Here is a 70,807-nt window from a genome sequence, read left to right on the forward strand (position 1 = left end):
ATTAGGTAGCCTTACACAAATAGATTTCTCTTTTACTTTCCGAGTTCATACTGTGTTAAATTAGCCAATATAATTCACTTTACAGTAGTTTAAGTTTGTAAAGTTATTGGGTTAAGATATACAATACGGAGAGATCAATTAAACAAATACATGACCGAAACATTTAGCGAGGTCCTATGCTTTGATGAAGTATAACTATAGCTAATGGAGTTTGTACCCAGCTTTATTTTTTATTTTTATTTTTTTATATTATCTACATTAAGGGGAATGGGGTAAGGTAAACTTCATAATGAGCTAACAATAATATGGTTCAAATTCACCTTTGGCGAGAATCAAAGATAAAACCTCTCACTTACAAGTGAAGATGAGTACCACAAGATTGTAATACTAAGTGGTTGTACCTAGCTTTAAGTTACATAAAATATATCTGTAAGAGAATTGTAGTTCGAGTGAATAAGAGTGTTTACTTACGACTCGATGGAGGTTCTATGTTTGAGTCTCTTCTCTTAACACTGTTAGTATAGACAGATTAAACTAATATCATCAAATCTATCTAATATCTACTGCAACGATCTGCTGTTGCCATCACATATCATAAACAAATTGTTTAAGTAAATAAAAATATAAAACTGGTTAGTCTTGAGGCAGCACATATATGTTTTACGTATACATAATTCAGTTCTAATCAGAAAAAAAGATGCATCTTCCATAGAACTGTACAAAGCTAGGTCAGATTACTGAATAAATTAACAGAGGGCTCACTTTTGCTTTATTTATAATGCTTCAGGATGGGGCCTTGATTTTCTTCCACCTGTTTATAATTATTTGTTTTCATGAAGTAATCTGCTTCCCAACTTCCATCACTTACGAAAGTCTAAAGTGATTATCTAGTGCTTACACCATACGCATCTCCAGCATAAGATAACTTTAAGAAAATCATTTACTAAAAGGTATTTTGTTTGGACTTTTGGCCTATCCCGCGCCACCTTCTCTCTCTTTATATCTTTCACTTTTCATTTCTTCTTCCTTTCTTCTTCAAATTCTAATAGCCAAATGGTATAGGACTTCTCAATGTCATACGCATGTGGTTCAATATCTTAGTGAATAGGATGTTGGGTTTCTACTCATACGTTCCAGTTTGAAGCTTCCCTTCCTCTAAATTATTGTAATAGTTTCAAACTCTCCCCTCTCTCGCTAATAGTAGCAAAAAATAAAAAATAAAAAAATATCATACTTGTTACGAATGACATAAGTTCCAAAATGAACTAAACATGAGTAATCAGAACAATTCTTTTGTTTCTTGAGTAATGGAAGAAAACCCAGCATTTTCACTCTGTTAGTGTGCATGCAATGCTTGATATTTTCAACGAGAGGTTTATATTATAAATTGTTGGAAAAGTTAGAAAGCTTAGCAATTCGATTTATTTTTATGTCAGGGTATTTGTAATTTTATGTATTAAGCTTTTCTAGTAGGATAAAAATTAAGATTGCTTAATTTCCAATAATAATCTTTTAAGGTTTAGGTTACTTTCCTGTTTATGCATTGCTTTTTTTATTTTATTTTATTTTTATTTTTTATTTTTATAACTTTTCTAGCACAAACAGAATTAGGTCTGACAAATTCTTTAGTTATGTTATCATCTTGACAATTTATAGTTCTTTTTTATTTTGTGTCTTGTCCTTTTAATTTGTTAACATGAACAACAATCACACATGTACAATTCAAGAAGAATATTTGTGCAATAATTCAGAGTACTTAAGCAATGTAACGTCTGCAATTCGATATGGATGCATTCGTTGACTTGAGGTCAAAGCATTTGGAATTTGTGGCTTCAACATGAACAAGTTTCCATTACTTCATATATTTCTTTTTATAATTTATGTGTGATGTATTTCCGCAAGATGTCACAAAGTACACGCAAAGTGCAGTAGAATATGGCCTAACTTGCCATTTGATTAGTCCTACGATCGATGAGATACTAGTCCCTTGCTAATCAATCCACACGAATGGATCATTGAAAATTCACCAAATAGAAAAGCAAGAGCATTTCAGAGAACACCAACCACTTGGGGTCTCAGATTTATACCTACAATCCATTATAAATGCGTAGAAAGATTCTCCATTGGCGTGCTGGTGATTGTCAGATACTCAAATTCCTATTCGTTATGGGAATATCATAGGAATAATTAATTGATCATCGTCAACCGCCCGCTGTGATTCCAACTTTCCCACCTGAAACAAAAAAAAAAGTAGTTCTGTCATAAACGCATACATACACCTAACATGTTGATATTCCTCTTAATTTAATATTCTAAGTTATTGGCCACTAGTACTGTGGTTTAGTAAGACGTTTTAGTTTTGACTCTTATAAATAGTGAGTTTAATACCAGATTATTATGGTTGCACATTGTGAAGTGCAAAGTAAATTCTACAAACCCTTGCCACTAATAGGGAAGTATTTTCTTAATTTATCCTAGCCGCTTTTTATCACCATTAAGCATAGGAAAGAGTTAGACATGGCTTTAATCTAAGCCACTTTTTATCAACATTCCTTTTCTTTGATTGTCATGGCATATTTGGAACACTCAGACCCTTTGACGTCATTCACTTAATCACCAAGGAGCTCGGGTTCATCAGGGATGCAATAATTTTGGCACTTGACACACTTTGATCCCCGTCCACTCATTCTTTCTTTTTTCTTTACTTTCTGAATGGATATTTGTCTCTTAATGATATTGTAAAAATAATTTATTCAATTTCAAACCCTAAAAATGATTGACAGAAATAGCAATTTTTTTCTTTGAGAAAAGTGACTAAAATGATTAGAAATTAAATTTCACATGTTGAATTGATTAAAATTAAAATTGACAATATAACAATCAAATAGTATTGGTATATCAATAAGATTTTGAAGACAAAACGATTAAATCTCAAGAACGCATTAAAAATCAATCATATCTGCAAATGAAATTTGACTTTGAGAAAGAATCAGTTTGACCAATTTTTTCTCATGTTCAAGTACTACTAGTGTGATCTAAGCAATGCTGGTACTTGGTACTACTATTTGGGAATATAGAAGCATTTGGGGAAAAAAAAAAGAAAAAGAAAAAAAAAGGAAGGTGTTTGACAACAAACATACATGTTTGGTTGATTCTATTGACTTTTGACCTTTTTGCTCTGTCCTGGTGCGTTATGCTTATTTTGGTGGTGCAAGAGGAAGGCCTTTATGAACCATATATTGGTTTGATTTGGTTCCTCTGGGCCTAAATCAAGAAGCACTAAACTACAATTTGGATTTCTTATTGTAAAAAAATAAAATAAAACAACAGTAGTAAGGTATCGATGCACTCTTTTATACAAGTGAGATTCACATATAATAATAGAATACACTTATATTACAGAATATATCAATAAATATACCAAATTTGCGTGTCTAAAATTTTATTATAATACTAATAAAATAATTAGCTTCATTTCTTTGTATCAAAAGTGAATTGAATTTTTTCTTCTTGTTTTGGTTGAATAGGATTGATGAAATATATTCGTTTCTTAGAGCAATTTTGGGGTCAAAAGGAACAAGACAAATCATGTAAAACCTAAAGTGTTTTCTTAAGGTTATGGGCAATAACTTAATGAATTTTCACCCGGGAAAAGAAACTTAAACACTAGTATTTCCCATAACTGAGGTACACCCTTTAGTCATGCCTTTGCTAATGTTGTTTTTTTTCATAAATTTGAGCCAAAATGGTCAAATGGGAAGGTTTGGGTAGTGGGAACAATGGTCTTGAACCGAAGAAGAAGGGGAGAAGGGAGAAAGGAGAAAGATGAATAGGAGCGCATGAAGTATAAAGAGGATAATGAATCAATGGAGGAGAAACAGGAAGGGGAAGGCACGAACTTATAAATTGACGAATCTATCTTTACTCCATGAATACTCCATCAAGCAACTCTTAATTAAGAAAGCGTCGAGCAAATTTCATGATGGTGGAATCTATTACATGTCAGTTGTGGACTTTTGACCACCGATAGTAGATCTGCCCGACGGAGAACTTCATCGGGTAAGTTTATCCTACACAACAAATGGTTGGTTCGTCGGTTAAACAATTCTCTTCTTCACACCAAAAGTTTCCCCAACGTCCTGTTTCTTAACCTACGAAATGTGTATGTTGCTTAAATACTTTTAGTCAACCCAATGTGTTGATTGATTTTGCCATACTAACAAAATTATCGATCGGGCAAATATGTTTCAACCAACGAAAATATGTCCGTTGGGTAAGATTTAGTAGGGCAAGGCATAATACATGGTAGTGATTTCATAGTGTAAAAAAAGAAAAAGAAAACAACAACAATAGTAAGGTGTTGATGCACTATTTTATACAAGTGAGATCCGCATCTAGTGATAGGACCCAAGTGTATTAGAGAGTGTATCAATAAATATACCGAATTTGTGTGTCTAAAGTTTTACTATAATAGCAACAAGATAATTTTAGCTGCATTTCTTTGTATCAAAAGTGAATTGGATAATTTTTTTCCTTGTTTTGGTTGCATAGGATTGATGACACATATTCGTTTCTTAGAGCAATTTTGGGGTCAAAGAGGGCAAGACAAATCATGTAAAACCAAAGGAGCAAAAGTGTTTTCTTAAAGTTATGGGCAATAACTTAACGAATTATCACACTGAGGAAAAGAAACTTATATACTAGTATTTCCCATAGCTGAGGAACACCCATTATCCATATTCACATTAACTTTTATTGCAATTCAGCCGGGAAGAAAAAGAAGCAAAATTTGAGTGGTGAAATTGTCGAGACCACGTTGGCAAAAGGAAAAGACAGTCTTTAACTGATGGATAACTTAATCTATTTTTTCCTTTTTTCTTTTGAAGTTGAAAGTTAGGGGGTGCAGCAACAACATATACAACTATAATATAATGAACTTTGGAATTTCATATTGTGATTGCAGTATTAAATACGAAAACAAATACAGTAGCCTGAATTTTGGGATCAATCACTCGCATAATTTTGAAAACCCAATTCAAAATTGTTTTGACTTTCTTCATTTTTTTTTTCTTTGAAGGTGTTTTGATTTTTTAAGTTTAATGAAAGCCTAAAAGCTATACCATATTTCAAGAAAAGAGTCCACAAAATTTAGTAATTTTCCATTTTAATTTATTGATTAGCGAGTTCAAATCTTCTTAACCAAAGTTCTATGTGGCTTCTCTGTGACATCTCATTTGTTGAAACATGGTCATTCATTTAACCTCACTTAACAGTATTAATTCTTCAATTTATCTCCTCAGTTAAAAAAATTAAAAATTAAAGATAAATTAAATCAAAACGACACGTGTCACTCAAGAAGATAGGTCATAGATGATTTTTGGTAAGAAGATTTATTAAACTCTTGATCAGCACTCCATGAAAACAAATTAACTTGAAAATTTTCCTATTACCTATTTTACCCTGAGCGTATCAATGGTGGTGATAATTTTGTATAATTTAATTTCAAATTTGTTAATTTATTTCTGTGCTGGAATTTTGAGGCTCCTCCCGATGGTGTTGGTGGTTTAGTTCAGGAAGATTTATGAGGTTGCTACACCCAGATTTGTTTAGCCGTTTTTGTGTTCCAGGCTCTGTAATAGCCTTCCTCCGTAAGCCTTCCTTTGTACCAAAATTATCACAAATGTCCTGAGCTTTGGGCTTAACCAGCCTAATAAATATGGAAACCCAACTTTGTGGGTGGACTAAATTCTCAAGATAACCCAAAAGAAAGCCCACTGTTGAGCATGGACCGCGGAGTCTTGTGATCGAATGTGCCCTTTTCCAATTAACCTTTGGAAAAAAGAACAACAAAAGAAATTAAAGTAGAAATTTGGAGAGAGAGAAGTGTTGGAATTTTTATGAGTATTTCAAAACACAATCAATGCTTGTTGAAATTCTAGTTAATAATGTTGGTATTATTATTCATGGTTCATCGAAACAATCATTAGAATTGGAATGGTGGCACTCGTGCAACCATTCCTCTCTTCATCTGATTAGTGATTATTAATGTGCCGATTTGTTCTTTAATTCTCCAACTTTTATATGCGTAGTAAATGACCAACGTCTATGAAAAATATCATTCTATTCTATATGTATCTTTCTTTCCTATACCGAATATGGGATCCACCCTTCTTTTTTCAGACTGACCCAGTTTTCTTTATATGATTGGAACTTCTTACTATATGCTCTTCCTTTTGCTTGTTTTGAAAGTCTCAAATCAAGGGAACAATCGAGCTGCTCACCCGGCTCAAGTATTTTGGTATCCTAGAGGGTAATGTGACATAACTTGCTATATTGAAATATCTCTAAGAGGAGATATCTACTCTTAAGGACAATGAACTAATTACATGACTAAACCTAAAATTTTATTCTAATCAAGCATCGACAACGACCGGTTTCTACACTCTAAAAGATAAGTTGCGTTGTTTTGTTGATTTTTTTTTTTTTTTTACAAACAATAGTCTTAGTGGGTTAAAAGTTATTTATTAGGGGGAATCGGTGGCATTGAAAGAACTAGTATTGAAAATTAAGTTTAGCAATGAAAATTATCATTATGTCATCCTATATGAATCTTTGCAGAAGAAGGAGCATCCAAACAAGGAAGTGTGTGGATGGTTGGGTCTCCCACAAAAGCAGCAAGAAAATCTGGTATGGTTGTTGAGAACTTGATGACCCTCTCTCTCTCTCTCTCTCTCTCTAAAAGTAGGATCCACTACAACAAATCAACTTCATCCAGATCATTTCTGGCGGCTCAGATTTCGCTCCTAAAAATTCTTCATGCGGCTCTCTCTACTCCTCACTCTTCATTCTACACAATCTAATCACCATAAGTCCGTCCTACTTAACTCATCACACATGGTTTTAGTTTTTCCTTAACAATTGTTTTTTTTTTTCTATTCTTTTACAATTTCCGATATACATATAAGTATCTAATATTTGTGTTCTGGATTGAGTGAAAAAGAAAAATTGACTTAAATTTGATCATGCATGCTTCTTAATTGGTATTGCATGCACTACTGTTTTTTCTCCACTGTGAACAGTTTATTGGGAATAACTTTGTTTTAAGAAGTTCTCCAATAATATTTTCAATCAAATTTAGGGTTTGGGAGTAATGGATGACAGGACTTTGGGGTCTGGAAATGGAGGTGATCAGAGGCCGCAGTTTCCTCCTTTGGCTAATTTGGATGGGGTTCAAAGCCAGCTCGGAAATATAGGCAGCAAGCCTTTGAATGGTATGCATTTTGATGAGTTACTTAAAAATGTGATATCAGCTGATGAAGGGCAGCTGCTACAAAACCCTAATTCTTCCTCTTTTCCCACTTCGTTTTTTCTCGGGAATTTGAATGGAGCATTGAGTAAGAAGAGTGCTGATGAAGTATGGAAGGGGATTTCTCACCATGAGCATGCCAATGCTGCGGCCAACGAATCGTTGCACCAACGTACTATTAGGGAGACAGCAGCTACACCTGAACATTTTTTAGTTCGCACCGGCGCCATTAACTTAGGAAACCAAAATGCAATGATGAATGCTCAGCCGGTTATGGGTATTGATCCAGCGGTTACGTTGTCGCAGCCGGCAGATTGGTTTCAGTTTCAAGTGTCTTCTGTTCAGCAGCGAATGACAATGCTGGATTCAAATTTCAAGGTTTTTGAATCAGTGTATGATAACTCAGCTGTGAATAATCTTGATTACTCGGAGAACCAAGCGGGCATGTCAATGCCAATGCCTGCAATATCAGCATCGTCTTCAGAATCTCAAGCAACCGCTGAGAGGAAGCGCCATTTTTCTGATGAAATCAAGGAGAAAACGATAGAAAGGAGGCAGAAGCGGATGATCAAGAACCGTGAGTCAGCTGCCAGGTCTAGGGCAAGAAAGCAGGTTATACTCAAGTTTAAGTTCTTGAATCTTACACAAGTTTTATGGTGTAGTTAGAGTCCAAAAAATGTCCTCTTGTCAGACTATTTTCACCTGAATGTGTGACCCAGATTAATAGTTTGACAACTTAAACATTTGTTTAGTAAGATAAGTCTAGCAAGAGAACATTATCCGTTTTTCGTGAAATAGATATTTAATAAAAACTTGCCACTTATATATTCAGTATTCTTTTGTTTAATGATTTAGGCTTATACCAGCCAGTTGGAGCATGAAGTATTCCGGTTGAGAAAAATGAATAGCTGGCTCAAAAAGCAAAAGGTACCACCACAGCCTCAAATTTCAAATAAATGTCCAAATTGTTACATACCCTAAACTACGCTAGTGCTAAATGAAACTAACCCTACTATATTTATATATATAGTAGCAAAGTGTTAATTATATCTAGCTCAAAGGAAGCAGGACAGATTGGATAAATTTATACTTACTGCTGCTTGGTGTTTTTGGTTGCAGGAGGTGGAAATGATCTTATCTTCAAACCCTACTTCTATGCCTAAATACCAACTCCGGCGAACCAGTTCGGCTCCCTTCTAGCATCTTTTTCTACATGTTCTTCCTTCACTATGATTTTACAGGGGCCTTCATTATGATTGAGCTTCATCTATTGTTTTTGTCTATGGATTGCAGAGATTTTAGTTTTACATTTGTGAGAATTAATTGGTGTGTTTCATAAGAAGGAAGTTTCCTTTCTTCCTTATTTCTCATGTTAAAAGTAGGATTAGATTTTACACAACTAAATGAAAGTTACGCAGAAATAAGATGCAAACAAAAACATGAGCTATTGGGTTCCAATTTGGTCTTGGCTTAGCCCAACATGTGGAGAGCAACTCCACACAGCAACCAGTCATTCCCTAAACCATAACCATTGGGAGCCCTCTCTTCCTCCAATTAGTAGCCCACTGGCTCCAAGACTTGTATCAACACCACAAGGGCTTTCGTAGAGTCCCACATCGATCCTAACTACACTTTTGGAACTATGCATGGCTAACCATTGATTTGTACGTTCTTCCAAGAAATTGTCATTTATTACCCTCAATCTGTCCATGTGGCATTTTATTCTTTGCTAACTTAAGCATCGAAAGCTCACCGGTGCTCTTCGATACTTATCATTCCTTCCTTGCAAATTGCCGAGGCATAATTACCAAACGACTGAAACACCACTATGGACAGAGACGGATGTACATTGGGACCAAGGTAGTCCTAGGACCACTTAGAGTTTGGGGAATATACATGTGAAGGTCTTTCGAGACCCTCCGAATGTTTGGACGGGTCCTTACGGTGCTCAACAAGTGTTTGATGTAATGTTTGCTAGGTATATGTCGACAGGTTGCTCAAAAGCACTCAACAAATCCTCTATCAAATTGTTTCGGCATATGTCGATATATGTTTGACACGTGCACAACATGATTTGGTTGACGACAATAATGCCAACAGTATTTGAAGAAATGCCTCAATGAATAGATTGGAATTTTTTTTTAGCGTTTCAACTTTCGCGCTCTGTTTCCATCTAGAAAACTTGGACATTTAATATTGGAAACCCCAAGGTTCAAATCCTGACCCCACCACTGACCATGGAGGTTCACTTCATTATTCTAAGTTGATCCACTTTTTTCCCATCAACAAGGTCTTTGAGCTTTTTTTTTTATAGCTTTTTAGCCAAAATGGTCTCTAATATTGGCATAACTTTTTATTTTGGTATCTGACAAAGAAAATTGAGAGAAATGGTCCTTGAGTTTATTAACCGTAAGTCATTTGGGTCATTCCGTAAAAAATCTGTCAATATCTTCATTAAAAGCTTCTTGTCTTGAGTGACTTCAGTGGTAGAACTACGTAAAGGATTGGATAGAGTACAACCCAACAAATCGACCCAACTCTTCAACTCAGCCCAATTCACCTAGTTCTCCCCCTAACTAAATTGCAATAGAAGATTTTTCTGTTCACAACTAAACAGTTGAGATTTTAAGTAATTAAAATTTAGTTAAATCTCAACCATTCACACGTGAAAAAAAAAAAATGTGTGAGAGAGAAAAACTCATATCTCTATATATGGTGGAGGATTAAAAGAAGAATCAAATTAAAGTGTGGAAGTCCTTTAGAACAAACATTACCAGTGGAATTTGGACACTTTCACAAAAAGAATACTTTGTCTCTAAGATTTTGGGAGATTAGTGCGGACAAATGCTGAGATTATGATATTATTCTTTATCTATTATCTCTTTCTTTTTGCTTTTTCCAGTGCTCCAACAAAGTGGTTCGAGCCTTGAGTAACGAAGAAGCTACCAATTCACAGAAAATGATAATTAAGTTGATGATTAGCCTGTCCAACTAATTAAGATAACGACAGATCAAATGTGTCAAATATCAGAACACCCGCTAGCAACAACATGTGATAATGTGACTATGTATTGAAATATTTTTCATGAAGGACTATTGTTTTATAGCACGCCTATTTAACTATGGGAAAGAATAATGTAGCTTGAAAAATGAAAAATTATTTGTACCACGATTACTCATCGGTCTTTAACAATTAATTGGATTTACTAAAAAAGAACTTAATCATAAGAAAAAATTTGTGTTAATGATACGTGGATATACGCATTGTAAACATATTATTATCTCTCTGTCATCACATATATTGCTCAAAGTTATTTCATTTTCATCTGCGGAGATTTGGGTCTAATAGAATAACTTCGTTCCCATTTCAACGAAAATGATTTCAAACTCAAATTTCATAAACGAGAGTTGTTGAATGCCATAAAATAAAACAAATACAAAAGGATAAGTTATTATATATATTTCCACGTTTTTTGGGTCGATATATCATAAGTTTGACTAGCACTCTTCGGGCAGCTTAAGCATGGTACTGTATCACTGCCCATGCTGCCCCCATTTAACCTACTTCATTCATTTCCGACTTTATGCCAATCTCTCTCTCTCTCTCTCTAACACACAAAGAAAGAGAACCTTTCTCCCCAGGATCACAATCCAACGGTTGAAAATCAAAGCCATTCCAACGCAAAGCTTACGTGCTGACGCTTTAGAACAAACGAACTCTCTCTCTCTCTCTCTCTCTAACACACAAAGAGAGAGAGAACCTTTCTCCCCAGGATCACAATCCAATGGTTGAAAATCAAAGCCATTCCAACGCAAAGCTTACGTACTGACGCTTTAGAACAAACAAACTCTCTCACCGAACCGCAACAGCTACGAACAAGCTTCACAATTCTCAGATCTCTCTCTCTCTCTCTCTCTCTCTCTCTAAGCAAACCAAAGTATTCAGTATCAACTACTTCCACGTCGCTCTCAGCTCTCCTCAGGTAACCACTCTCTTCGACGCCGTCGTTTTCTTCCCTTCCTAGTTTTCCCGGAAACTCTCCGGCTGGCTGCTATAGTAGTTACAGTTCGTTTTATTTTATTTTTATTTTACTATATATTTAAAATTTGTGAAAAAAAGTTGTAATTGTACTGGCTGATCCAACGGTGGGGCCAAAGATGGGGCAACAGATCTGAAGGTCCGTCTGGATCGTTGTTTAACTTGACAGGGCGTTTGGCGTACGTCGTCGAGTCCGTACAAATGGAGACCAAAAGCCGTACGTCGACGAGTCGTGGTGCTTCTGCTGCCGTTCAACTACTTGAAGCTACGTTTGGTCACTTCTTCTTGCTAACGTGCGCCTGGGATGCTCTTCTTGCGAATCTGCTCACCGCCGCTGCCTTGCTCTCTCTGCCTCAAGTGAGTAGCTCAGTTTTTTTTTTCGTTATATTTTTTTCTTTTTAAATTCGAAATCACATAAAACTCTCCTTTCCAGTTTGCTCTATGATTTTATTTTTCACCACTATTTTTATTTGTTATTTTATTATCGCGAAGAATATGATGATAGGATCATAGGATATTCTGTGTCTTCTTGTTTGTTTTGCTATGGCAGTCAACGGTACCCGTACAAGTTATAAGGTCATTTCTTAAAATAAAAATAAATAAAAAAATATTTCAGATATTATCTCAGCACCTGTCATGTCAGTTTGGATTTTGAATTTTAAGAAAATCTTTGCTACCTCTACTATTATTATACGTATAACACAAATAATTCGCGGTTAATTTTAGTTTGGAAACACATATTTGTTCGCTCATGTGAGTAACTATCAACTATCAATGCATATAGACGCGTAAGTAACCATCATTCTCGTTCTTTTATGGAGCCATGACCAAATGATAATCAATCCCACGCCCACAGACAACTCTGTCCCAAACACACGTTTTATAAATACCGGAAACGTTTGTAAGTTGGAGCATTGTGGCAAAATACCAATCGACAATAAAGGGTATTTAAACTTGAAACCTTTACAATATTTAAAAAACTACTACCACTGGACTGAAAGTTGGTCACATTAGTATTAGCTAGCAAAATATAACGTACAGTGGTCCATTAATTCTTGACTTGTAGGTTTTGAGTAGCACTTTTACCCTTTGGTTTCAGGATCCTTCTGCGCTCTCAACCACCTGTGGAAAGAAAAGTCACGGAGACGATGAGGGCGAACATTCCAACTCCAAAGCAGTTGATGGTGACGAAGATGGAGACAAAGATAAGATCGGTGATGGCGGCTTTGGAGACACTGAAGAGGAGCTATCTTCGGAAGACGGAGGAGGCGCTGGGGACAATCCTAATCGGAAAAGCAACAATTCCAAAGCCAGCCCTGGAGGAGAAGGCGGAGAAGTAGGCGAAGAAGTAGGCGAAGAAGGTGAAGAGGAAGATGGCAATGAGAATGATCACGACGGTGAGGATGATGGGGATGATGGGGATGATGGGGATGAAGGCAATGAAGATGATGACGACAATGACGATGATGATGAGGGTGAGGTCAAGGACGAGGAGGAAATTGTGGACGAGGATGAACCGGAGGATGATGAAGAAGAGGACGAGGAAGAGGCCCTTCAGCCCCCTAAGAAGAGGAAGAAGTGAGAGAAGTCTTTTTCCAACTTATGGACCATGCAATGCTGTTTAACATTGTACTCTTTCTTTCATTGGGAAAACTTCTGTGCCACAACTGTTTGAGCTAATTTTATTGTATTTCGTAGGCATTTCGTTCCAATAATATCTAGTTTCGAAAAAAAATAAATTATTCGGAATTCATTTCATCTCATCTTACCGTTAATAGTAAAAGTAAAAACTCCTCGATCGATATTAATTTACAAGAATATACAATACGACCACTAGTTCAGTTATATTTACAAGCTAAATAATGTATAATTTCGAATTAAAACACTTCAAAAGAGTTACAAAGCCCTGTAAGTCCACCGGCCTTACATTTTGTTGAAGTCTACGTTGGATTTACCTGCCCGGTATGGAAAAAAAAGGAAAGTAACATCAGAAACAGTACATTTCAAGGAAGCCTTTATCGTAGCCAGAAAACGAAGAAAAGAAGGCACAAAAATACTCAAAAAACCATCTATCATAGAAAAGAATTGGTTAGTATTCAGGACATATATATAGGGGCTGGTACTGGTGCATAAGCAATATTATCCAGTTTCGATTTAAAGTATGAATCTAAACCAATAAAAACTGTAGTTCAGTGAAAATGTCGATGTTCAACAGGACTATTCAAATAATTCCAAGCATAAATTGTGAAGAGAACTATTCAAACGGTGAACTTACAGAGAGCAGAAAGACCCCATTCTAGCACTGAGTCATTTTCTTTTAGCATCGATGATCATGGCTCGCGTCCAATGCTCAATATCCTCGGGCTGTGATGGTGGAGGCGGAAAAGTAGGACGTTCCACGAGATCCCATTCTTCAATAAGGGACTCATTCTTCCCATCTGACAACTCAGTGGAGCTAAGAAAGGTGGTGGAATAATTTGGAAGGTTTTTTTCATACAAGTTTTTCTGCAATGCGAAAGAAAAATCTATAAAAATCAAGTGCAGTATTCCTGCACCCATCGAGCAGCAGCTTACCAATTTAACAGGTTACCAAGTTCTTTCTTGTTTCTATTTATGTGAAAAGAGTCAAAAGACGTCAATGATAATATCAGCCAGCTTCCAACTCAAATAAAACCCAAGGCAGAAACGCTAAGCAATGAAGCTATGTAAGAAGATCATTCCTAAGAAGGCAATTATGGGTTTTCGAAGTATTAAAGTGTGTAGTCAGATTTAGGCACCAATGAAGGATTCTATGATTGTACATCTTTATAGGCCCCTTGTTGGAACTTGGATCATATCATGTCAAGCAACACACAGATTGGCAGCATACACCAAGAAAAGACCACCAAGATTTTACAATCACAGGCGGTGAAGGAAAGATGAGAGAGGGGAATCATAAGGAGAAAAGATGAAGCATTGTATTATGAATATGAATAGAAAAAGAGGAATATACTTGAGGTCATGGCAGGGCATAAGCCCTACAAATAGGGTAAACCAATAGCATGTTTTATTAGGAAAAAAAAAGTACACTAAGAACCCAAGATCTCCCAAGGAAACAGATTTTAGCCCAAAAATGTACCGTTAGTGCCATTGCATGTGTGCTATCCAATAGAGTGGTTGACGATATGGCCGAATCCACATTCCACACAGATTTGTTTAGTTGCTGAACTTGCTTACATGACCTGAAAGTTAAAAGCGAAATTCCAATCAAGGTTTAGTTTATATACCATCCATAGCATGCCTGTAAAGTATTCTTTAACAAGCCATTGAGATTTAAAAAAAATACATTTATAGTCCCAAAAAAATGATGCAAAAATTGTCCAAAAATTTGTTAAAAACTAGATAACAGTTATTACTTCGCAAGAAAGAAAAACTCTCTCAGTAGTTCAGGACTTCATTTTTGTCCAATTTTTTTTAAAACTAACTGTTATTACTTCATATCTGCACAATGAAACTGAAACGAAAACACAGAAAACATAATTCACAAAGAAGGGAGCTGTGGACAATGTACCTTGAGCAAGCCAATTTTAACGAGAACACAGAATGAACTTCCTTGGAAGAAGATAATGTGGCCAACAATTTTGCAAATGCTTCAAATGTAGATAACTCAGAAGGAACATCTAAACATAGTGAATTATAGCAGTACGCTGTAATGCATGCGACACTTTTCTTAAGAAGTGAAATCCCTCTCTGCAAATCATTGTGCGTTTCAACAGTGTGTGAAGAAGCGGAAGTGTAATTAAAGCTACCACCAGAAGAATCCAGATGTGGTTTCCTCACAGATTCTATTGAATCAACACCAAAATTATTACTTGAGCTTTTGTCAGACCAAGAATTTTCCCCAATACTGGAGCAATAATTTTGGCGTGGTATAAATAGGGGATATTCATTGCTGCAACAATATAAATTTGTCAGTCAAAAGCCTGTGAAGTTTATGCCATGTCAATGATGTTATATAATCTATCTAGCCAAAGTACCTCCGAGAAGAAGGGCACGCATTCCAATAAGAATCTCTTTGCCATATCCTAGAGCAAGAACCCTGAAGACAATCCAAATTTAACACAAAACACAGGTATAACTAATGCATAAATACTTCACAAAAAGCTTATTGGCTAGTTTTAATGAAGCTTCAAGTGGCTCTCTAGAAGAAAAGCCCACCTCCAAGAAATAAAAAAAAAAATGCTTTCACTAGAATGTTCGCAATGAAAGTACAATTTTTATACAATGTATTCCAGAAAATCTTAAATAAAACACCAAATCAAATCTAGTAAGAGGTAACCGGTTGATTTAGGGTCCCACCCGTGTCACACTTTTGTTTATCGGTCCCACCACAGCAATAGCCAATCTTCAACAGCAAAGCTCGTCGTTGTTCAATCCGGCCTGGATTCCACGTTCAGAGTTTCATAGGTATCCTCTTCGTTATCCAGCCTGGATTTGATGTGAGGGAGCACCGAAGCAGGTGGTAATGGGATGAGCATTTGCGATTGAGGTTTATGCGCAGAAAGGGAGGGGGGGGGGGAGAGAGAGAGAGAGAGAGAGAGAGAGAGAGATTATGCGCCAAATAGTCAAGCGGCATTGGGGTTTTCTTAACTCACCACCACTACCTTCTCAATCCTAATAAATTCTTATTACATGTTATTTAGAAGCAAACGAAAATCTCTAATCCCAATAAAAAGGCTTAAATTTCTTGATGTTGTATTGAGTAATTAATCTTGATGTTGTATTGAGTAATTACGTGGTGTTACGCGATCACATGCGTTTGAGTAATTAAGTTGTTTTGAGTCGTAAGTAAACACACGACTGCGTAAGTTGTTTGAGCCCTAAACCCTAGGTTTCACAGTCGATATCTTCGTTCAGCATGCTGTCCCATTCTACTATAAAAGCCCCTCTCCCATTCATTATACCCCACCCCATATATTCCCATCAGATCAAAAAGGAGAGTGAAGGGCTGCATCATGAGTGACGTTTACAAGCTTGAAGGACCGCATGACGACGACCAGCTTTGCTGGTGAAGATGGGCTATGGCTGCATGAGAAGTGGTGGAACTGATAAATAAAAGTTCGAAGTGGGTGGGAGCCTAATTCAACCTGTTACCTCTCACTAGATTTTATCAACTTGGTGTATAATTAACTTTTCACAAGGTTTAAACTTGTTTTAAAGGAGACCAGTTAGATTTTGATCTAACGGCACGGCAAACCAGATTACTGTAGCCAATCCCATAAAGGGAGGCTTTTCTCCCGAACCAAAAGTCTTCCCAATATTGAGAAAAATATAAACGCATGTTATAAGCTAACAATATGAACAATTTAAGTTGACACATAAATCACTTTCATTTTGTATGTATATATTTAAAACACAAGGAAATTTCTGAGAATGTAAAAATATATAAGCCCCCCATTACTTTCAGAACATTTTGTTGAATTCTACAATCATCATTAGTACTTTTAAACCCCTCAAACATTAGTCCCTAGTAAATATGGTTTTTGGGAACAACAAAGCTAAAAAACAAAGATATTCAAAACATGGTCTTCATAGAATATTTAAGTTCATCAGGAGGGTGAACAGTGCTTACCGCAAAACCTGAGTTATGAAGTGCTGGAGCAGCTAAGTTCTGAACAACAAGATTCAGGAGTTGAACCATGTACCTGTTCTCCAACCATAGCGATCAGTTATCAGTGTAAAATGCAATATCACCTTAGCTAAAAATGATCCAACTGGATAGAATTTAACTAAGAACAGTAACTTCAACTTTGGAATGCATATTAAATACACAAGAGGAACAAAGACATATTTTCAGCAAGAGGTGATAAATCTCAGTAAGATAACATAGCAATTATATCAAACACGACAATAGCATCCTTCTTAAAAGCATCGCTGGATATACAACTTCAAACAGAGATTACCCCAAGGAAGCAGCAAGCTCTTCTGATGGAACTGAGTGTGGATCTAGCCCTCTTGGTAAGCATGTATTGCAAATTTGATCGTATAAACCACCAGATCCATAATTTTTCTTTTCATCTACAATCACCTAAAAGAAAGAATGAACATTAAGAAACTTGCATTTAACAACCCTACACCCAAACTATAGTTATGCTGTTTTTTCATAAAAAATAAGTAAATTGGGTGCTCTACAATTCTACTTATAAAAGTCAGCCAAAAACTTAACACAATCATCAAGGTTTATCAATATAATAAAAAATTGAGTTCACAATAATGAATACAATTATAGGTCATAACTCATAAGTCGTGCTTATGTCAAGAAATATTTAGTTTTAAAGTGCTTACCCGACGTTGGGGAAACAATTTGCATATTTGTTTTATAACTACTGACTGTTTATGAAGGCGTTCAGAGGTAATGGCCATCTGCAATTCAAAGCACATCAACCATCAACTATTGATCAAATAAGAAAAATGACAAGAAGAGATGGAAAAAATAATACATGGCAGAGATAGATCTCCAACCCATCAAGATAGCAGCACTTCAAAGTGAAATAGATCAAAGTAAAAACATAGTTATCGTCACGCATTCTTGTACCATGAAGCTATACTAACTTCCATTAACTAGTAAGGATTAATAACGTATCTATATAAGGAGTATAAATATGCCTTACATGCCCTAAGTTCTGAGTGTATATAAGGTTGGGATAGAACTTATCCAGTTGTTCCGCACGATTCTTTCCCAACTGCAAATAGGAAAATATAGAAGCCAATATATATCTGAAAGATCATATGATGGCACTAAATACAAAATTATTCGAAAACATGAGGTACCACAAAGAGGGCTGATTCAAGCACCCCATCCTTGACTTTACGGTCATGGGACGCCTTCTCAATCTTAGCCTTCCCTGTAAACATCTAAATCAGTCTAACAAGTTCATATAAATACATCAATGATTTCAACCTAGATTATATTTGACAATAGGCATCAACCTTGCACAAGCTGTTCTTTATTACGCCGGAGCTTTTCCCTTAACCTCACAAGCTTCTCATTTTGAAGCAGTCTCCAATTTATTTGATCATCGGCCTTACCCTGACGTATGTGTAAAGCATTAGTACAAATAAACTATTATGATACTTCAATTGGAAATCAGGTGTACGGAATTCTGATGATTGCACATTCTATAATTTATGGGAAAAGTGATACTGATTGGTTAAGGAACATGACAAGACGTACCCATGCACATACCTAAGAAGCAAAGTGGATCATCCCACTGATTTTTTTATCAAAATGGACATATTTCAAATATATGGGCTATCCAAGATTTATTCAAGCTCAAGTTAACTAATGAAGATGAATGAGTAATCTTATATTACAATAATCATCATTTTAATTTTAAGCACTAGTGTACTAGTTCCATGTCACAAACCAAATTCCTCCTCAAAAGACTCAAAACCTATTTAGAGTCCACGACCCATCTTTGCAACCTCAATATATTTTCGTTTTAGTGATATTACCCTTGGCACAAAATAGATACCCTATGGAGCACTTCCGAATTTCAACCACATCAAATTCCACAGGCATTTGCAAACATTATACCGCGTAAATAATATCATGAACACACAAGATAATATCGTGTGATAAAACATTTCAATCTACTTAACTCAAAGGATTCTATCTGATCATTCTATCTAGTGGAATATAGTCCATTCGAGTGCAAGGAATACAAAATGAAACAACAGAAAAGAAAGGGAAACGTCGGCTCTTCCAAGACAGATACACACCTTTGCGACAAGCACTTCAGTCAATCTTGAATACAATGAATCGCGACGACTTTTCAGTGCCTTCAGTGAATTGTTATACTCATTTAATCTGAAAACAACACGCACGCATATAATTAAAGACAACTTTTTTTGTTATTAAAGACAGTCATACTCATTGACTCTATAACAATTCGAATAGGTTCATAACATCACCGATAAATTTAACACCCGATCTAGTTCAGGTTTCATACCTGTAATTCACACAAACAGCACAGATAGAAGCAAGATTTGAATTCTCACAAATAGCACAATTACTAGATTTCCGGTTCATCCCTCCGAAACAGCGAATCAACCTACGCCCGTTTGTTTGCTGAAAAAACAAAAAAATAAATACAGCAGTATCCAAATCCGTTCAGGACCAATTCAACTTAATTGATTGATTCATCTGCCGATGATCATGTTAGACTTTAATTTCCTTATACCGAAAATTGAACAGTAATGAATGATTGAACAGAATTAAGAAAGAAATTAGATTCCAATTCAAATCTCAACTAAAAGTTGCAACCTAGAAATTAAATTTGTTTTCCTCTGAATTCCAAACTGTTTGCAGTAAGCAAGCAATCGAAAATCCATGAAAAATTAGAGAGGGAAAAAACAGCAAGAAAACATACAGGCGGCTGAATCGTCAGCGTGCAATCTATATGATCGAGGCTTGAAATTGCGCGCAAAAATCTGTGATTTCAAGTGGACTCGATACTTTTGGCATGCTTTTCCTTCTCATCGTAATAATTTGATTACTGGTGAGAGGGCGACGCCTCAACTCGGCGTTTGGCAAATGGGAAAGAGATGAAATAAAAAACACGAAAACTATAAAATATAAAATGATCCGTGGTTTCTTGGGCCTGTAATGGGCCGGATTTTTTCAGTTATACCAAGGCCCGACTTTTGAGCCGAACTCAAACCTCGGGGAGAAATAATTTACTCTGAAACTCCACAACTTACTCGACCAAACAAAAGTCCAGGCTCATAAGTTGCCTACTTGAATAGGTCTAAATTTATAGCCCGACAACATATGACTCCGAGTGGAAGCATATTAACAAGATTGCGTAAAGTTTCCTGTTAATTATTTCAGCACACAGAGGATGAGAGACTTACAATGGACTAATTTTCAAACTTATGCGCCGATAATTTTACAAAGCTGTGTAGTTTACAATGAAAAAGGGATTGGTGTACATCAGACTACAAAAATCCGAGAAATAACTCAAAATTTTTAAACCTATAAGCCTGACAGATCAATTCGATGTTTGAAGTTCCAAGCGTCGCAGCTCATGCCACCGGAAACTTCAGAAAATCTAAAGATTCATGGATAAGGTTCTTTTGAATATCCCAAGTTGATCTGAGATAAATAGACGGTTGAGGAGGTGAGTTAATTGATCTTTGTCACAGGAACTTGTTTTCAACTAACTTCTTCAGCTCCTCCATTTTTTGAATGATCTTTGGATTCATGAGGTCTCTTGCTTCCCTTATTAGAGTGCCTTCCTGGCTGAAATGGTAAGCGTCCACAATAGCCTTCATCCAGGTGTGAAGCTGCACCGGGGTCCTGACAAAATATAACAAGGAGAAAAAAGGAGAGCACGGATGAGCTTTTGAAATCTGAGGATAGCCATTAAACTTCTTACGATACTACAAATTTAAGAGTAAGAGTAGTTGAGTTCCTGATGCATACGTGAAAAGGTTATCTACATCCGTCCCTTCAAGTTCCTCTCCTGGGGTAAATGCATCGTGTAAGGCAGCCAGACGCTCCTCAGGATCCTCGATTGTGAGAAGATACTTAAGTATCCGAATTTCTTTTGGCATGAGTCTCTGAAGATTACCTCTTGCGGTCACGTACAAATGATAAAGTACGTCCTTTACCTATTCAAATGAAGAACTAAAATTAGCAGAAGCATTACACTACCAAACAAATGAAAAATTGTCTTATCTTCTTCTGTTTTTCTTGGTTCCTTTCCCATGGGGGGCACAGATACACAATTCTGTTAAGTAGCCTCTATGAATCCGTTAACTGTTCATATAAATAAAGGACCATCAATGACCCTAATGCCAAAAGCTATAGCCGAGATCTACATGAGAATCCAACTTTATTGCATTGCCTGAACGCATGTTGTATATGAAAGAGGTTCCCCCCTTCTCTGACTAAGTAATCTAAGTGATACTTGTATCTACCTTACACCTACGATTTGTAACGATAGTGCATTATAATTGGAGAAAGACAAATATTTCTGAGGCAAGCCATCATCTCACCTCATCTTTCGTCATGCTCGACTCTTTGGCAGCTGACCAAGCTTTTGTGATCATCATCACCAATGCTGAGTCAAGTTGATTTTTCTCAGCCAAGTGATCTATCTTCCTACAAGCCGCATCAACAGTTGGAGAGTCGATAATGTCTTGAAATTTCAGCTCTGCAGCATTCAGTGCGTCAATGCTTTCAGTTGCAGAATCATATGCTTGCACAGCAGCCAAGCACATATTTCCAATACTTGCCAAAGCTAGTCATACAAAAAATAAATTGTCACAGCGCCACGCTACTGATTAGAACTTAGGACAGAGGTGTGTCATGCATACAAATGAAGATAGGACAAGTATTTGTCCCTTCTAACAATATACTAAGTAGACGATGGACAAAGGCAAGGAGGAAGATGGCAATTAAATAATACGTATGCTTATGCTTCGTAAGTAGACACAACATGTGTTAATAGAGTGCACATTTTCAGAAAAAATCAAATAATTAAATGATACATAGTCTCACCAGTTTGCTCTGTCGGATTGTTGTAATAGGATTCGGCAACAGTGTGGAGATGCACAAAAAATTCTTGAGTGAAATCTTTACGACGTCTGGAAACAATTTCACTAATTTCTGATTGAGCCCCTCTAACGACTTTAAGAAGTTCATTGTGTCTTTGCACATCTTCATCAATCTGTGAAAGAGTAGCAACCCACTGTCAATTTAATTCAAACAAATTTAACCATCCCTTGAATAAAACAAACGCGAACAGATTGATTCCTCATAAATTTCATCACTACAAGTGATCAGTCCTGAAATTGTAAACATCCTTTAATCTTAACTCCCAACAAGTATTGTCTTAAGAAAGACAAACGCTAAATTTTTCATTCATGAAGGGGAAGTTGTATTGGATTAAGGAATTTGTCAATAGTATCATGGGAAAATTAACATACAGACATGGTTAAATCACCCATACTCTATAAAAAAACAATAAAAGACATTTAGGTAACAAGTACATAGTATCACTCTTAAGGGGTTCATAATACCAACCTCTTTCAATTTCCGTCCAAGCCGTAGTAGCTTATGCTTCATTCCAGGATCATCCTCAGCATCTGCGCGGTCCTGACACCGCGCATAGAAATGAGGCCGGATATCGTCCCATTCCTTACTGAAAGCTAATAATCTTCTCCAGTCAGTTGGAGTGGGCTTGTCAACCAAGAAAACCTCAATAAGCTTGTCACATATTCGGGCCATCTTGTGGTCATCCAATCCCCCAATCCCACCTTTCTCTTCCCCTTTCCCACCATTTCCACTGGGCTGATCTTCCACTGATATGGGATTAGAAGAATCAGAAACGGGCAACTCTTCTCCACTAGAGCAACTATTTGGCACTGCAGTTGTATCACCAACCGTAGCAGCAACAACAGAGGACCACCGTAACTTAACTGGTTCTCTAACTACTAAGTCACAACCTGGCAGTAGATGACAGATATCTGTTAAAAAACGACTTCAAAACAGCAACAAACACCCTCAGCACAGATACAACAACAATTCTTCCTAAAAACTAACATGGTATTTCCCAATTCCTTTGATGCTTTCAGGACACGAGTTATATATAAATATTTTTCTCACTTCCGAATTTGACAAATGAAAACACACAAAATCTTTGATAACACAGAAAGACAATTACTTGAATGCTTAGTGCTAATTAAAAATACCCAGTTTATGAGAAATCGAAAACAACATCCATCTGTTGCAGAGTGACTCCAAATCAGCAAAAACCCCTCATACCAGAAACAAAAATTGTGAATTTGGGACCCCAAACGAAGGATTAAAACGACAATTATTACACAAACCGATACCCCGTTCATGAAAAATTCCCGCTCATGAAGAATTAAGCATGTAATTTTCAAATAAAAGAAGTATAAAGTGCGTACCTTTGGTGATTCTATAAGATACGGAGATAGATTTAGGGGAGGATCTGATGGAGGAGAGAGAAGAGACGCGTTCTCTGGTGGCGGGTTTAGGGGCTCTGAGTGGGAAAGAACAAGACGGTTGGAGGGTGGCGGTGGAAACCTCCATGGATTTTGTACCAAATTAGTTTTGCTTGTCCGGGAGAAATGAGTGTGGGAAAAGAAATGGCAACGACAGAGGGTTTTTCACCTTTCAGGCAATGAACGAAGAGGGTTTTAGTGACGGGTCCCCTTTCTCGAATGTTTATTTATTTATTATTGTAGTAAATAACTACATTTTACCACCTCAACTTTAAAACATATAACAAACTCGTACTTTTTTTTTTAAACATTGCAATAAAAGGGCGTTGTGATTGGGCTACAGAGGTAACAACGGTGGTAGAGGCGGCAACAACGGTGATGGTGCAATTGTGTTATGGTGGTGTTCACTGTGGCGGCAAGTAGTTGTAGTGGTAGTGGTGGTGAGTATGGTTGTGGGGCAGTGGTGTGGTGATGGTAATAGCAATGGTAGTGTAAGAGGTTAGGGTTTGAAGTGGTAGGCCTTGTTCTCCAAGGATAAAATGTGTTTAGAAGGATAAGTAATGTTATTTTTTAAAATTAATGAGCGTATTATAAGAATTAAAAATATTCAATAAAAAATCAATTTTGCTTTTTGTTAGAAATTTTTTTTAAAGTAACTTACAGACTATTTTTAAAAATTGTGCTCGAAGATCATTGGTTTTAAAATAAGTAGGATATTTTATTTTACTCAAACATTTTTTTACTGTTTAACTTTAAAGTAAAACAGTTTTTGATAAATATATATATATATATATATATATATATATATATATATATATATATATATATATCAAAGTAGGCCTTAGTGAAAAAACAACCAAGACAGAAAAATATGTTTAAAGCTTTATAATCCTCGAGGAAATAAAATCAAAAACTAAGAAAATACATCATTTCGACAAAAGAAAGGAAGAATTAATTAATTTTGCAATTATGAAATTTATTTGTTACTTAGTACTACAGTTTAGCTGTATTTCTCTTTTCTTGACTTAATAAATGAAAGATTTTAAGTTCAAGTCTCGTCAAAAATAAATTTGAACCACATTATTATTAGTCCGACTTTGAAATAAGAATTTCATTAAAAATTAATTCCCAACCCGATAAGCCCACAAGAATATTCAAAGTCCAAAACCCCGAGTGTGTAACTTTCATGTTTTCAGCCCACGGACTTCCCGCTCCCAGCGCTCCTCTCCTTTCCCTCTGAAAATCGCGGTTTCATTTCAATCTTCTTCTCCCTCTAAACCCCCAAATCAAAACTGTAACTTTCACCCAAACGTTTATTGCCCCTCACTGTAACTCCTTTGAGATCTCTCTCTCCTCTCCCTTCTCTCTCTCTGAGCGGTTCGTCTCCAATCCAACCAATCGCGCGCGCTCTCACTCCCTCTCAGATCTGTGAGATTTCTCTCTCGTTTCTCCATCGCTTTGCGCTGATTTTTAGTTGATTCTCTGTAATTCGTTTGTTAATTGTTGAATTGGCTGCTGATTATATTTTTTTGCGTGTTTGTTTACTGAGAAATTGATGAAATTAGGATGGAAATTGGAAAGTCATTTATTTGGTCAAAATAGTTGAAAATTCACATTTGCCTAATGCTATTTTGTTGGTTATTATTAACATTGGTACTTTTTTCTGGGACTGCAAAATTTGTACTGTAATTTTTTTCTCACTGAAGCTATTCATACCTTTGATTTTGACCTGTTTATTGGGCAGTAATTATACTATAAACGTGACTACAGACTACCTTCTGGGAAATTTTCTCAATTTCGGGTTCTTGTTGACGCTGTTGAGTTTACTTGTGGTAAAGCAGGACCCTTAATCAATGCATGCATGTCAAATAATGCTGTTACTATCATGCTAGATTAGGATTGACTTTCCAATAAATATATAGCAACATGATCAGTGAAGATAACTACTTTTGATTCTGACTTGTACGTTACATAGAAAAGGAAAATTTAACCTGCATGCTTATTCTCTTACCCATCTAATCAAATAGTTCCTTTTGTCGTTTAATAAGGAACTAAGTCAACCAGGTTGCTATTAATGAAGGTCAATGGATAAACTAGTGTTGCATAGGGATTAGTACTGGTTTTCAACTGGGAACTACACACAATGCTTTCACTTGGTGACATTTTATTAAATTACTATGTCTGTTTAAACTTTAATTGGTATTTGCCAATAACAATCTTGCTAGACTTGTTTGTAACCATAGTTTTGTTGCAATATTGTTAGTTAATTAATATCAACTAACATTTAGCAGCTTTGCATTTTATTTTGTTAATAGCTTTCAAAGTTATGACATTCTTAATTTTGTTTAAACTTTTGCAGGATCCTGCTTAATTCATTGTATTTAAAAAACTAAGGGCTGTGTTGTAATGAGTTAGTGCTTGAATTCATTCTTCCCGGTCTGATGGAGAAGGAGGCTTCACCTAAGGAAAATATCGCAAGTCTTGTGGATGCTCAAGATTTGGACAAAGATACACTTGCTCTTCAGAAAGATCAGGGTGAACCATCAAAGGAGACAAAAACTCCGAGTATAAGCACTGGTGGTCCCAAGTTAGACAATGATGGTGGAGAAGATGTACTAATTGATAAGACAGCCAGGAGCGGGGATGTGAAGTCTAAAGATGGGGGCAAAAACTTGGACAATAACCCAAGTCATGGTGACATAGGTGGGAAGATTGATGAGAGTAGGGATTTGGAATCAAATGTTCAAGACAAAGAATTAGACTCCGATAAGGGACAAAAGGACTCTGCTCATAAGGTGGAGTACAAAGAACAAGAAAAATTGCACAAAGATGGTTTACATGATAGCTTGGGTAGGAAGGCGGATGAAAGCAAGGATTTGGAGTCCAAAAATCAGGAGGAGACAAATCAAACCATAGATGAAATTCTTGGTGAGGAGGAAGAGCAAGAGCCAGTGTTTGATGGAAACGAGATTCCTGGGATGGCAGCCAACAGAAGTAGGTCCACTCATTCTTTAGATCTTGATTCAGAGAACCAGGGGGTAGTTAAAAAGGCAGTGGCACTTAAAAACCTTGTTAAGGTTAAAGGTGTAGTTGTGGTCTCCACATTTCTGCGTCGCCTTTCTGGCAAAAGAGATGAAGATGGTGATGCAGAAAACAAAGCTGCACAGAGGGAGGAAGTCACTGAAGGACGAGCACAAGCTATAGCCATAAAAGGAAGAATTATTCTGTACACAAGATTAGGATGCCAGGACTGCAAAGAGACTAGGTTATTTTTCTACAGGAAGAAGCTCCCATATGTTGAGATCAATATTGATGTGTATCCCAGTAGAAAGCTTGAGTTAGAGAAATTTGCTGGGTCTTATGCTGTTCCAAAGGTTTTCTTCAATGAAATCCTGATTGGAGGCTTAAGTGAGCTAAAGGGCTTGGACGAGTCTGGAAAACTTGATGAGAAGATTGAATATCTGATTAGTGAAGCACCGTCATCTGAAGCTCCTTTGCCGCCACTTTCGGGTGAAGACGATTTGTCCAACAGTGGAGCTATTGATGAACTAGCTTTACTTGCCCGGAAAATGAAAGAATTTGTTGATGTGAAGGACCGTTTTCATAAAATGCGCAGGTTCACAAACTGTTTTTCAGGTTCAGAAGCAGTGGATTTCTTATCAGAGGATCAGTATCTAGAAAGGGAAGAGGTTTGTTTTTTTATTTTTCTTTTCTTTTTAAAAATTGTGGAAAGCAAGTTGAACTTTGTGAGTGGTCATAGCAATTCCCGCTGTCAACAGGCTAGTTTATATTTACATTTTACTTAAGAGGTTACCGGGCAACCTTACTATAAATTTGGTTGTCTTGATCCGTGAATCTTCTTTTGGAAATTATCTCATATGCACGAAAAGATTTCATCAAGTGTGCTGTATCTACCATATATGCAAAACAGATTGCTACCTTATCTTATTGTTATTGACTTTTCCCTTTTACCTTTCGATTTCTTTATGGTGCAGGCTATTGAATTTGGGAGAAAGCTTGCAAGCAAACTCTTTTTTCAGAATGTTCTTGAGTGAGTCCCTCGAAGTTTGCCTTGAAGTGTCTTTATATTCTCGTTCACTTTGTTTTATTGCTTGGAAATTCTGAGTGGAAAGAAGTTCAAAGAAAAATACTCAAGCCAAATTACATTTGATTTACAAGAGATTTTTGAAAATGAGTTCTCAGCTGCCCATGATTCATTGTCATGTTAAAAAGTTAGAGTTAGTGGTCGGAAGACATATTTCTTAAATGATTAATGCGTGAACTGTAAGTGGACAATGTCAATTTTTGTTTTCATGTCAAACCAACTTGCGTCACATATATAATTCCATTGTTGACATATTTTCTTCTGTTTGTTCTCAACAATGCTTTTATGTTGCACAAGGGAAAACCTGTTTGAGGATGGGAACCACTTGTATCGGTTCTTGGATGATGATCCAATTGTATCTCAATGTCAGAACATTCCAAGGGGTATAATTGATGTAAAGCCAAAACCCATCCTAGAAATTGCATCAAGGTTGAGGTTTTTATGTTTTGCAATTCTTGAGGCCTATGTGTCAGAGGATGGAAAGCATGTTGATTACAGAAGTATCCATGGAAGTGAGGAATTTGCAAGGTTTCTCTTTTCTTTTCTCTTTCTCTCAAATGATTTCTAGCTGGAAAAAAGTATTTTGGTATCTTATATCTAAGGCATTGGTAATGGTAATATCTTTGTAGATATATGAGAATAGTAGAAGAGCTTCAAAGAGTGGAAGTGAAGGATATGAAGAGGGAGGAGAGACTTGCTTTCTTTATAAATCTCTTCAATATGATGGCCATCCATGCAATATTGGTATGGGGTCATCCAGCCGGAGCAATAGAACGAAAGAGGATGTTTGGAGACTTCAATTATGTTGTTGGTGGGTCCACATACTCACTTTCAGCTATTCAAAATGGTATTTTACGTGGAAACCAGCGACCGCCATACAATCTCATGAAGCCATTTGGTGCAAAAGATAAGCGTTCGCTGGTAAGATGATAATATTCTTCTTCAGTATTGACATGGCTCACTTATTCTTTGCTGCATCTGTCATGTGTGTGAATTTCTGTCATTGTGTGTTTTAGTTGTTAACAGACAGGGTTATGTATTCACGTAGTGTACATGATTAAACAAATTTGGCATTCCGGAGCGTAGCATTTCAGATTTCTTTAGGCCATAATGTTATAAAACTTGCCTGTCTGGTTTTCTATTTGAGAGTTAGAGTTTGATGCTACACATTCTTTTTAAGTCATGAAATTCCAGAATTACAATCTGCTGCTAGGCAACTCTTAGCCGATTCTCTCTGTTGGCAATTTATTCTGCCTCATTTTTGTACCTTTCCGTACCAGGTGGCTCTTCCTTACCCAGAACCTCTTATTCATTTTGCGCTGGTTTGCGGTACTCGATCTGGCCCTGCTCTTCGCTGCTATTCTCCTGGTGACATTGATAAAGAGTTGATGGAAGCAGCCCGTGATTTCTTAAGAAATGGAGGTCTTTTTATCGATTTTGGTTCCAAGGTTGCATCAGCTAACAAGATTCTTAAATGGTAAGTTGTTCTGCAAAAAGGTCTTTTATTTATCTTATATTTAACAAATAATAGGGACATGCTTCAAGTCTTTCAATTGGGGTTCTGAAACTTTCGAATAATTAACCTCTCATCTGATAATACTCATTAACGCTCAGGTTTAGCATAGATTTTGGTAAGAATGACGTAGAGGTACTGAAGCACTCATCAAACTACCTCGATCCAGCTGTCTCGGAAGCTTTACTGGAATTTCTTGCCGACTCTCAGTTGAAGGTGATATACCAGCCTTATGACTGGGGTTTGAACTGCTAACGACGATATTCAACCCTTCTTGCATACCATAAACAACTTTAAATAGCTTCCCCTGTTTTACAAAATATAGCATTAGAGAAGTGATGAGATGTACCATCAGTATTTTATCCATTTGTAGTTTGATAGACACACACCAGATGCATTTTCCGATGAATAGATCGGCAAGGCACATTGAAAATGTAGTTTGACTTGGCTTGAATTACAATGATGCAGTCTTATGTCTTTTACCGTTTATGTTTATGATTTGTTTCTTTAGTCGTAGCTTTTTCTTCCAATCATGCCTAATAGTTCATACGTGAGTCCTGCATATTAGTGAAGAATTTCTTGATTTTCAAAGAAACTTGGGCTTCGTTTCGAGTGTAAGATTTCATATATAGGGAGTTCATTTTGGGAATCCCTTGAAAACCCTTTCGTTTTCAGTATAAACTTGTCAAAATCCGAAGCTATTTTTACAACCCCTGTTCTCAAATTGATCCTAGTATGTGGGCTTTTATCAGTGTGACTGTAATTACTAAATTATTACAATAACTTATGGGAGGAGGAAGTTTCGAACTCGAGATACATGAGTAGAAACATAAATCTCTATTCACGAGAATATTGGAGCACATGTATATCATATTCAAAAGATGAGTGAGGTGCTCATATCATATTAATGGGGATGAAAATGGCCACTCTGAAGTTGAAGTAGACAAATCATCTCTAAGGGCTAAACAGCTATAAAATAAAGTTGTTAAGTGTTTGGTAAACTTTTTACTTTTTAAAAGTGCTTTTAATAAAAGAAGCATTGTCTTAGTGTTTGGTAAACTTTTATATAAATTGCTTTGAATATGTTAAATGACTAAAAATAATATAGTATTTAATGTGATATATGTTGCAGTCCTATTTGGAATAGGAATGTGATTGTGTAAATCCTAGTGTATCTAGGAATATCTTTTATATTCCTTTTAGTAGTGTAATTCCTATTAGAGTTGTAATCCTAAAAGGGTAAGGATTTTACCTATCCTACTACTATAAATAAAGGCACAATGGAGGTGATATAACACACACTTCACAATTAAATCTCTATCTTCTCTCTCTCACTACCGCCGGCCTCCCCCTCTCTATTCCCTTATAATAGCTCAGTTAAATAGGCCTACAACACGTTATCAGCATGCTCTTGCCAGAAACTGAGGAACTGACGAAACGTAGGAGGAGACTATCTTCTACAAAATTCAAAGGCTCTTATTTGTTTTCTGCCAATCAGGTACGCTTAAAATAAAGGAAGATATTTGAAACGACCATGAAGCATGAAAACATTCCCCATGATGCATGAACCCCCTATGTTTATATTATATATATATATATATTGTACATGTTTCATATATTTGTCAATATATATGTTTCATGCATTACACAATTATATTGCTATGTGGAATTGTGAGGCAAAGCATATAAATAAATTAGAAGCATGTTAGGGTTTTTCAAACCCTAAACAAGTCGAAAAAGAAAAAAGAAAAAAGAAAAATATTGGGAACTGTGCGGCATAGCTGTCGAACCACCGCCGCTGGCCTGAACCCCAACCATGTGGAGCACGTCATGGCACGGTGTCGTTTTGACACCTTGGACCTCACGGTAGCAGCCCTTTGGGCTTTGATGCGCTACCTGGACTCTAGGCCTTTGGCCTAATTAGCTTCATAGGGGCTGAAGTCCCTTAGCCCAACCAAAAAAGCCTGCAGCCTTCTTGGCCCGTTGTCCTAAGTCCCTGTCCCAACTCCAGCAGCCCAAAGCTGTTGGGCTTCCTTTTGCCCATGGCAGGCCTGCCTGCAACAGCTTATCATTCACTGGGCTTTGCCCCAGTCTTCGGCCCACACGCTCGCAGCAGCTTTTGCTGCTGGGCTTGATTCACCCCGAACCAAAAACCCGAAACCCAGCTTTAGCTGGGCTTCCTCGGACCAACCCAAAGGCCAGCTTTCGATGGGCCTGCACTCGTGTCCCAATTTTGGCCCAAAGCCAGTAGCCTTGGTTGCTGGGCTCCCCAAACCCGCTCGGCCCGAGGCCTGCAGCTCTCACCAAGGCCTAATAAGCCTGCAGTCGAATCTACAGGGCTCTTCTCCCACATTATTTTGCTTCCACGATCGACCCCGTTTGATCCCGATTTATTGAATTAATTAAGCTAATATGCATGACACGTCCAACTAATAGCTTCAATTAGTATGCACGATAGAGTGCTCTGTCAGCACTTCTCATACAAATTAGGCACGTTGCAACCTAGTCATCAATTATAGAGCCAAGAAGAAGGTAACTAAGAATGGTAGAAATGTATCTATTTGAATGGGCTGAGAATAATGGGTATATCGGACTTGTACATAAAATTGGGTTTTTGATGAACTCTTTAAAATAAAATAAAAATATATGAATAAAAATATAAATAATAATTATAAATATGTACTTTAAAATACGGGGTCTCATAGTTTCACTGGGCACCATTTGACATAGGTGATGGGGTGGAATGGTGGTATTGCATTTATTAATTTTTTTTAAAACTATTAAGGGTTTATAAATTAAAAATTGGCATAGCATCAAGAATATCAGGTGCCTGTAGATTTGGTAGAGATAGGCAGGGGGAGGCAGCGGTGACTAGAAGGCTTCCACATTGAGGCGACAAAGGGATTTGGCACACGCGATTAGCTAGTTAACTCTATGTAAGTGTTGCATGTCTTAATTGTACCAATATATTTTCCCATGCAACGTGAGCTCCATGCTTATAGTTTTGTTTGGGTTGTTAAAAAGAGTGAACTAGTTTTATTTGATCTTGGATTGGTTAAAAGAAGAAGATAACGTGTTTTTTCTCAATAGAATTGAAAAAGTAGAATTGCACCAATTAACATGTATCACATAATCATCTATCTGAAGCCATGTAATATACATATATCAAGGTTCTCTGAAAATTTCTTCTGCCTGAATTCCAAAGCATTACTCCGAAATATTAACACAAGAATCCACCACCGTGGTCAATTCCTATTCACAAGTAGGTGCCATCACTAAACAGGCATGATATTAAGTATAGCCTAGTTAGAGTACTTGGTGTTACTAATCTAACACAACTTAATTCAAATGATACTTTGACTGATCTAAAATAATAATATGGTCACGACAAAACATTTGAAAACTTTAGGAAATATGGAACATGTGAAATTCTATATACACTAAAACCGAGTTAAGTAGCTTCACTGTTCTTAAGCACATTGAAAGGACGAGAATACCCCTGTTTTACGGTTCAGCTTTTTCTATCTTTTTCTTACTTGCACAGTGAAATGACTAAAAAGGGTACGACATACATGTTGCTTTTATATATTGTTTTAAAAATCCCCGCCTAGCGGTACCTAGGCCCCGCCTAGGCCAGGCGGTTGGCCACCGCCTTGATTAATGCTTAGACGTTTGAAAATTAAGAAAGGACGCCTAGACCTACTGAGGCCCCCGCCTAACCCATCCAAACCCTCATAGACACTCGCATAGGTTGCGACTCACTTAGACATAAAATAGATAACCTTCATTTTACATTTTACTTTTTCAATAAATTGGAAAAGACTTGTTGAATACTTAAAGGAACACATATTATATACTCATTCTCCATGTTTTCATTGTGATCCAATATCTCATAAACAGACACTTATTTACATGATATATAATAGATTTAATTAAATCCGCCTAGCCGCCTAAGCGCTAGGCCCCAACCCGCCGCCCAACTAGCGCTTAAGCCATCTCTAACCAAAGGGTCCAGAGGGCCAGATGGCTGAAAATAGCTCGAAAACCGTCTCCAACTGAGGGCTAGGCCAGAGGGCTCGTGGAATCTAAGAGGGCCTCACGGAATCTGAAAGGGCTGGAGGGCTGGCCAGAAAAATCATTATTCTTGTCGGTTATATCGACAGGAATACATTTATATTATTTAATATAAATGTATTCCTATCGGTTAATCCTTAAGCTAAAATTCAAATGCAACGGCTAGCTGACGTTAGCTAGCCATTGCATTTAATTTTTTTATTTTTATTTTTATTTACAGTTTTATTTTTTTTTTTTATTTACAAAATTTTTCCTATAACTTCTATTTCACAAAATTTGTTTCATTTTATTTTAAATTCTATTTTTTTTCCTATAACTTCTATTTCATTTTATTTTCTGATGTCACTTAGCCATTGGATTTGAATTTAAGTTGTAGTTTTTAAATAATAAATTATGTTTGACCCTCGGTTGGAGACGGTTTTTTGTGACAGGGCTAAAACGAGTCCTATGGCCCTTTGGCCTTCGGTTGGAGATGGAGGCAAATATGACCATGTACTGTTCATTAAAATATTAATTTCTTGGAGGGCCAGAGGGCTAAAACGAGCCCTCTGGCCAGCCCTCGGTTGAAGATGGCCTTAGCGTCTTTTAGAACCTTGCTAGGCGGCTAGGCCCCAACTTGCCGCCCGACTATCGCTTAGCGTCTTTTAGAAGCTTGCTTTTATATGATAGTGCGCTATCATTTCCTCTCTATTCGGTTTACCTTTTCACTGCCATCAACCCTTGCTTCCTTTTTCTCTCGCTCATAGCCACCGCAAAACCCCTCAAACCCTCAAACCCTCAGACCAACAAATTTAATTTCACAATCTCTCACACCTAATCTAAACCCTCAAACCAAAAACTCGATTTCAAGTATCAAGCAGCCAGGTTTTTGGGTGTTGGAATTCCAGGCAACTGTTTCTTGCCAGACGCAAGTGAAACGGACCTCGCCATTATTACCAATCTTCGTGGATCTGTTAGGATCCTAGTTATTGGGTTTATATCTTTATGGTATTTTGTCTTATCTATGTTGTAGTGGGCTTCATCCAACGGTTCTAAGGATAGCGATGTATTCCCATCTGGGCACTCCTCTTCTAGGGTTGTATATAAGCCTCCTTTCACCATTTGGGAAAGGCATGAATGAAAAGAACTGTTATTTTATTTCTTATTTTCCTTGCATTTTCCTTTTCTTATCCATTCCTATGGAATGGGTCCTATCAGGTTCGATGCTCAAATTTAAGGTATGAGACTCTAAGTTTTCAAAATCAGGGAGGGGTTTTGTTTAATTTCAATATTAGTGAGGCTTTTTTATTTATTTTTAATTTTTTAACAAGGGCTTCAATTCAATTAGGGTTTCTTTCAATTTCAATTTAATTTTCCGAGATGAGTTTTAATTTTGGATTTAATCTAATTATGTTGATTATAATTCAAAAAAATTGTGTAAAGTAGGTTTTTTGTTGGAGAAGTGGTAGACCTTTTAATTGTGCCTGGTGTATTAGTGGTCGTTGCACCCACATTTGGGCAGCAAGGACCAAATCAAGAATAACTGTTCGGGTATTTATCCTAAACCTAATTGGATTTCAAGTTAATTTATTGTTAACGGTTGTATTTTTCTCTCTTTTCTTTGTATGGAGAAGACTTATATGATATAGGTATGCCGATATCTTGATGTTCCATGTCAAAGATGTGTAAATTTTTGTCCAAATATTCTTATTGGCACAAGATATCACGCAACAGTATACTCGCACCATCTAAGTTTTTGTCCTTTACATGAGGTTAGCTTTTTTATTTTTTTATTTTTTTTAATTTTTAATTTTTGTCAAAATGAGGCCAGCTATGCAAGATGTGAATTTAGGCATGGTTTTATTTGTAAACATTTACCACCCATGGATTGGAGATTCTCTTGCATCTGAATATCATTGCAGTATTTGAAAAAAAGGGCATGGCAAACAATTTGATGAGATTTTCATACCATTTAGTTATCTGTATATATAAAGCCAGAATGTAAAAAAGGGTGAGTTATTCAAAATACCAAAGAATGCCCTTCCTTAATTAGAGTTTTTAAAGTAAAACAATTTAGTTTATGGGATAGAATGCTAAAATGACAACATTTGAATTTTAAACAAAATTCAAGCAAACAAAACAAAACTACTCTGGGAAGTTTTTTTCTTTAAAATAAAAATATATATTAAGCAAAAATAAAAATAAAATTACAAGTAAAGAATAAAATGCTAGTGTGTATAATAGGATTGACTACTAAAAGAAAATTGATTTATTCCTAATTTATAATAAAAATAAATTTGAACCACGTTATTGTTAGTTTAATGTTATTTGTGCTAAAAAAAAAAAAAAAAGGGGGACTTATCAACTTATCATATATAATACAACCCAATTACATGATTATTTAGGAGAGAGGATAATGTCAACTAATCACACTGGTTACAAAATCATTGGCCACAGTAATGGGTCTCTGGATCACTTGGACCACTGATGGGTCTGGATCAGTTGGATTATTGGTGGGTCTGGATCACTTGAAACAAATTCCAAATTGATATATACCTAATTGATGCTTACTTGCATTACATTATGATATTTTCTCACCATATTAATGCCTTAGATCTGGTGATCACATCTTGATAATGACTTACATGTCATTGGTACACCGCCACCACAACATCCAAAACATCACATGACATGTAAGTTACTCTCCAAAGATTCACCTTGAGCTCTTCAAGCTCCCATCATTGCCAGCCAACACCATGTACTTATCTTTCCTTGTGAGACTGGTGCACTCAAACCCTACAGCCTTACCTATCTCATTCTGTACATGATTGGCAACTTCAAACCTGGATTTCCCACCAATCTTGCATGTTTCTGGTTCAGGCAATTTATGAAGCAGCTGGAGGGTGTAAACAGGTTGTGGATTCATTAAGTGAAAAACTGGATCCAAACTTTTGAACCCACTTGCACATGTACCATAAAACATGTTTACTTTCACATCAATGGCCACAGGAACAATGTCATCAGTGAGCTCAGCAAACAAAGGGCTGAACCTCAACAGATAAGGCTCTCTGCATGTTGTTCCTTCTGGGCAAACCACAAGGTCTCCTTGTTGCAACAGTTTCTTCATTGTTTTCCCATCTCTCTCTCTATCCCTAGTTAATCTGATGGTTTTCATGGGGGCAATTTTCTCATTGACTTTGCTCAAACTGTATGTGACAGCAGAGAGGGGTTTGTCAATGGCTAGTTGAACATAGAGTGGATCTAGGAGGGTTCTATGGTTGCAGACATAAAGTCTTCCCCTTTGTTTTTGGGAACCAGTTGTTGGGGAAATCAGGGATTTGGGTTTTGAAATTGTGTTGATTGCGCCTGTGAAGGCTAAGATTGGACAGGCAATGCTGTGAGGGAGAAACATGCCTGTGAGGAATCTTATGATGCAGATGAAAATTCCTAGAGGGAAGTACATGAACATGGCTAAGGTGGCTAGTGGGGTTGGGAAGAAGGCCAATCTTCCATCATGAAAAATCAAGGGTTTTGGGTATTTTTCTCTTGCTAGGGTTTTCCAGTTTTGCTTCTCAGCTTCAGTCACCATGTAAATCTCCTCCTGAAAAATCAAAATAAAAGTCATATGGGTGTTGTTCTGATGCTTGCGATATTGGGGAAGAGAATTTGAACACGTTCTTCAAATGCAAAAATAAATGCTCGTAACTACCTGAATTAAGTGTATTGCTAACTACATGACTATCTTCAAAGGGGAAAAGTACAAAACCCAAAAAGATTTTCAAATAAATAGATAGAGACATGCAAAAATAAACTCTTTAACTACATCAACTATAAGCATTTTACAAATTACATGCGTATTGTTAAAAAGGAAAAAAAAAAAGTACAAAACCCCAAAAGTTTCGAATTAAGAGCGAGATCAGATGTACAAATATATGCTCTTAATCACTTGAATTACAAGTAATTTGGAAACTACACTTAGTTTTGTTAATAGGGGAAGATATAGAAAACAAAAAAGCTTTTCAAATAGAGAGAGAGATGAGTCAAAATGACCATTGATCAACCTTGCAATGAGAAAAGAGTTGCCCATGCTGCAAAAAACTATCTTGACAACCAATTATGCCAATGGCTTCAGAATCTTCCTTGACCTCCTCTAAAAGAACCACCACATTTGGATCCAAACAGTTAGTCTTTTTTACCTCCATCAACCCCACAAAGTATCCACCAACAACTTTGAGCTCTCTTGCAACAACAACATCAACCCCAACATAATCTTTCAAAACCCCTTCAACCATCACCCTAGGAAACTCACTCACTCCCACTTTTTTCCCACATCTCATTACCACATCAAGCCCTTCATTCCCAACATCCTCCAAAAAAAACTTGGGCAGGACAGCAGTCCCAACCCTCATCCTATCCTTCCTAATCCCAAAAAAGCACAAAAAAACCATAATATTTAGCCCTAACTCTCCACCAACCAAAAAAACTAGAGGGCTCAAGAGAAACAAGACAATAGCTCTGAAAAGCCCTCCAGCCTCAAAGGCCACAAGCATGAAGTAAGGAAACAGTGAAGCTGATGACTTCAAAAGTGCTTCCTCAAAGTGGAAAAACACCGTTTTGGTTGAAAGCACTTTGGACTTGTGAGCAAGGGATTTGAACTTCTGAAACGTGAAGTGGGTTGCATGGGGTTGGCTGCATTTGTGTTCTGGAGGGGATGATATGTTGCTTGTTTTGCTGTGGAATTGGAAGGAGGAGGAAAGTTCTTCTAGGGAGCATAGGTTTCCAGACATCTTTGGTTGCCTTTGCTTACTACTTTTTATTGCAATAGATGCAGCATATTATATATACTACGCGGCATTCATTTATGATTCTTACACGGTTTAGGTATGAGTTTTCAATTGGTGAAAAGCCATCATCGTGCGCTCTCTGCCATTTGAGCGAAAACATATACATACTCATTTCCAAAAGGGTATATAAAGTTAACATGGATTTAAATGCTTAAAAGGTAAAAATATTGAATGTTATATAATTTCTTAAATAGGTCAATTCAAATAGTGAAGAATTTGTATTTGTATTTTGGAAAATAATATGTTGCATAAATACAAATTCAAACTCAGTAGTGAAGTACATTTATATTTATATTTTGGAAAAACAAACTAAGTTTGATTAACGGTATGAGATCACCAAGAATTAGTTTCAGTTGGTGAAATAAGATTACAACATTTTTAGACTCGATTAACACATAATGTAACAAGTAATATGTACATATTCGTCAATTTTATTGGCAACATACCATATCATTTAATGATTTCATTTTATTAAATATATATTAAGTCGTACGAAATCATTTCCTATGTAAATATGAAATCCTAGCTTGCACGAGATATTCACAATTTCAAATAGGTTTAGAGAACAATTTTATTCACCAGAATAGTATGATAAATGAAAATAATTAACTCATTCAATATGCATATTTGAGTATAGTCAAGTTAACTAGAATAATGTACTCACTAAATGCACCCAAAATCTCTCTCCATAATTTTTAGATTAACAAGTTGTTCATGAGATTTGAACATATGATTACTTTAATAAAGCGGATACTAAGTAATGCTAAAGCAAATCATGTGCTATTTGGTGTTAAGTGCTGATACAATAGGCCCAGTTGCTAAAACACCATTGGTTACATTTTAAGACGTTAATTTTGCATCACCTTAGCGTGCACCCTAGGGCAAACGATAATAAAAGTTTTCCACCTTCCATTAAATGGTAATAAGTATCCATAGTTGTGGAGACTACATTTGAAGTTAACTTACTACCCTTCTGCAGTGGACCAGTTAATTTTAATAGTAGTAGATGCCATATTTGTACCATGCATTCGAGTTCTTGTGTTCGATTTGCTCTCCTTCAATACATCATGAAAAGAAAAACCTTTCTAATGAATGCAGGACTTGTATAACGGTGCCCTCACCGATACACAAATGTGATCTCTCTAATATTTTTTTGGGTCCATCACACCTGACAAACATGCGAATAGAGAGTAGGAAGAGAGAGAGAGAGAGAGAGAGAGAGAGAGAGAGAGAGAGAGAGAGAGAGAGAGAGAGAGAGTTGAATGCACACATACGAAGTAGGTGAGAGTCGTTCAGATTCACTACTAGCTAGGTCCGTAGCCAACATAATCTCCGGCCTTCTTCTCTTATATATCTAAAAGCATATCTACTAGAATAAATAGTTTTATGGGCAGTAGTGTTGCATGCGGCAGTCGTCCAAAGGTGAATATTTAACAGCGACCAACAACCAAATCATGATTTATGTCTAAAATTGAACCATCCAAAAGAAACCTACCTGCATGGGTATTGGCCAAACCAACTAAGAGAACATCTCTGAGCAAGTAATGAACCACCCCAAACAAGCTCATGTATAAAGATATAGTCTTTGCTATAAAGTACCAATGAACACATGACAAACAGAAGTAAGAAATTGAAAAGGACTAGAAATCTCCACGCATGCATGCTGTGCATGTCGTAAAGAAATAAGTTATTGCTAGAGAGAAAGTAGAGCATGCACGGGAGAGAGACAAAGTGATGAATGAGTATTTCCCTAATCGAGTTATGTTCACTTTATCACCTGATCAAGAACACAAAGATGTCATATTTTTGTACGGCATGACGTGAATGAGAAGGACAAAAAATATACAATTCAAGTAAAAATATCTTCAAATTTAATCTGACTATTTGATCGAGAAACAGAACCACATCGAATAAACAATGTATTAATATCTCACCCAAAAAAAGATAGTGTTGGGAATACTAAATTTTTAAATCAAAATTTTTAAACCAAATGATGTAGATTATTACTTAAGTATTGATTAACGTGCTTATTTTTCATTGATGACATATCATTTGATTTACAAATTTAATTTAAAATTTTAATCCCCTTAGTATTATCTCCAAAAACAAAACAAAAAACAAGCAAGAAAGGGATGGCCTCTTTAGATGTTAGCCAGCTCAATTGATTGTTTACCCAATTGCAATAACTTAACTGTCACGTAACTTCAATCCTTAAATAAATAAATAAAAAAGACACTAAAACTTGAACATCACTTGCCGCACCACCTTTGACTAGACACTAAGTTCCAATATAACTATGCATGCAAGTCATTTTTTTCATAAAATGATATACTATTACGTTTCACTTACTATAATTCAAGGGACAAGTTATGTCAAATTTTTATGTACTTACTACGTGGTCAAAGTCTTAGTCTGCGAGTTAAGGTGGTGTCTTGTGTAACCTATAGAATGAGATTTACGCCTACTTATTGGTTATACTAAATGCATAAATTATTAAGTATTTTGAGTTTTTTATAATACAATAATAAGAGAAATGTGAGTGATGTCTGGTTAAAAATTTAAGGACAACTAGCTAAAATAATTTATTTTTGACATTTTGTTGTTGAAATAATCAAAATCAAATACTAATGATCGATCATATATTTACGACATACAAGTTAAGACACAAAATGATATAACGATGACATGCTAAAATAGATTATTCAATAAAATGTCAAAAGTGAATCATCTCAGCCAAAAATCCAAGATTTAATTTGGAGGACTAATGTCTTAAGGGAATGAAATCCTAATTTTTTTTGGTAGTAATTCTTGCCAAATTTTACATGAAGCGTTTCTTTATACCAGCCATATTAAATAAGGGAAAAAGTTAAACTTGAGATTATATAGACTATATATAAAAGATAAAAGTTTTTAACCAACCGAACTATAAGTCATTTGAGAGTGATAGATTAAAATATATAAAACATGTAAATAAATAAGTATTCCACTTTATCTTATTAGGCTAAGAGATGTTTTGATCTCATAGGGCTGATAACAAATTATGTGCTTGACGTTAGTCACCAAACAAACGAAATCTTCACGCCTAATACTACTCAGTACTAGTAACAACATTTATTTTATTCTTATATTCGAATTAAAAGTATACATCAAAACAAATTGGCATATCTAAGTTTTCAATAGTCCAGATTACAAAGTAATTTAGTTTTATATTTGTTAGATTGGTAAGAAAATGAAAAAGGCAATGCTAGGAAAAATGATCTATTTAAACAATATTTGGTAAACCATGTGACGTTGTTGCTAATAATTGAATTATTACTTAAGTGTTAATTAACATGCTTATTCCCTATTAATAACACATTATATGATTTGTAAATATGATCTAAAAAGTTAGTTTACCTAACATTACTCGAATAAAAATATTGTTTTCTTAATTCAGTTATCACCTTCTATATCTCGTATTAAGTAGATCGCTCTATTAAACAACTATGAGAAATGCTAAGAAGATTTTTTTAAAGTGAAACTTTCTATCACTTTATATTTTGACATAATATTTTTTAATGTTTGGCACGGAAATTATGCAAAAAATGAGATGGCAGTTAATTTATGAACAGAGAGTTCGGTTAGCATTCGACACGACTACATGCGAGCTGGCATCATGTGAGATGGTTACAATATCACAATCGTCAAATCATTATCCAACTTGTGCCACGTTCTGATTAGACATATATGGATGTCCACATCTCCTTCAATCTCAAGATACGACAAGAAAATTAATTCAGGAATCAGCGAGGTACGCAATTCACTTGGACAACACAAAATCTTTATATGCCTAGTGGACTGATGACTTTGGATATATTAAACGGAAGGAAATGGAAGAGAGATTAAATTTATAGATAAAATTTACAAAATTAAAGGATACGAAAGTTGATGATTGATTTATTACTTAAGTATTGATAAACTTGCTCATTACTATTAATGACACATCATTTAGTTTGTAAATTTTGTTTTCGAAAAAAATGTTAGTGCATGTAAACACGAAACTTCCTGCAACAAATAAAACAAGAACACTTGTATAATTGTGCTCATGTAATGAGTTTTAGTTGAAAGATCACTTAAATAAGCTTATTTGAGATATACGATTATAAAGTCTAGTCCACATTGTATTTTAATGATTTAACATTTTATTTCTTATGTTTTCTCTCAAATATCATCTATATCCAAAATCACACAACTATATGATCGTTAAGATTTTTAATACAAACGATATTACAACTTTAATACACTAGAGATAGAGGAGAATTTAATCGTTGAATAATTGTTTTAATTTTTTTCTAACATTAGTGTTTTTTTTTTTTTAAGTATTGTATCGTCTATTTTCTTCTCAATAATCGTGTCTTGATTATTTTAGATTTTTTTTTTATTTTTTATAGATATCTTATTCCTGATGAACCAAAAATATCGACAAGATCGAATCGTTAAAAAAGGTTATGGAGTGAACTCCACAATAAGAATTACAATATATTTTATGTTTTGCCTGTGGTTAGACGTAATGTTAGCTGTCCCGAACAATTAATCGAATATAGATATAGTGCAACGTGTGTACAGTCTGGTGAACTGAAGAAGTTGGAACTTATTGCATCGTCTTCATCAATACAAATATAACCCTATCAGCAACTATTTATTTCGGAAAAGAAAACCCTAGCGAGCTAATTGCAGCAACTTTATTTCCAGGTCCTTCAATGTCTTTCACGCTGAAAAAGAATCGCTATAAATTTCTTGAGAAAAATAGTTGGCAGTCATCGGGAACAAAATGACTAGTCAAATGACTCACACCATTGAAACTTAGTTTATCAAGTTCACAAGACAAAATTAAGTAACGTGTGTAATTTGTTTAGGTTTGTTTTTAGCTACGTTTCCTGAAACTTTATTTTGATATCACTTTGTCTCTGTAACTCAAAAATTATAACTTTACTTCTTGAAACTTAAAATTCGTTCCATTTTGACTTTTGGACTCTCTCTTCTCCCTGAAACTTATAAGTAGCCTCCTATAACATATGGGGGACTCAAGACCCAATAAGATTAGGTCACATGTGCAATAAATTTGATTATAAGTCTCCATTATGCATTAACATTCAACAGTTAGAGAATATTAAGTTTAAAAGAAATTGAAGAGGTAAACAAAAATAAAAAAAAAAGAAAATGATTAGCCTGGTGCACCCAGATCAAATAAACATAAAAGATTAACAAAATCAAGGCAATGTGGAGTGAATTTTGAGTTTTATATAAACAACTTTCAAGTTTCAGAAGCAAAGTGAAGCGAACTTTGAGTTATAAGTTAAAAAGTGACGATTTTAGAGTTATAGGGAGAAATAAAATAAAATTCGAGTTTCAAGAGACGTAACTAAAATAAGCTATTTGTTTATTGGTTAGAGGTGAAGAGAAGGAATTAAAATAAAATCCCTCTGTGTTGATAAAAAAAAATATTATTTAAAAAAAAAATTAAATCGAAAGAGAACTACTTGTCTATTTTGTCGAATTTACTGAAAGCAAAACCAAATGACAATTCTCGGTAATAAAAATCGAAAGAGAAGAGCGACAGGGGGATTGTAAATTTGTAATAGGGGAGATAATGCTATAGGTTTAAGATTTTTGGATTAAAATGATTAATTTGCCCCTAACATACTGCTATTAAAATGATTGACTTGTCCTTTATATATTTAACTGATTGATATTGAGAAATTTGTTTGCCATGGACATTTTGGGGTTTTGCCACTAATTTGTCTTTTTGTTGTGGCTAGTTTATATATAGATTTATCTATGTTACATTTTAACTTTTATGGGGCCAAATTTTCGCCACTTTTATAGGACAGATTCACTGTTGCATGCTATTTTAGTCTAAAAACATAATGTTTTGTAGATTTTTTATATATATATATTTTTTTTCATATGACATTGTATTATTTGCAGGGCTGGTCTTGAGATTTTTGAGGATCAGGGCGACACCAAATATATGCCTTAACTTCATATAAGAAAAATTATTTGTTTTCACATGTAAGACTTTGATAAAATTATACTTACAAAAACACTTCAAACTCAATAATTTAGAAATATATTTATACTCCTATGAAAAAAAAAATCGTAAAAATTGAAAAGTAAAAAAACAAACACAACGTTTCGAAACCATGACGTCCTCGTTAATTTTAAACAGCATAAACAACCCTTTTATGGTTAAACTTTTTGATCATTTGACTAAATTTTATAAATTTAGTGTTTTGAACTCGGGACCTCCTTATTAAATTTAAACAACAAAACCACTAGTTCTAGTTGAACTTCTTTATCATTAAACCAAATTTTATAAATTTATACTTTTATGAAAACTTATGTAAAATATAATACCCTAATAATTTGGTGCTCTCAATTTTTTGGGGCCCCGGGCGATCGTCCAACCCACACTAGACCTGGGCCAACCTTGATTATTTGCCCCTCTATGGAACTATCTTGTTGTCTAGACTAATAATACAATGTTTCAAGCACGTGACATTATATCATTAGTTTGGAACGCTACGTATCATCTGGAGGGAGTATTGAAGTCTTTCACTCAATAGAGAAGTGCCAAGTTGGACTCCCACCTACACCTTAGTGCCATTAAGAGAACTCATTAATTTGAGAAATGGTAAGTATAACTGAACCACCATCACGTGGTTTTAACAATCTGCAAATGTTATTAAACACATTTTACTTTCATTTAAAGCAAAATCAGTCATTCTTACCACAACATGGACCATGTTCCTTGTGCATGAATATATGAATTATAAGCGATATTACTATATATTTTAAGCTAAACTAAAGAGTGGAAGGATAGTTTATATCACAAATGTAATAGGTTAAAGAAAAAGCTCCTAAGCATCGAAATAATCCATGACGCACTTTTTGCATGAATATGATCATAATAATGTCTTATTTGCTACAAACAAATTAGATACGTAATGATTACATTATCAACATTTTAAAACACATTGAAATAGGAGTCTCTTGATAACAATATTAAAATAAAAACGATATAGTGGATTAGAAATGTTTGATTCCATTGCTTCCTACCAATCGCCATTCCCATCCCAAGGACGCAACCAATTAAATGAAACAATTACAACCACAACAATGGCAGTTGTGATTCTTTTAATAGCATTGGAATGGTCACGGAAACATTTTTGTAGCCACACATCTACTTTTGCAAAAGCGACAAATTCTTCCCAGTAGGACAATGTGTCGTGTTTCTTTTTTTTTTTTTTTTTTTTTTATGGGTTATTTGTTTTATACATGTTAGATTGTCATTGATAGGAATGTATGATTTTTTATTTTTATTTTTTTTTATGGAAAGATCATGGTGGATGTGTTTGAAATGTTTTTAAAATGACTAAAAACACATACCAAAAGTTAACCATGTATGGTAGAAAAATTAGAAGTGATTGCTTTTTGGAAGCACATGATGTATAGCTATTTCAAAAAGTATTTAAGTGTTTTTCCAATGAACACTCATAATTTTATTATAGGTTTCATTGTGCTTTTTTTTTTTTTTTTTTTTTTTTTAACAAAAAATATTATCTACGAAGAGAAAGTGAGTAGACTTAACCTCACATCAGGCTAGCAATAATATGGTTCAAATTCGCATTTGACAAGAATCAAACCTGAGGCATATCACTTACAAGTGAAGAGAAATACTACTAGATTATATTACTAAATGGCAACGGAAGCATTTTTGCAAAAAATACTTATGAACACAAGTGATTTTTATAAATACAATTCCAAACCAGCGCCAAATACTTGGAAGGCTCTAGAATATTTTTACGTAGAGATCCCACCAATCCAGCGCCAAATACTTGTTGATAATCCAAGGGTCCGTCGAGCGTGAATAATGCAAAGTTCCCGACCGCTAATGCACGCCAGCTCCAAAACTAAAGCGAGGCCGAAAATGCATCTACGGTCAGAAATCATTCACATGCAAAACACCCACGGTTAGCGAAGGTAGTAATGGTAGGTAGGCTTCTTATTGAGTGTGTAAATGGGAGGTATTCAATGACAATCTAGAAACAACAAATAAAAGTAATGTTGGATTCTTCTTTCCATGTGCAGAAAACAACATCCACAGCTTAAGCTTACTGCAAACTGCAGCGTCAACCACCTCCAATAAAGGTATTAATCAAAAACAATTCCTCAGAGTCACAAACCAGTTTTTTTCCATGGCACATTAGAAACAAACGAATTTTCAGGTGCTCACAGTAGTGCATCTTCTGCTGCTGCACCTTGGCTGTTCCAGGCTGCACACTCGCTGGCAAACCTTAACCCGCAAGGATTAATTGGTCCTGGTTATCATAACGTTTTCTCGAGGACAATGCACCAGTTCGATTTGTCGAAAAATCGATCAACGATTACAGCATCTTTCATCCCAGCTACTAATCTGCAAAATAGAGCAAAAATTAAATGGGCCGGTGAGGTTAAGCATCAATTGTAAATGTATTGTCAGAACATTAAGTTAAGCATCAATTGGGCAGTGACCACCAAAATTAAAATACCCTTTAACAAAGTTCTTTTTAAAAAGACGAGACAGAAGTCCAACTAGATACATAGGAGCTGCATCAACAAAGCAACTGGGCAGTGATCTTAACTCAAGCAATTACCACCAGAGGACGGTGCTATCTGACTTAGGAGATAATCTTCAGTGTGCCAGAAACACGGTCCGGTAAACCAGTGTCATAATACAAACGGTTGGAAATTTTTTTAAGCATCCAACCACCTGTATTATGGCACTATATGTATCAAGCCATGTTCTCGGCACACTGAAAAAACTCTCCTAACTTAGAGGCTGACCTACCGTAATGATTGGGATCCTTCTCCCACTGAAAAGGCTTGGGCCAAATCCAATAGGCCGACAAGGCTTCTTCTCGTACTCACTTCTAGAGTTGGCCTCTGTACTTCTAACGTGAATGGTTATCTCACACAACTTACTTATAATAATATAACACTAGAATATATGACTTTGTGCCATGAACCCTAATTCAAGAAACGGTAACTCATCATTCAGGCACAAAGTCAACAAAATTTGGTGACATGTTAGCCACACATAGATCATAACCTTGTAAGTATCTATATATTACCCCACTCATCTGCATTGTATATTATATGTCTTCAATATAACAAATACTTATGAGTGAATTACTTTGACCATTTATTGATTCACAGATGTAAACCATTGTGCTGGGGTGCCTCAACTATTTAAACAGCTCCTACGATTCCACACATTAAAGTGTTGCTCTTATGATCCAGCTTCATAACAAATCCATATAAACAGATGCATAAAATTCTGTCCTAATAGGCACTAGACATATAAAAGATTAGTTTTGCCCCCTGTGAGTTCGGTTTCTTTGTTTCAAGTAATGTTAATTCAGTTTCAGCAAGCCAACAACACCGCACAACTGTATCAATGAGACATAACAGAAATATATGTACAATTTTATTAATTTGTTGATAAACAATATACATACAGTATGGAAAAAGAAACAAAATGACAAGTTACCTTTCAAGCTCGCCTTCATTGAAAACATGGTAATATCTGTTGTACACAACAGCACCCTTTTTATCATCTTTCTTTGCAAGGCCATTTGCAAGAGCGCAAGCAGAAGCACCACTTACTTCAGCACGGTGATATGGCAAGTGCCAGGGTACAAAATATTCTTGTTGATCGCTTGCATCTTTCACATCACAAGAAGTCCCCGAATAACTCTCACTTTGAGAGGTTTTCTCTTGCAAACTCTGTGTAGCACTGTGGTCGGACTCTTTCTTACGCTCTCCCAAACTACTCTCCTCTGTTTCTGGGATGCTTTGCAATGTGCGAGATGAAGGGCTACGAACATGAGGACTACCAGGTCCTATCCACTCTTCTCCATACTTTTCGGTAAGTGGAGTCCATTTTGCAACTAATGATTTATCTTCTTGTTCTACAGCCCAAACTGTTATTAGAACTAAGCCACCCTTTCTCACAACTCGGATCAATTCTTCGATTGCTTTCTTCCTCCTACCCTCCGTACTTAGATGATGTAATACAGCTATGGATATAGCTGCATCACCAAAACCAGTTCTATATGGAAGGTCTACGGCATCTGCAACCAACACTTCATGCCCTCTATCTGCACAAATTTTGATAAGAGGAGCACTTATATCACATCCAATGAAAAAACAATCAGGATTAAATCCCAAGTACTTCCCATTCCCACATCCTGCATCAAGAACAAGAGATCCTGAAGGTAAGGAAGATAGAAAATTGGCTACTTTTGGCCACTTAGCAAACCGGGTTGAACTGAAATGAGGTGCTATAGCATCATAAACATGATGGACATACTTCTTTTCTATTTCAGGAGTGAACTGCACATTTAAGGATGCCTGTCTATGGCTGTCACTAGCTGATTCAGATTGTAGGATCTGAGATTCTTCACCAGAATCCAGAGAACAAAAACCAGACGCACCTTTAACCTTGACTTCTCTCATAGTACTGAAGATTCCTGAATAAGAAACACTACTAATGATCACAGTGGGAAGACGGAAGGCCTCTCTAGACAGATAATAGCACCTACTTGCTTTTAGAACGTTACAAAACATCACCCAGAAGAATGCATCTAATCAGAAAATAACCTGAAAAAGGGTCAAAAGGTTAAGGTTACAATTTTGAAAACATACAATTTGAATTACAAATGCGTGTGTAGTATCCTATGACATAAGCAAAACTAAACAGTGAAACAAGGAAATAAATTGGGGAAAGCAGCAAAATCGTTTGTAGGAGGAACAGACCAGCACATTTTAGTTTATCTCAAGCAAGTGCACCAAACTAGGAAGGAGAAAGGCACCAAACGATCAGCGGCTCGAATTTCCCTTTAGTCAAGTTAATGACAAACTTGAAGAGGCTATTTTCAATAAGCCTCTGCAGAACGCTTCAAAGACCTTTCACCTTCCATATAACAAGACCTAATAAAAGCCGACCAGGTAAGGAACTCCCACCCTGTTCTCAAGAGAAAATAACTATCACCCATTTGTCCAGAAATTACACCGAACAAGCCTGCCAGCGCAGCTTCTCGCCATCGCTAAATGCATAAAAATCATAATCCTGTATACATTTTGTTCAACTGAGATTCAAACTTCCCCACCCTTTATTTTCTTCTTACTATGATTCATTTATTGATTGAAGAGCGAACTGCGCGATGGTACGATTTTTCTAATCTCCTAATAAGCTTCTTGTTTGAAACCAAATTCAGTGCTTAATGCATCATCCGGATTTAGGGTTTCACAAATTCTGGAGATTTAACAGAGTTGCACACACCACAATATCCAGAGGCCAAGAACAAAATCATATTACTGCAATTCAGCTAAACACAACTTCAATACATAGATATTATACCTAAATCAATACATATACATACATATATATATATATGTATATATGAGTAGAGAAAGAGAGGTGAGGCTGACCTGATGCAGCAGACATGGATACGGTGAAGTACAAAAGCTTGCTTTGTTATGGTGGGGAGCTGAAGAAGTGGCGTGAACCAATCCGAATGGTATGAAATTTGCTTCCTCTTTGCTTGTCTTGTGAGGTGTGGCTGATTCAACTAGGGTTTCTCGCAGAGGGAGACACGAGGGAGGTGGTGGGCGGGCACCGTGAGAGAGTAAGTTACGAAGAGAACAAGCGTAGGGCGTACACAGTGAACTCCTCCATACTGACCGTTGATTACCGGGTATTTATTAGATGTACGATACACCAGCCACCTGGTATATCTTACCGATATAATCATGACACATGATTCTGAACTTAAACCTATTACCCCGTTTAAACACCTAGCCCACATTTTTCATTTTCTTTTCCACTAGCCACTCCACACGTGCGTAAAACATTTTTTCATCACGAAAGTTACGCACCCCTAAAAATGTATTGCTTTAGTTGTTTACATATTTGCCCATCCAAAGTTTTTGATTTTGAATGACTAACACTCATTTTTCCAACTAATTTATGAGAGGCCAACACCCATATTTCATCCTATCTTTTTAATAGACACCTTCAACGTGTGAGAGGTATTTTTTTAATCACAAGCACATAATGCGCCTAAAAATGTTTTTCATTGTAATTGTCAAGAAAAACTTCTTCATATCGTGCATGTTCTAAATATTTGTCAAGTTTTTTGTTCTCACTTTGTGTAAAGTAATGTTTTATTTTACATATGTTCTTCCACTCCCCCTTGCGAGAGACTTTGTTTAATTACGAGTGCTACGCGCCCTTAAAAATGTCTTGCGGTGGCCATCTCCAACCGAATGAGGGTCAAAGGGCTCTCTTTAGCCCTATAGCCTTCCAAGAAATTTTATTTTAATGAACAGTGCCATATCATATTTCATATCATCTCCAATCAAGAGGGCCAAAGGGTCATAGGCCAAACATAGCCCTGTGACAAAAGTCATCTCCAACCGAGGGAGCCAAAGGGCCATAGGCCAAACATAATTTATTATTTCAATTTAGAGACTACAATAACTTAAATTTAAAAACTACAACTTAAATATTAAAGACTACAACAACTTAAATTTAAAGACTATAATCATCATCATCATCATCATCATCTGCCATTGTAGGAGTATAGTCGGATGTAAACAACTCCCGTTGGGCCATAATTTCCCTCATTTTCCTATCAAAATATGTCTTACTCATTGGAGTGTAATCCGAAGTGTTTCTTTGCATGTTCCTATCATCCATCTCTTATTGTATTTGTTTTGCCTGTTCTTCATGTCTATGGTTCCTTTCTTCAGCGGCAAAGGCATTTTGCTCCACCATTAATCACAATGAGACCGTTATTTCCTGTTGAAAGGCGTAATCATCCTTTGCCTTACCCTTTTCCTTCAATTTTTGGGCCTTGTTTAGTCCCGTAGCCCTAGGTATGGAACCTTCACCTGGAGATGGATTTTTTACCCTTATTTCTTGAATGGTAGAAGATCCATCTTCATCCCCATCTGCATTTGAGGATGCATTTCCGAACACTGACGTAAGACCAACTATTTATTGAGATGGATCTTCAAATAACACTCATCTTTTACAAATTTCCCAACAACCGTGATGACTAAAGGGTTTGGAGTTGTCCTCCATCTGCAATTCCTCCGCTTGGCGTACCTAGAAAATATAATTACAAAAATTAAAGGAAATTAATTTATGAAATTAAATGTAATATAATTCAATATTTAAAATAACTTGTGAAAACACTTACTTTGTCGTAGTAATTGGCTGCGTTTTCATGTCTGCTTCCGACCTTTAATGACACAACATGGTATCTCATCAGTGATGCGAAAATTAACTTAACACACAAATTAACCCTCTTTTGACAATTGTAGCATATAAATAAGTAGGGATCGTTCTAAACCGGGGATTAGGAGGGATTGCTAAATCACTTGGAAACTGACTCAAAAACGTAAAACAAAGGTTAAAACACTAAACTAGACTCAAAGAATGCAAAACTAAACAATAAAAACACTAAAACAAACCAAAAGACTCAAAACAGCCCCAAAACACTCAAAACTGCCTTAAAAACACTTTCTGGGCAGTTTTGAGCACTTTCACTAATTTGGACGAATTTGGGTAACAACTTGAATCAAAACACTCAAAAACACAATCTAAAACATATTCTAACTAATTAGACACTCTAAGACACTTGGGGATTTGGTTTTTGACGAAAATCAAACAAACAAAACAAATATGTAAAATAGGCAGATTCTGACGAAATTGGTGAAATTAAGTGGATGGTGAGATGGCTAGGAGGTTTTTCTCCACACATGGCATACTTGCATACAAAATAATCTCCAGTTGCTTATTCGATGAATTTATGAACCTCAACACCCCAAGTTAATTAGGTACGCTTAAATTAACTCTCAGATTTCCCTTAGGTCATTGAATTGAATGGAATTAGCGCATTGCAATCAAATTATTCCTTAAAAGTTTTCTATATGAAAGCGCATGATAGAAAGACAATCAAAGATCATTAGGTTCTATGGAAATCATAGGTGTTGACGAGGCATTCGTAACTATGAAAGCGCATGATATTTATACCAAGAATTTACTTAACATAATTGCGACCAACAATCTTAACTACTCATGGATGTGAGTTCCCAACGATTAGGTGAAGTTCCCTCATATCCTAGCATCATGTTTATGCATGCAAATCAAGCGTGCACTCTCAATTCATATACATAAGCAAGTTTTAATTAAAATAGATAAGTAAATTGAATTCATCATTCATGAAATCACAACTGAAAGTAATCAAATCATCATGCAAATATAACCATGGTTTCGAAATTCCCCCCTAGCCAAAGGGGGGATTAGTTCCTCATGCTTGCACAACAAAAAGTATTGAATTTAAACATGGAAATCATAAGAAAGAATACACCTAAATGCTCAGCAATTCCAAGATGGATTCGATGCACAGATTGGCTCCTCTTCCTCCTCCTTGCTGCGGCACAAAGTTAGGGTGATGGAATTGGTGGTTTTGGATGGTGTTTTCTAGTTTGGAGGGATGGAGGATGGTTGATTATGGTGGGAAGGGTGCGGCAGAGATGTATGGATGTGTAGGGAGGTCTATGGAGGCTTAGAATGGAGAATGGAGGTGCGGCACAAGGGTTTCTGAATAGCATAAGGGGGTGGTACGAATTTGTGGCTGAAAATATGTTTATATAGTCCTAGGGTTTATTAGATTAGGGTTTACTTAGCAGATTTGGTGGATTAGGGCCCTAGAATTCGGCCATGGGTTGTCAAATCCACCTAGGAAGAGGTTTTTGGCCCACATAGTTTTATAAAACGAATTGTATACCCAAATCCACAAGGATTAGGCCTTGGAAATCAGAATTCCAAAGGGATTGGGCCTAGGGAGGTGCGGCTGACTTAGGGGAGAGGGTTGCTTGGCTTGCAAGGCAAGCCAAAGCCTTCTAGAATGGATTGGGGCGCTACTTTTCTAGGGCTTATAGAAAGAATAGGTTTTGTGGCAGATTTGGGCCTTCTAGAATAGGATGCTTCTAGAATTAGGTTCTAGAATTATCCATTTAGGTCCCCATGCAATTAGGATTAAGACATGATAAGGTTTGGATAAGATAAGATGAGATAAGGTTTGGATAATGCTTTGGATAATTGGATAATGTTGGATAAGGTTGGATAATGTTTAGATAATGTTTTGGATAAGGTTTCCTCTTTTGAGCTCCTTCCTTATCCACTTTGTCCATAGCTTAGTTCCTTCCTCTTCTTATCACATTTCCAACTTCTTGAAGTCCAAATTCGTCCATCCATGTTAGCCCACATGCAAGCTCACCACCTAGTGTCCAAAATAGCTCCAAAATGCACCAAAATGCACTTTCTTGATACTTTAACCCATAGGACCTACAAGCACACGAAATTGAGTTGTAATACGACATTAACTAAGAAATAATAGCACAAATGCACAAGAATAAGCTAGTTAAGTCGCCTAAATATGCTCCTATCAAATTCCCCCACACTTATCTTTTGCTAGTCCTCAAGCAAAACAACTAAACAAAAGAAACAAAACATAACTCTAAACCTTCCAACGTTCGCCTCAGGGATTTTCAATGAAACATAACATGTTAAAGATCACTACTCACATAGATTTAAGCAATCCTTACCCTCGAGCATACTTAATCATAGTCACAATTCACTAGCTCGCATTTAATCAATTAAAACAACATTTTGAATGTAGTAACATGCCTTAGAGAATTTCCTCAATTCCTCACCGGATATACTCTCTGTTTTCACTCAGATTTTCTGACTACACTCCCTATACTAGGTATATGTGAGAAGATTGATGTAAACATGTAGACGAACACTCACATATGTTAGAACAAGAAAAGCATTTTCTGGAATTATTAACATGTATGTATATGATCTCATGAATGGAATGCTACTACCTAGACACGAGAACCAGGGATACCATATGCTCAAACCAATTCTAAACTCCACATATTGAAATACATAACAATCAAGATAGAAGTCTAAGGGTTGTAACGGGGCTAAGGTATTGGTTAACAAGGAAAGGTAGAGGAAACAAACATTCTTAAAGCAATAGTGAGCAAAGTAATGAATTAGGCACTTAGAATTCCCTTTAGAATGCAGAAGTCAACTTTGAATACCCAAGGGGAAGTCACACAAAACTTAGGGCCATATTCAAACTTTTTGGACCCTTTCTTTAACAATCAACACTTGTGAGTTCTTTCTCACTTCTTTTCTTTATTTTCTTCTTTTTCACGATTTTTTTTTTTCTTTCTTTCTCTTTCGTTTTTTTTTTTTTTTTTTTCTTTCTTTTTCCCGTGCCCCTTTTAAGACTTTGGCACACACACACTCACAAAATCCTTTCCCCCACACTTGTTTTCTGCAAGAATGTCACTCAAAAGGAATTCCTTCTAAGTTATGCTCCACTATACTTCAAGAACAAGGGTATGGAAAGTCCTATTCTAGGCTAGGTAAGGGTGATGTGGTTAACAAGAAAATAGGCTAACTAAGGCTCAAAGGGGTTTAGACCTACAATACAAATGACAAGGGTGGATTCGGCTATTTGGCTATGGTGGTGACTACTACACAACTTCATCTTGTTATTTGTTATGCTAATCAATTTCATGCTTTGAATAAAACGGGTATGAGTTCTAGTATTTGGAACTATAGTGATGAAACGCATTCTAAGTAGCAACCAAGCAAAGAATAATGAGATCATGCAACGACTTTTAGAAAACAAGAATGCACAGATTAATAACTCTCCAAATAAACGTTTAGGCTCAAGTCTCTCAGGGATGTAGCGTTTGTTTGAGTTCCTTCCTTCAAGCATGTTACAAAAACTGATTTTATCCTTTGTGATTACATGTGAATTCGTAAACTATAACTACAACCAAGCATAAACCAAAGAGCAAATCAAACTTCCATCATTGTTTGTAACTCTCTTTAACAGTCATGCATTAAAAACCAAATCCTCATCATTGTGTTGGAAGGTACCCTAAGACACAAACAAACACACAAAAACAACTCTTTTTGGCTTTTTCAAAACACTTTTTTCAATTTTTTTTTCAAATTTTCGGATTTTTACTTCAACACACACCAAAATAGCTCAAAATGCATTAAAAACACCTAAAAACTGTGAGAAACAACATTAGAAGTGATAGGTGATAGAATCCCACGAATTTTGCATAAAAAACACTTGTTTACCCCCCCACACTTAAATCAAACATTGTCCTCAATGTTTCACACAAAGACTCACATAAAAGCAAACAAATAATAAGCAACTAAGCATGAGAAAATAAACAGCAAGGAGAAGGGTTTAGAAACGCAAATCTGGGTTTGGAATGGAAGTTCCATCTTCTCCTTGTCGAATACATGGGTTGCCTCCCAAGAAGCGCTTGCTTTAACGTCTTCCAGCCGGACGAATACGCCATGCTAAGCTTCACTAGTAGTACCCACGGCATGGAGGGGTACATCATCCACCACATGCTCCTCGAAGTTCTCGTAGTAGGGCTTTAATCGATGGCCATTCACCGTGAACTCTTGTCCTGTTTTCAAGCTTTGAACTTGGACTGCACCATAAGGAAAAACATTAGTAATAACAAACGGGCCAACCCACTTAGAACGCAACTTACCAGGAAACAAGCGAAGGCGGGAATTAAAGAGTTGCACTTTCTGCCCAATGGAGAATGATTTGCCTCGAATCATCTTATCATGAAAAGCCTTTGTCTTTTCCTTGTAAATTCGAGCGTTGTCATACGCCTCGTTCCTAATCTCTTCTAATTCATTCAATTGGAGCTTCCTGTGAAGTCCAGCCGCATCAATGTCCATGTTGAATGTCGTGATGGCCCAATGCGCCTTGTGCTCCAATTCCACGGGAAGATGGCATGGTTTGCCATAAATGAGCCGAAATGGAGACATGCCCAGGGGGTCTTGTAAGCCGTGCGATATGCCCACAACGCATCCTCCAATCGTACACTCCAATCCTTCCTTGTAGGGCCCACGGTTTTTTCTAGAATCTGCTTAATCTCCCTATTTGAAACCTCGGCTTGCCCATTGGTCTGAGGATGATAAGGTGTTGAAACCTTATGCGTGACGTTGTACTTCTTGAGCAAAGCCTCAATTGTTCGATTGCAAAAGTGAGATCCTCCATCACTTATGATCACTCGTGGCATTCCAAACCTTGCAAATAGGTTAGTTCTAATGAAATCTGCAACCACTCGAGAATCATTAGTTCGGGTGGCTTTTGCTTCCACCCATTTCGATACATAATCCACAGCAAGTAAGATATACAAGAAACCATGTGAGGAAGGAAAAGGACCCATAAAATCAATACCCCAAACATCAAAAATTTCAACCGGGAGAATAACATTTTGCGGCATTTGATCCTTTGCACTAATGTTGCCCATTCTTTGGCAACGATCACAAGACATACAAAAGTTTCTAGCATCCTTAAATAAAGTTGGCCAATAGAATCCACATTCTAAAACCTTAAGGGCTGTGCGTTGTGTCCCAAAGTGTCCCCCACATGCATAAGTGTGACAAAATGTTAAAATAGAAGTGAATTCCATGTCATGCACACACTTACGTATAATCTGATCCGAGCAATATTTCCACAAGTATGGATCATCCCAAACATAAAACCTAGCGTCTTTTTTCAATTTATCACGTTGGTTTCTAGTTAAAGTGTTAGGAACTTGTTTAGTCACCAAATAATTTACCAAATCCGCATACCAAGGCTCACTTACCTTAATGGATAACAATTGCTCGTCAGGGAATGTTTCTACAATAGGGTACGGCGCCTCCTCATGTATCATGCGGCTTAGGTGGTCAGCCACCACATTTTCACTTCCCTTTTTGTCCTTGATTTCGATGTCAAACTCTTGAAGAAGTAGCATCCATCGAATTAGCCGTGGTTTGGCTTCCTTCTTCGTGAACAAGTACTTTAAAGCTGCATGATCAGTGAAAATAATAACCTTAGTACCAAGTAAATATGATCGAAATTTATCTAAAGCAAAGACAATGGCAAGAAGTTCTTTTTCAGTAGTTGAATAGTTCAATTGAGCGTCATTCAACGTCCGAGATGCGTAGTAGATGACATGCGGCTTCTTGTCCTTCCTTTGGCCTAAAACAGCCCCTAACGCATAGTCGGATGCATCACACATTAGCTCGAACGGAAGACTCCAATCTGGTGGCACAATGATGGGTGCCGTGGTTAGCATGTCCTTGAGGAGTTGGAAAGCTGCCGTGCATTCCTTGGTGAAGTCGAAAGGTGCATCTTTTTGTAGGAGGCGGCATAAAGGTTGGGAGATCTTCGAGAAATCCTTGATGAACCTCCTATAAAAACCTGCATGTCCAAGGAACGAACGAACCTCTCTAACCGAAGTAGGAGAGGGTAAGTGACGCACAAGATCTATTTTTGATTTATCTACCTCAATACCTTTTTCAGAAATAATATGACCTAAAACTATGCCTTGTTTAACCATGAAATGACATTTCTCCCAATTTAACACAAGGTTAGTTTCAATGCATCGTTTTAAAATCAAACTAAGATTATTCAAACAACCATCAAATGAATCACCAAAAACGCTGAAATCATCCATAAAAACTTCAATAATTTTCTCAACGTAATCTGAAAATATGCTCATCATGCATCTTTGAAATGTGGCAGGTGCATTACATAAACCAAATGGCATACGACGATAAGCAAATGTACCAAAAGGGCATGTGAAAGTGGTTTTTTCTTGATCTTCTGGGGCTATCACAATTTGATTATAACCTGAATACCCATCAAGAAAACAATAAAACGCATAACCCGCTAACCTTTCAAGCATTTGATCAATGAATGGCAAGGGAAAATGATCTTTCCTTGTCGTGGCATTGAGCTTCCTATAGTCAATACAAACCCTCCAACCTGTTTGGATTCGCGTAGGAACAAGCTCATTTTCGGCATTTGTCACCACAGTTACTCCGGATTTCTTTGGAACACATTGCACCGGAGACACCCACCGACTGTCTGAAATTGGATAGATCACTCCACAATCCAAGAGCTTGATTATCTCCTTCTTCACAACTTCCATCATTGGAGGGTTGAGTCGGCGTTGAGCCTCTCGAGATGCTTTGGTCCCCTCCTCCAAAAGTATACGATGCATGCACGTGGTTGGGCTTATTCCCTTGATGTCGGCCAACGTCCAACCAATCGCAGTTTTGTACTCCTTTAACACCCTCACTAACTTACCTTCTTCTTGTGCCGTGAGTGATGAGGATATGATGACGGGCAAGGTCTCTTGGTCTCCCAAGAAAACATACTTCAAATGGCTTGGCAATGGTTTAAGTTCAAGGGAAGGTGGCTGCACAACTGAAGGAATGGGCTTATTAGTCGAAATTGGAATTGAAATTAGGTCCGAAGACTTACCAGATTGTAGTGGCAATGACTCAAGGGCAGCCACTATCTCAACCATGTCAACACTAGGGGGCACGGCATGGTGCTCACCATGCATGCCGTGGGTATGCAATTGCCCTACTTCCTTGTCTTTGAGTTCCATTCCTCTTGTAATGACCAATTCAAGTGCATCTTCGTTCAATTGTTCAAAATGGTCCTGCGCCAACGAATCAAGTACATCAATAGCAAAACATGAATGATCATCAAGAGGGTACTTAATAGATTCAGAAAGATTGAAATTAATAACTTCCCCATCAAATTCCATTGTCAAAGTCCCATTAAACACATCAATCTTCGTGCGGGCTGTTTTCATAAATGGGCGGCCAAGAAGAATTGGCAATGACGGGGCATGGTTTGATTCTTCCATTTCCAACACGTAGAAATCCGCCGGAAAGATTAGATGATTAACCTGCACTAAAACATCTTCCAAAACACCCTTTGGATAGGCATTAGATCTATCGGCCAATTGAATAATCACACCATCATTTTTTAACTCACCTAGGTTCATAGATGCATAAATGGAGTAAGGCATAACATTAATAGATGCACCTAAGTCTAGCATAGCATGTTCAAACCGATTATTGCCAATAACACAAGGAATCGTAAAACTACCCGGATCTTTGCATTTAGGGGGCAATTTACGTTGCAAGATGGCTGAGACATTCTCACTTACCTTTACAACCTCTTTGTTTGAAATTCTCTTCCTAGTAGTACAAAGTTCTTTTAAAAACTTAGCATACCTCGGAACTTGTTTAATTGCATCCAAAAGTGGTATATTGACTTGTACTTTTCTAAACGTCTCTAAAATGTCCTTTTCAGCCTCGTCCTTCTTTGTTTGCATGAATCTACGAGGAAAAGGTACATTTGGAGGAATAACATTAGAAATAACCGAATTTGGAACATCTTTACCCTTAGAAGCCGAGTGGTGTACTTTGGGTGGCTGCGGCATGGTGTCTCCCACCCTTGCCGTGGCTTGCTCATGCTCCCCCTCTTCAAATTGCAACTTTTCGTCCTCCATTGGGGCTGAATTAGAGGGTTGTGAAGCCGTTCCAACTTGTTTTCCACTTCGCAACATGATTGCTTTCGCAGATTCGAATCCTCCTTTCGGGTTGACCACTGTTGAGCTAGGCAACCTTCCTTGCTCACGAAATTGCCCCATGAATTCGGCAATCTGTCCCACTTGCTTTTCCAAGTTGTCCACCCTCTTGTCTTGGATTTGCCTCTCTTTGTTTTGAGTTTGGACTTCCTGCGTCAAAGTAGTAAGTAATTGAAAAATCTTATCATTTTCACTTGAATTACCTACATTGCTTTGGGCAGGTTGTGCTTGGGCTTGTGGTGGTGCCAACGGCTTTTGATAGAAACCCGGGGGTTGTTGCCTAAATCCGTTTTGTTGTTGACCTTGTTGGGGGTCTCGCCATTTGAAATTCGGATGATCACGCCAACCGGGATTGTAAGTATTAGAGAACGGATCACCACGTGATTGGTATTGGTTGCCATATCCCACGGCATTGAGTGTCTCCCACCCTCCATTCTCGATTAATTGTGGGCACTTGTCTGTAGGGTGTTCTTGCATGGAGCATACGCCACAAGAAGCTACAGTTTTGACTTTTGGACCTTCCACCACCTGAGAAAGCAACGTAGTAAGGTTAGCCATTTGATTTTGAAGTTCGGTTATGGCACTTACCTCATTGACTTGGTGTTGCCGTGGGGTACTCCTCTGTCCAACGCCTTCGTATTGTTGAGCGTTCAATGCTCGATTAGCAATCAAGGACTTTGCAGCCGTGGGGGTCTTGTCCACCAATGCTCCTCCCGCTGAGGCATCTAGCATTTGACGTTCAATAGGTAGAAGTCCCTCGTAAAAGTATTGTAGAAGTAGTTCCTCCTTCATTTGATGTTGTGGACATGAAGCAACAAGAGATTTAAAACGTTCATAATAAGTAGGAAAGGATTCACCTTCATCTTGTTGGATTCCACTTATCCTTTTTCGTAGGAGGATGACTCGAGAAGTTGGGAAAAACTTCTCCAAGTAAGCTCGTTTCATGCTCTCCCATGATGTGACCGTTCCGGGAGCCAACTCGTACAACCAATCTTTCGCTTTCTCTTGGAGAGAAAAGGGAAAGGCCTTCATCTTCAAGATGCTCTCATCCACGTTCACCGGAGTCATGCTTGAGCAAACGACTTCAAACTCCTTCAAGTGCTTGTTCGGATCTTCCATGGACAGCCCATGGTACTTCGGAATGTGATGTAACAGGCTTGACTTCAATTCGAACTCAGCAGTCTTGTCTTGAGCCGCCCTTGGGTATTGGATGCACAAGGGTGCGACATTGGCCAATCCCGAAGCGGAAAGCTCCTTGATTGTTCGGTTGTCCGCTGCCATGTCTTCCACTTCCTCTTCAAATTCAGAAACGGACTCGGAACTTGCACTTGATTCACTAGGTTCCGGGTTCTTCCTCTTACGTCTCAACTCACGCTCAAAATCGTCGTCAAAGTCTAAAATATGTTCGTGACCCGGGTTCGATCCCCGGCAACGGCGCCAAAATTTGATGCGAAAATTAACTTAACACACAAATTAACCCTCTTTTGACAATTGTAGCATATAAATAAGTAGGGATCGTTCTAAACCGGGGATTAGGAGGGATTGCTAAATCACTTGGAAACTGACTCAAAAACGTAAAATAAAGGTTAAAACACTAAACTAGACTCAAAGAATGCAAAACTAAACAATAAAAACACTAAAACAAACCAAAAGACTCAAAACAGCCCCAAAACACTCAAAACTGCCTTAAAAACACTTTCTGGGCAGTTTTGAGCACTTTCACTAATTTGGACGAATTTGGGTAACAACTTGAATCAAAACACTCAAAAACACAATCTAAAACATATTCTAACTAATTAGACACTCTAAGACACTTGGGGATTTGGTTTTTGACGAAAATCAAACAAACAAAACAAATATGTAAAATAGGCAGATTCTGACGAAATTGGTGAAATTAAGTGGATGGTGAGATGGCTAGGAGGTTTTTCTCCACACATGGCATACTTGCATACAAAATAATCTCCAGTTGCTTATTCGATGAATTTATGAACCTCAACACCCCAAGTTAATTAGGTACGCTTAAATTAACTCTCAGATTTCCCTTAGGTCATTGAATTGAATGGAATTAGCGCATTGCAATCAAATTATTCCTTAAAAGTTTTCTATATGAAAGCGCATGATAGAAAGACAATCAAAGATCATTAGGTTCTATGGAAATCATAGGTGTTGACGAGGCATTCGTAACTATGAAAGCGCATGATATTTATACCAAGAATTTACTTAACATAATTGCGACCAACAATCTTAACTACTCATGGATGTGAGTTCCCAACGATTAGGTGAAGTTCCCTCATATCCTAGCATCATGTTTATGCATGCAAATCAAGCGTGCACTCTCAATTCATATACATAAGCAAGTTTTAATTAAAATAGATAAGTAAATTGAATTCATCATTCATGAAATCACAACTGAAAGTAATCAAATCATCATGCAAATATAACCATGGTTTCGAAATTCCCCCCTAGCCAAAGGGGGGATTAGTTCCTCATGCTTGCACAACAAAAAGTATTGAATTTAAACATGGAAATCATAAGAAAGAATACACCTAAATGCTCAGCAATTCCAAGATGGATTCGATGCACAGATTGGCTCCTCTTCCTCCTCCTTGCTGCGGCACAAAGTTAGGGTGATGGAATTGGTGGTTTTGGATGGTGTTTTCTAGTTTGGAGGGATGGAGGATGGTTGATTATGGTGGGAAGGGTGCGGCAGAGATGTATGGATGTGTAGGGAGGTCTATGGAGGCTTAGAATGGAGAATGGAGGTGCGGCACAAGGGTTTCTGAATAGCATAAGGGGGTGGTACGAATTTGTGGCTGAAAATATGTTTATATAGTCCTAGGGTTTATTAGATTAGGGTTTACTTAGCAGATTTGGTGGATTAGGGCCCTAGAATTCGGCCATGGGTTGTCAAATCCACCTAGGAAGAGGTTTTTGGCCCACATAGTTTTATAAAACGAATTGTATACCCAAATCCACAAGGATTAGGCCTTGGAAATCAGAATTCCAAAGGGATTGGGCCTAGGGAGGTGCGGCTGACTTAGGGGAGAGGGTTGCTTGGCTTGCAAGTCAAGCCAAAGCCTTCTAGAATGGATTGGGGCGCTACTTTTCTAGGGCTTATAGAAAGAATAGGTTTTGTGGCAGATTTGGGCCTTCTAGAATAGGATGCTTCTAGAATTAGGTTCTAGAATTATCCATTTAGGTCCCCATGCAATTAGGATTAAGACATGATAAGGTTTGGATAAGATAAGATGAGATAAGGTTTGGATAATGCTTTGGATAATTGGATAATGTTGGATAAGGTTGGATAATGTTTAGATAATGTTTTGGATAAGGTTTCCTCTTTTGAGCTCCTTCCTTATCCACTTTGTCCATAGCTTAGTTCCTTCCTCTTCTTATCACATTTCCAACTTCTTGAAGTCCAAATTCGTCCATCCATGTTAGCCCACATGCAAGCTCACCACCTAGTGTCCAAAATAGCTCCAAAATGCACCAAAATGCACTTTCTTGATACTTTAACCCATAGGACCTACAAGCACACGAAATTGAGTTGTAATACGACATTAACTAAGAAATAATAGCACAAATGCACAAGAATAAGCTAGTTAAGTCGCCTAAATATGCTCCTATCAATCAGCAATATAAATATAATCATGTGCTCAATAATCTATACTAGCACGCAAGTCGGAGTCACCTAATATGACATGTATGACTGCACCTATGGCTCATCGATCTATGCAAGCACACGAGTCGGAGTCGCCTAATGCAACCTGTATGATAGGTTAGGTGTAATAATATACGCTCTAGTGTTACGATCACATGAAGGCTAGTCCTATACGCGGTCACCTACGAGTCAGAGTCGCTTAATGCGATTTGTATGACAGGCTAGCACCTACTTGGATCCAAAGCGAGCGTGTGGTACGGGAGGTGAACAATCACGTGAATGACTGACCCTGGCTCGGGACGAGAGTACTAACATCGGGGTGTAGCAATGATGAGCAAACTATATGAGTATAAGCATGCCATAATGATGCAATAATTCCAATCAACATAATAAACTTACCTAAACTTATATGCACATCTTGTAGGATCATCTTGGTATTTCACAACAGTGTAACATTTCTCATAAAATAATTTAATCATGGCATGTAGTGCATGAATCAATTTAAAAGCATTTGTGAAAACTATCAATCATATATATATATATATATATATATATATACACACTATAAAAAGAAAAATACCCACTCACCTGAGGTCCACGCTACAACTCTCTAGCATGAATATTGAGGTGTCACGAACGATCGGCGCCTAGAACAATTATCAAATCACATCTCAGAATACTTATTGATAGAACACGTAACTTACATAAAACACATCCTCAAGGACGTTCTAGAATAATTTGAAACCCATTAACCAAAAGTCAACCGTCGGTCAAAGGTCCGCGGTAATGTCCATAACCCTATGTAACTTAATCTGGAAAATCAGCACTTCAGATTTCCGATCCGTAACTTCCAAAGATCCATATTATGCTTCTAGAACGTCATACTAAAGTTTCATTACAATCCAACGGTTGGATCTCTGCCAATTGCAAATTCAAGTAATGGTCAATGTTTTATTTTACGAACTTATAAATCCAATTCGGGAAGATACATACTTCGAATTCCCAATCCGTAAGTTTCAAATATCCTCAAATATTACGGTCTCTATCAAAACTATGTTCAAATGATGAGATTTCTTCAATCAGACTTCACCTATAGAATTGGGGTATCAAACTTAGCTTAGAAAGGTCAGGGGGTGCCTCAGCCCACGCGCCGCCGTACACGACTGTCAGTCGTCCCAACTCGCCGGAAAAATCAATTATTTCTAAAAATTCTCAAATTTCACAAAAATGAAGATCTCAATGAGTAGAGCAAGTTTTATACATGTGGCCAAGTCCAATTTGGACGGAAAAAGCCTCAAATCGCCGCGAACCCATCGGAAACCTTATATAGGGTGTTCGTCGATTCGACTTCTCATGTGTTCCAACGCCCCTGTCACTGGTTTGGTTTTGTTCCTGGGTCCAAGGGGAGTTGATCAAGGGTAGTGGTGGGTGGTGAAACTTGCTGGATTTGAGGAATCACCGTCGAGCACCTCTGGTGCTCCGGTGAGGTTCTACACAGTTTTCGACGTAAAAACCTTTGAATTTGGGTGGAGATAGTAGATGGGAGGTTGTGGAAGATATTGCAGGTGTTGGATGATGGTGGTTTGACAGGAAAAATGACGGAAACTGTCGGAAATTTGGTCGGATGGGTGCACGGATGGGTTGACGAGAAGGGAAGGCTGAGAGCTTTCTTTCCCCTCTCCTAATTGACTATCTCTCTCTCCTCTAATTTCTTATTGGTCCTTGCTCCTTTAATTAGTTTATACACTAAAATTTGAGTAAACAATTTCAAATGTCTGTAACTATACCTTATAATCCGGACTCGCAAACAGTTTTCGCTTATGCATTCGTAGCTTCAAGATCTATTCGGAAACATTAATTGTAAACGGTCAACGAAAGTCAAACATCCTCACCTCTAAGGGCATTTTTGTAAAATCATTATTTAAAAATTTATAAAACTTAAAATTAGGGACAAGTTGTCACAATCTACCCACCTTAAAAAAATTTCATCCCCGAAATTTAAAATCATCTGTTATACAAAAGTAGTGAAAAGACCACATGGAAATAAATATGTAAAGAAGATATCAAGTTAGAGTGGTTGCATAAAAGAGATTGCCATTCTGTCACGATCGGATTGCAATGATTCTTCTTTCATGCGTCCAAACTCAAACTTTCATTCTCCTTCAGTACAATACTATAATATATTGCTTTTATAAAACATACAGTAAAAAATATTTATATATAACATCCCGTCAAAATACATATATATAATAATAGAAAGTTAAAGTAATCACTGAAATTAAAATTGAACATAGACTATTTTTCACCTACGCACTTGTTGCGTTACATACTCCAAAGATAAGCATGTAGTATCTCTGGGTCAAGCCCAAACAATGAATAACTAATTAAATAAGTAAATACAAATGCTAACGTAGAATGACCTACTTGTCTACTTGCTTAATGGACCCAACGAATAAGTTATTGATATTACGGTCTGCAGTTCGCAATACCGATAACTCACTGTTATCTCAATAAACAAGTAACAAATTTCCGATGATGCAATATTACCATCATGCCCCCTATTAGGAAATACAAATACATCGTCTGAACAAAACCTCGATCGTGCTCACGCACTACCCTCACGGGTAACATCAACAAAAATCATAATTTTTCTATATCGTAATCTCGATCATTCAAATACTTGTTCGCAATACTCATCTATCAAACATGTTCCATGCATAAAATCTCTATACCAAGGCTCAAACAATACCATTGCCAAACCAGAAATGTAATCGCAGTTACACATAACTCTAACAAAGGTAAGTGCCTACCATGACTGGCTAAAACTGTAAAATATTCAAAAGTAATATGTCCTCTAAGGTCCAGATAGTTCATTTAGACTAGCCGTTACTCTAAGGGTGAAATGCGGTACGTGACAAAGCTTAATGCACATGGCCTTTAAGAAGGCTTCCCAAGACTTGGAAATGAAACACGTGTCACGATGAGATGTAGTAGCGACATACACACCACATAACCTAACAATGCAGTTCATAATGTGATAGTGAGCAGGTTCATATTGAATTTCCCTTGAGTTTAGCAAAACTATGCCAATAAGAACAATCAAGAATTTGAAGGTCAAATAAGTCCAACAAATCTAGAATACAAGGTAATTGAAATTAATGCATGACATCTCACTACAACTGTAGCTTCTGGAACATTCAATCAACAAAATGTCACGACTAAATGTCAATGTCCGAGCAACTCCTTTAGATGGTTTGTCTGTTTCAAAAATAATACGAAGTGTAGTAGGGTAGACACAGACCCAAGTTTGACTAAAATACCTTCCAGCATAAAGAGGTGAATATGGAATCCCCATCAGAGTAGACGCTGGTCTAAGCGCTCGAGAAATTTGATAATTTCAAGAATGAGGAATTTTACCAAGTGGTCCAAAATGTAGTCCCTCTGGACTAATGGAAAGTGGGCAAACTTGTCGCGTCGGTCAATGGTCACTGAAACATCATCATAACTCCACATATACAAGATACCTTGTATTGGAAGCTGATGGTGATATTTCCTATCCTTATACAAATACAGGAAGTGATTATAACCATCCAAACAATTTATTGATATCTCACAAGTAACGTCAAAACAATACTTGTGAATTCGAACTAAGGTGGGATAGGACAAGCTAAAGGTGTTCAGTAACTACGTTTGCACAATACACGATAATGCAATCGTAGGCGTTGATTTGGTTCTTCCATCGTCGCTATCAGAAATTTTAGCTTATCTCAAATGAATATAATAACAATTGATTGTTGCATCATGAATAAGGTGGTTCATTTCGAACAGTTCTATTTGTTGGGAAATATAAGTGATACTCCATCATGTTGCATCTACACAGTCAAAACATCCAAAGAACACGTCATCATGGATTTCCAAAATGATCAAGGTCATTGGAATGTGTAAAGCAAAGGTACGGTGAGACAACAGTTCAGTTGTCAGAAACTTTATTCATAATCAACATCCCAAACCAAAACTAATTTTCCTCGATCGACAAGTGAGAAAAAACACTATAGTCGAAAAATCTATAACAATTTGTCAATAAGGTCAACAAGACCAAAGATTGTCTCGAATTTCACAACACCTTGTGAGAATTCCAACTTTATTCTGCTACTACCTTTTTGGGGAAAAGAAAAGAATCTCGTCCACTAAGATGACGTCTCCCAAGAAAAGTACCAATTTAATCAAAGTTTACAGTCGAAGAATTTGGTATAAAGCTGACTAACAGTGCTTAGAGAATTTGGTCTCACTACCGAAGCAGATGAGAAAGTCGTCGAAAAGACTACTATGAATTTGTCAGGCTATGGAAGAAAACTTGAGTTACAAAGGTGGGTCAGCTAGACCATTAACTCAAAGTAGGGGATAACAGTTCTTTTTTTTTTTAATCGTCACCCAAGGAAGTTGCTAAAATCTAGGTATGACCCTAAGATTCAATCTTTCGCCTTCCTGGGCAAGTTTGAGGTTTCCAAGATAAAATGTTTAGTCGCTGGTTGGTAAATTCCTAATTGGTAAGCTTTAGTAACTAAGTTCTCTCAATGAAGTAGGACTTGTTCAAAAAGTTATAAAGAAAACTAATATAGAAGTTGTTCGATAGGAAATAGGGAGAATAAATGTGGTGTTAACAAGGTGGATCGATGGTGTATTCTACTTCTCGTATTCGATGGCATCCCAAGTAAAAATTTTGAGAAATGACGCCAAAGGTATACATCCTCAAAACGTACTATACTACTAACCAACTCTACAACATGAACTAAAACGTCTTCACAGTTTTCTCGACACTCAAATCACTCTAACAGTGAGATATCATTCATATTTCGATTCTACTGTTTACCTGTAGAAGTGATCGAGAGGTGGCTAGTCGAAGAAGTTTTGATTACCTAAATAGGTAGTATGGTTAACATAACCATGAGTTTACTATCTTAATACAAAGTCTACTCCTAAGTTTCCATGATTTAGTTTCTTTGGCTCAAGTAGTCAATGTTAATCGGCCTATTAGTTGCATCGCTAATTAATGCACATGTGATATTTTGATATTGTTCACTATCTTGAAACTGTGAACCGGCGTTCTGGCATAAGGGTATCACTCCCAAATACTAGTATGTGTGTACGATATCAGAAATCATACCGCGTGAACACTAGTTGATAATTCTTGTATATCAGACAATATCGTCACTTAGTAGCGCCACCGTAGGCTAATTATAGGTTAAACCCCGCTCGGGTGGATGGTTTCATTAATTCTAGGGAAAATACTTACTACTTCGGGGATTTCTACTTACCGTAGGTATAACAACTCGTACACCGATGCGTATGCTCATCGAAATGACGAGTACATCACCAAAAGAAAACTCGGGAACTAGCATTGGCTAGAATGTCCTAAGGCCGAAAAAAGAATTTTCTAATAATCAACTTTAGGACGAACTTAAAAGGGAGTCGATCTTCCTTCTGAAGATCCAGAATGATCACTAGTGCGTTTGGAAAAATTAGTGCTATCAGGGACCAAAAGTGATTGTCCCCTTGATATTCTTACGTCGAGTGCTACCCCATTTAGCACCACATTGTCACTAGAGACATTTCCAGAACTTTTGACGAAGGTACAACTTTGTAAGAATTCCGATAGAAAGTATACTAATGGATACTGCCAAGGGATCAAAACTTTTGTTAGCTTCCATTCTCGAAAGGGTTGGTAATAATGATTGGCGGATGGTAAAGTCTTCGATGGTATTCAATTATCAACACATTAGCCCTGCTTCAGGGTCACAAACTCGTCTCCAAGTCGGAATTTTCCTTGATAAGAAGGTTCTTTGTCTAAATCTAGATGTAGTCGCCAAAATGTTCTTCTACAAGATCAATAAGGCATCTACGTAACCCAAAACTATGAAAAGCTAACACATTTTTTGTGATTCGACGAGGTGGCAAGATTCGACATTTAGGTTCAAGAACCAAGAATGCTTACATCACGCGTGTGATGAACGCAATACTGCCCAACTTATGCTCTGATACCAAACTGACACACCTCGACTCGGGATGTCCACTAGGACTTTAAATCAAGTTGTGCAGGGCAACACCTGGAAGGTGATGAAGCCATAAAGTGTAGTGATGTGGAAAATGTGAATAAATTTAAACTTAAAAGTGCCTAAATACAAGAATGCACAGTGAGTGGGAATGAACCCATTTCACATGTGATGATAGAGCATAAGTACAGTACAATAAAATAGGGTGAGAATTATACCATCGATGGTAATCGTCTACACTAAGATTTGCCAATAATCCTCGTCGGTACGAAAACTCTGCTACTAGAACCTGGAGGGGCGAAAAACAAGGGTGAGTGGGCCTAAAAATAAAGTTTTAATAAAAACCTTTGAAAACGTTATAACCTTCACCATAAAACAAATATAGTTTCTAGAAAATCATACTATGTTTAAGTATGAAATCAAATGCATGCTAGCAGTAGATCCATAAGTATGCCATAACACAGTATCTCATCAGCAATATAAATATAATCATGTGCTCAATAATCTATACTAGCTTGCAAGTCGGAGTCACCTAATGTGACATGTAAGACTGCAAATATGGCTCATTAATCTATGTAAGCACACGAGTCGGGGTCGCCTAATGCGACCTGTATGACAGGTAATTAACTATGATCACGTGAAGGCTAACGCGATGCGCGGTCACCTACGAGTCGGAGTAGCCTAATGCGACCTATACGACAGGCTAGCACCTACTTGGATCCAAGGCGAGCCTGCAGTGCGAGAGGTGAACAATCATGTGAAGGACTGGCCCTGGCCCGGGGCGGGAGCACCAACACCGGGGTGAAGTAATGATGAGCGAACTATATGAGTATAAGCATGCCATAATGATGCAATAATTCCAATCAACATAATAAACTTACCTGAACTTACCTGCGCATCCCGTAGGATCATCTCGGTATTTCACAACAGTGCAACATTTCTCATAACATAATTTAATCATGGCATGAAGTGCATGAATCAATTCAAAAGAATTTGTGGAATCTATCAATCATATATATATATATATATATATATATAGATGTATGTATATAATATAAGAAGGAAAATACCCACTCACCTGAGGTCCACACTACAACTCCCTAGCACGAATATTGAGGCATCATGAACGATCGGCGCCTAGAACAATGATCAAATCACGTCTTAGAATTCTTATTGATAGAACACATAACTTACATAAAACATATCCCCAAGGGTGTTTTAGAATGATTTGAAACCCATTGACCAAAAGTCAACCGTCGGTCAAAGGTCGGCAGTAGTGTTCATAATCCTACGTAACTCAATCCAAAATATCCGCACCTCGGATTTCCAATCCGTAGCTTCCAAAGATGCACATTATGCTTCTAGAACATCATACTAATGTTTCATTACGATCCAACGGTTGGATCTTCGCCAATTGCAAATTCAAGTGGCGATCAACGTTTTATTTTACGAACTTACAAATCCAATTCGGGAAGATCCATTCATTGGACTCCCAATCCATAAGTGTCTAGTATCCTCAATTATTACGTACTATAATGTATTAAATTTTGGTGACGATCCGACAATCGGATCGTCAAGTCATATAAGGATCAAGTAGTGGTCTCTATCAAAACTATATTCA

At 36.9% G+C, this 70,807-nt stretch overlaps 7 protein-coding genes across 8 annotated transcripts; 3 read left to right on the plus strand and 4 right to left on the minus strand.

Moving 5' to 3' along the window:
- The first annotated feature begins 7,150 nt into the window (after window positions 1-7,150).
- Window positions 7,151-8,506, plus strand: LOC137717122 (ABSCISIC ACID-INSENSITIVE 5-like protein 3). The gene is made up of 3 exons (XM_068456427.1): window positions 7,151-7,918; window positions 8,162-8,233; window positions 8,426-8,506. Exons 1-3 carry the CDS (start codon window positions 7,151-7,153, stop codon window positions 8,504-8,506), a joined length of 921 nt encoding a protein of 306 aa, XP_068312528.1.
- A 2,552-nt stretch (window positions 8,507-11,058) lies between these two features.
- LOC137717471 (uncharacterized) lies at window positions 11,059-13,302 on the plus strand. The gene is made up of 3 exons (XM_068456856.1): window positions 11,059-11,289; window positions 11,465-11,702; window positions 12,445-13,302. Exons 2-3 carry the CDS (start codon window positions 11,547-11,549, stop codon window positions 12,925-12,927), a joined length of 639 nt encoding a protein of 212 aa, XP_068312957.1. The 5' UTR covers window positions 11,059-11,289; window positions 11,465-11,546; the 3' UTR covers window positions 12,928-13,302.
- Window positions 13,303-13,484: 182 nt separating this feature from the next.
- On the minus strand, window positions 13,485-19,924 carry LOC137717470 (uncharacterized). The gene is made up of 13 exons (XM_068456855.1): window positions 19,757-19,924; window positions 19,337-19,455; window positions 19,107-19,194; window positions 18,315-18,414; window positions 18,156-18,229; window positions 17,996-18,067; window positions 17,670-17,747; window positions 17,288-17,412; window positions 16,957-17,029; window positions 15,362-15,423; window positions 14,896-15,276; window positions 14,464-14,566; window positions 13,485-13,850 (listed from the first exon to the last, which is right to left on the minus strand). The coding sequence occupies exons 2-13, from the start codon at window positions 19,414-19,416 to the stop codon at window positions 13,653-13,655; spliced, it is 1,434 nt and encodes a 477-aa protein (XP_068312956.1). The 5' UTR covers window positions 19,417-19,455; window positions 19,757-19,924; the 3' UTR covers window positions 13,485-13,652.
- A 304-nt stretch (window positions 19,925-20,228) lies between these two features.
- Window positions 20,229-23,543, minus strand: LOC137718186 (uncharacterized protein At4g37920-like). Its single transcript, XM_068457686.1, has 6 exons — window positions 23,304-23,543; window positions 22,417-22,838; window positions 21,892-22,060; window positions 21,387-21,631; window positions 20,812-20,999; window positions 20,229-20,685 (listed from the first exon to the last, which is right to left on the minus strand). Exons 1-6 carry the CDS (start codon window positions 23,446-23,448, stop codon window positions 20,526-20,528), a joined length of 1,329 nt encoding a protein of 442 aa, XP_068313787.1. The 5' UTR covers window positions 23,449-23,543; the 3' UTR covers window positions 20,229-20,525.
- A 1,000-nt stretch (window positions 23,544-24,543) lies between these two features.
- LOC137718097 (uncharacterized) lies at window positions 24,544-29,237 on the plus strand. The gene is made up of 7 exons (XM_068457607.1): window positions 24,544-24,788; window positions 25,720-27,049; window positions 27,356-27,411; window positions 27,763-27,993; window positions 28,095-28,386; window positions 28,746-28,942; window positions 29,080-29,237. The coding sequence occupies exons 2-7, from the start codon at window positions 25,802-25,804 to the stop codon at window positions 29,231-29,233; spliced, it is 2,178 nt and encodes a 725-aa protein (XP_068313708.1). The 5' UTR covers window positions 24,544-24,788; window positions 25,720-25,801; the 3' UTR covers window positions 29,234-29,237.
- Window positions 29,238-35,421: 6,184 nt separating this feature from the next.
- Window positions 35,422-37,818, minus strand: LOC137718779 (probable glycerol-3-phosphate acyltransferase 3). Its single transcript, XM_068458312.1, has 2 exons — window positions 37,093-37,818; window positions 35,422-36,632 (listed from the first exon to the last, which is right to left on the minus strand). Exons 1-2 carry the CDS (start codon window positions 37,816-37,818, stop codon window positions 35,745-35,747), a joined length of 1,614 nt encoding a protein of 537 aa, XP_068314413.1. The 3' UTR covers window positions 35,422-35,744.
- Window positions 37,819-46,022: 8,204 nt separating this feature from the next.
- On the minus strand, window positions 46,023-49,606 carry LOC137717760 (tRNA (carboxymethyluridine(34)-5-O)-methyltransferase). 2 transcript variants are annotated; one of them, XM_068457228.1, is made up of 4 exons: window positions 49,390-49,606; window positions 48,715-49,275; window positions 47,447-48,558; window positions 46,023-46,330 (listed from the first exon to the last, which is right to left on the minus strand). In XM_068457228.1, the coding sequence occupies exons 3-4, from the start codon at window positions 48,523-48,525 to the stop codon at window positions 46,243-46,245; spliced, it is 1,167 nt and encodes a 388-aa protein (XP_068313329.1). In that variant the 5' UTR covers window positions 48,526-48,558; window positions 48,715-49,275; window positions 49,390-49,606; the 3' UTR covers window positions 46,023-46,242. The 2 variants fall into 2 exon arrangements, with proteins under 2 accessions (XP_068313329.1, XP_068313328.1); XM_068457227.1 differs by lacking the exon at window positions 48,715-49,275.
- Between the last annotated feature and the right edge of the window lie 21,201 nt (window positions 49,607-70,807).

This window comes from Pyrus communis, chromosome 15 (genome assembly GCF_963583255.1).
Source record: "Pyrus communis chromosome 15, drPyrComm1.1, whole genome shotgun sequence".
Lineage (NCBI taxonomy): Eukaryota > Viridiplantae > Streptophyta > Magnoliopsida > Rosales > Rosaceae > Pyrus > Pyrus communis.

What these genes read in the sequence shown, in the direction of transcription:
- LOC137717122 (XM_068456427.1), top strand. Translation starts at nt 7,151, where the DNA reads ATGGATGACAGGACTTTGGGGTCTGGAAATGGAGGTGATCAGAGGCCG. An exon ending in GGTCTAGGGCAAGAAAGCAG is followed by an intron (nt 7,919 to 8,161) that starts GTTATACTCAAG and finishes TTAATGATTTAG; the next exon opens with GCTTATACCAGCCAGTTGGA. An exon ending in GCTGGCTCAAAAAGCAAAAG is followed by an intron (nt 8,234 to 8,425) that starts GTACCACCACAG and finishes TTTTGGTTGCAG; the next exon opens with GAGGTGGAAATGATCTTATC.
- LOC137717471 (XM_068456856.1), top strand. Translation starts at nt 11,547, where the DNA reads ATGGAGACCAAAAGCCGTACGTCGACGAGTCGTGGTGCTTCTGCTGCC. An exon ending in CCTTGCTCTCTCTGCCTCAA is followed by an intron (nt 11,703 to 12,444) that starts GTGAGTAGCTCA and finishes CTTTGGTTTCAG; the next exon opens with GATCCTTCTGCGCTCTCAAC.
- LOC137717470 (XM_068456855.1), bottom strand. Translation starts at nt 19,416, where the DNA reads ATGAACCGGAAATCTAGTAATTGTGCTATTTGTGAGAATTCAAATCTT. An exon ending in GCGTGCCCTTCTTCTCGGAG is followed by an intron (nt 15,277 to 15,361) that starts GTACTTTGGCTA and finishes ATATTGTTGCAG; the next exon opens with CAATGAATATCCCCTATTTA. An exon ending in CACATGCAATGGCACTAACG is followed by an intron (nt 13,851 to 14,463) that starts GTACATTTTTGG and finishes TTCGCATTGCAG; the next exon opens with AAAAACTTGTATGAAAAAAA.
- LOC137718186 (XM_068457686.1), bottom strand. Translation starts at nt 23,448, where the DNA reads ATGGAGGTTTCCACCGCCACCCTCCAACCGTCTTGTTCTTTCCCACTC. An exon ending in ATCTTATAGAATCACCAAAG is followed by an intron (nt 22,839 to 23,303) that starts GTACGCACTTTA and finishes ATCTACTGCCAG; the next exon opens with GTTGTGACTTAGTAGTTAGA. An exon ending in TTGGACGGAAATTGAAAGAG is followed by an intron (nt 22,061 to 22,416) that starts GTTGGTATTATG and finishes ACTCTTTCACAG; the next exon opens with ATTGATGAAGATGTGCAAAG.
- LOC137718097 (XM_068457607.1), top strand. Translation starts at nt 25,802, where the DNA reads ATGGAGAAGGAGGCTTCACCTAAGGAAAATATCGCAAGTCTTGTGGAT. An exon ending in AGTATCTAGAAAGGGAAGAG is followed by an intron (nt 27,050 to 27,355) that starts GTTTGTTTTTTT and finishes TTTATGGTGCAG; the next exon opens with GCTATTGAATTTGGGAGAAA. An exon ending in CAAAAGATAAGCGTTCGCTG is followed by an intron (nt 28,387 to 28,745) that starts GTAAGATGATAA and finishes TTTCCGTACCAG; the next exon opens with GTGGCTCTTCCTTACCCAGA.
- LOC137718779 (XM_068458312.1), bottom strand. Translation starts at nt 37,818, where the DNA reads ATGTCTGGAAACCTATGCTCCCTAGAAGAACTTTCCTCCTCCTTCCAA. An exon ending in AACTCTTTTCTCATTGCAAG is followed by an intron (nt 36,633 to 37,092) that starts GTTGATCAATGG and finishes TTGATTTTTCAG; the next exon opens with GAGGAGATTTACATGGTGAC.
- LOC137717760 (XM_068457227.1), bottom strand. Translation starts at nt 48,525, where the DNA reads ATGTTTTGTAACGTTCTAAAAGCAAGTAGGTGCTATTATCTGTCTAGA. An exon ending in AATGAAGGCGAGCTTGAAAG is followed by an intron (nt 46,331 to 47,446) that starts GTAACTTGTCAT and finishes TCTATTTTGCAG; the next exon opens with ATTAGTAGCTGGGATGAAAG.